Consider the following 72,089-nt stretch of genomic DNA (forward strand, 5'->3'; position numbering starts at 1 on the left):
GTCTGACCGTCAGTCTGTGGATGGAAAGCCGTACTAAAGTCCAACCTCGTGCCCATAGCAGTCTGCAAACCCTTCCAAAATTTGGAAGTGAAACGAGCATCTCTATCAGAAACAATCGACACTGGCACTCCGTGTAATCTCACTATCTCAGATATGTACAACTGTGCCCACTTACTAGCAGTATAGGTGGATTTACCCGGAACGAAGTGCGCTGATTTAGTAAGTCTGTCCACCACAACCCAAATCACTGTAAATCCCCTCAGAGTTCTCGGTAGCCCGGTAATGAAATCCATGGACACGTTCTCCCACTTCCATTCCGGTATGCTCAAGGGTTGTAATAAACCCGCTGGTTTCTGCCTTGGTGCCTTAACCTGCTGACACACCAAGCATTTACTAACAAATTCTGCTACTTCCCTCTTCATGTTACGCCACCAATAAACCCGCTTTAAGTCCTGATACATCTTCGTACTACCTGGGTGCATGGAAAATGGGGAACTGTGCGCCTCAGATAATAATTCAGTCTTAACCGCACTATCTGACGGAACACAGAGGCGTCTCTCAAACAACAGTCCACCATCAGAGGATAACGAGAACTCAGCCGTTTGCCCTGCCTCTGCTAGGCCACGTTTCTCAACCAGATAAGGATCATTACTCTGAGCATCAATGATCCTCTGCCTCAAGGTCGGCTGTACCGTCAACTGGGCTAACTGCATAGTAACTGCCCCCACTGACACTGCAATCCCAGCCCGCTCGAGATCCCGATGCAATGGGGCCTGCCGGGTAATAAGTGCTGCTGAATGGGACACCTTCCTACTAAGAGCATCAGCTACCACATTTGCCTTGCCCGGATGATACAGTATCTCACAATCGTAATCCTTCACTAACTCAAGCCACCTTCGCTGTCTCATATTCAATTCTTTCTGAGTAAAGAAGTATTTCAAGCTCTTATGATCTGTGAATATCTGTATCTTTTCACCATATAAATAATGCCTCCATATTTTCAAAGCAAAAACCATTGCTGCCAACTCTAGATCATGTGTAGGGTAGTTCTGCTCATGACTCTTCAACTGACGAGACGCATAAGCGACCACCTTACCCTGCTGCATCAAAACACAACCCAGACCCTTCTTGGAAGCATCACTATAAATCACGAAACTGCCAGAACCGTCAGGTACAGTAAGAACCGGCGCGGTAACTAGCTTCTGTTTAAGGGTCTGGAAACTGTCCTCACATGCCTTGCTCCAAACAAAAGGAGCTCCCTTTCTGGTCAACTGAGTAAGAGGAGTAGCTATACGGGAGAAGTTCTCCACAAACCGTCGATAATAGCCCGCTAAACCCAGAAAGCTACGAACCTCACTAACTGTGGAAGGTCGGGTCCAACCGGTGACTGCCTCTATCTTAGCTGGATCCACAGAGACTCCATCCTTAGAAACCACGTGGCCCAGAAAGGACACCTGCTTCAGCCAAAACTCGCATTTCGAGAACTTTGCATACAACTTATTATCCCGAAGTGTTTGCAAAACCATACGTAAATGCTCCTCGTGTTCGGCCTCCGTCTTGGAGTATATCAAGATATCGTCGATAAACACAATCACAAAAGTATCTAGGAACTCCCTAAACACTCTGTTCATCAAGTCCATAAACACTGCCGGAGCATTCGTCAAACCAAAAGACATCACAATAAACTCGTAGTGTCCATATCTGGAACGAAATGCTGTCTTCGGTACATCCTCATCCTTAATTCTCAGCTGATGGTATCCCGACCGAAGATCAATCTTAGAGAACACTGTGGCTCCCTGTAACTGGTCAAATAGATCGTCAATCCTGGGCAAGGGATATCTGTTCTTTACGGTTACTTTGTTCAACTCCCTATAGTCAATGCACAGACGCATCGATCCGTCCTTCTTCTTAACGAATAAGACTGGCGCACCCCAAGGCGACACGCTCGGTCGAATGAATCCCTTATCAATCAATTCCTGTAACTGTACCTTCAGTTCTTTCAGTTCTGCGGGGGCCATTCTGTAAGGGGCTCTGGATATAGGGACCGTGCCCGGCTCCAACTCTATGGCAAACTCAACCTCCCTGTGTGGAGGTAACCCTGGAAGTTCCTCAGGAAAAACGTCCGGATAGTCCCTCACCACCGGTTCTGACGACAGGGATACATCCGCCTCTCTAGTATCCACCACACTCGCTAAGATACCCCAAGTACCCTGACTGAGCAGTTTACTGGCCCTGATGGCTGAGATTACCTGAGGCAACGACTTTGACCCTCCTCCCTTAAATTTAAAACTGGCCATCGAGGGAGGGTTAAACGTTACCTCCTTACGTGAACAATCTATACTGGCGTGGTTAGCGGCCAACCAATCCATACCCAGGATTACATCAAAGTCCAGCATATCCAGAACTATCAGCGTTACCTCAATCACATGGCCTGCTATCTCAATCTGGCATGCTTTCACCTTTTCCTTCGACAACATACATTCCCCGGAAGGAGTAGATACTGACAGAATCTGGTGTAAGGGTTCTACCTCTAAGCGGGCATGCGACACAAATGCGGAAGAGATAAAAGAATGTGACGAACCCGAATCAAACAAGACTAAGGCGTAATGCCCCAACACTGGGAGCGTACCTGTCACTACTGTGCCTGCCTTCTCAGCCTCAGTCCTGTTGGTAGCAAAGACTCTACCCTGATGTGGAGCACCTGCTCCCTGATTCTGCGCGATCCCCGTGAGTCTCAACGGGCATCTATCAGCTGTATGACCCTCTTGCCTGCACTTAAAGCAGGTCCTGGTCCCGAATAAGCAACGGCCCAGATGGTGCTTCCCACAAGTGGTACACAACGGCTTTCCTCTGGCAGCCTCCCCTGCCTCAAAAGGTTTCTGCTGGAAGCTGCGAAACTCACCACCTGGTCTGAAATTCCGCTGTGGCACTGGAACAGGCTGCTGCTCAGCCTTCCTCTTCTGTCCCGACGTCGAACCTCTACCAGCGGTCTTAGACGAGTTAGCCCTCTCCTGTAAACTGAGATCCACTGCCAGGCGCAGTGCATCGGCATGAGTAGCGGGTCTGAAAGCTCGGACCAAACCCTGAATGTCCAGTCGGAGGCCTCTAACAAACTTATCAGCTCTGGCCGCCTCGGTCGCTATCATCTCGGGAGCGAAGCGGGATAACATGTCAAACTCCGCATCATACTGCTCCACTGTCATGTCACCCTGCTCTAAGTTCAGAAACTCCTGCCGCTTGGCATCTCTCAAACTGGCGGAGAAGAATTTCGCATAGAAACTCTCCTTGAACTGCTGCCACGTGATCTGACTCACATCACCACCTAGCATTCTCTCTGTAGTCTCCCACCATGCAGTACCTCTGTCAGTCAACATAAAAACAGCACACTGAACCTTCTGATCCTCAGGGCATTTCATGTAACGGAATATGGTTTCCAAGGACGATAACCACATCTGAGCCCTGGTGGGGTCCTCCAAAGACCCATCGAACGTCGTGGGATTATACTTCCTGAAATCCCTCAGATGTTTAGCCTCTGCCGACAACTGATCCGGCACAAACTGAGGCGCAACTGGTACCGGAGCCGGAGCTGGAGCAGGAACTGGTGCTGGAGCTGGCGCTGGAGCTGGCGCCGGAGTTGGCGAGGCAGGCTTCTGCTGCTCCCGCATCTGCATAATCATATCTCTAAACCTCTGCTCCATGGCAGCTAGGTCCGCATGAGTAACTGGCGCAGCCGGGTCAGGGGCTTGGGCTACAGGCTGCACCTTAGGCTGAACGCGTCCTGCTCCCCTTCCTCGGCCTCCTCGGCCACCCCTACGTGCACCTCTCCTTGGTGGCATTTTCCTAACAACCACCAAACGATTCCTTTAGTCATAAATGGTAATTGAATTTGCAGTTTAACTTAGGTAAGGTAATGCATGTAGAGTTATACATATACTTTCATGAGAGCGTACCTGACGAGCGGCAAGGATCGTTTCAGCCATAAGGACACAAAACACAGACTCACATTATAAGTCAGTCTACAGAACCTAAAACTTAGGCTCTGATACCAACTGTAACGACCCAACTTTTCCGGACTAAGCTGAGGTCACTACCAAATACCAAAACTCGACCATTCAACGTAAAATTTAAAACGGACCAGATACGATTCATTAAAACAGTATAAACCTTACAAAAGACAGTTTCGGGCCCTATTTTAAATAATTCAAAAAAATCACAAGATAAAATGTCAAGTCACCAGTCCAAAAATCACAATCAAAATATTCTGACAAAATACATAGCGGAAGCGAAAAGAAACCAGACACGTCCATATGGCCTTCACGCATCCTTCCTGCCTCTCGTCGGTCTGCCCCTCGCTGTACCCCTACCTGAAAAGTTAAAGAAGAGAAAGGGTGAGTATAAACATACCCAGTAAGGGACCCACTACTGGGCCCGTTAGGGGACAACAGTTAACTTCCTATTCGGGGGTACCCTACATATCAGTCTAGTGCTCCCGAAGGATGCACATATCAGTCTAGTGCTCCCGAAGGATGCACATATCAGTCTAGTGCTCCCGAAGGATGCACATATCAGTCTAGTGCCCCCGAAGGATGCACATATCAGTCTAGTGCTCCCGAAGGACGCACATATCAGTCTAGTGCTCCCGAAGGACGCACATATCAGTCTAGTGCTCCCGAAGGATGCACATATCAGTCTTGTGCTCCCGAAGGATGCACATATCAGTCTAGTGCTCCCGAAGGATGCACATATCCGTAAGGCACACTACCCCATAGATGAAGCTAACCGTTACCCCTCAGTCCAAACTAAACTGTCTACATCAATCACATCCCAACGGCATTCATATCACAGTCCCGCCATAGGCTTTATCAGTCAGATAGTATAAGTTTAAACATCTACACCCTCAGTTGCTATATGCATTACCGATTTGCACACCAATAGGAAAAACCCTAAGTCCAATCGACTAACCAACCAAAACCGGACTCACGGTCCATCCCCGTCCAAATTCCATGAACCACATCCAGACCAGTGTTTTACTACATACTGAACCGTAAGTTTAGGGTCCATCAACATAAATTCTCAATCCACAAATAGCGGTCACAGTATATTTTCATCAGACAAAATATAGTATCAGTACTTAACAGTCAACACGCATACAGATATTCAGTACAGTCACAAACGTGTAATCTCCTGTGGATTACTACGGTTTCAGCCTGGACTCGGGGTCCAGTAGTAGGAAAACCCTTACCTGAAACTCGGTTATGCCCCTCGATCGAAATCCACGCTCGACAGATCTACCTAACGAAACACGAAAGTTTTAGTTGATGACTTTAGTAGCAGTTGTTTTAAAAAGGTTATCCGTTGACTTACCCAAGGAAAGGAAGCTATCTCCAACCAGGTCTGCCGCGGAACCCGAGAACTTAAGCGTCAACTCTGTACTACCTTCAAGGGAGAAAAGTAGGGCCATATCTTAATCCAACATTCAAACTCGAATCGGACGAGGTAACATTAGGGAATTCATCAGAACAATCCTTACCGAAGACTCACCGTGACCCGGAGCGGAGGAAGGAAGGCTTAGGTGGCTTGGTGAAACAAGGAGCTCGGCTCGGCTTGAAGGCGCTCGGCTCGGCTCGGCTCGGCTCCACCTCGGCTCGGCTCGGCTTGGTCTCGGCTCGGCTCGGCTTGTGGCTCGGCTCGGCTTGGCCTCGGCTCGGCTCAACTCGGCTCGCGGCTCAGCTCACTCGGCTCGCGGCTCGGCTTACTCGGCTCGCGGCTCGGCTCGCGGCTCGGCTTACTCGGCTCGCGGCTCGGCTCGCGGCTCGGCTCGCGGCTCGCTCGGCTTAGGGCTCGGCTCGGACAAGGATGGCGGCTCGGGTACGGCTCGCGGCTCGGGTACGGCTCACTCTGCTCGGCTTACTCAACTCGGCTCACCCGGATTTGTGTGGCTTGGACTGGAAACGGGTTCGGGTCGGGTCAGCTTGGAACCGGGTCGGGTTGGGCGAAACGGGCAGCACGGTTCTGAGGCTTCTTTCTTCCGGCGAACGACGGCGGCGGCGATTTGCGGACGACACACGAGGGATGCGGGTGGCTGCTTCGTGGAGCGGCGACGAGCGGCGGCGGCGTTGGCTGGGATTCGACGGACGACGACGAAGAGACGGGTTACGGCTTGCGGATGGTGGCTGCGGCGAACGTCCGGCGAGGCTACGCACACTGACGGAGATGGAGATAGGGGCAGAGGACGGAGACGGAGAGGATGGTGATGGTGGCGGAGACAAGAAGAGAACGGTGAGGCGCGGCGTCGGGCGAGGAAGGGAGAGGAAGAAGAAGAAGGAGTTTCACACGGGGGGGGGGGGGGGGAAGCGGCGCGCGGGTTAGGGTATTCTTAAAAAAAATTTATTATATATATATATATAACTTTTAATAATAATAATAATAAATAAGATATTATTATTATATATATTTATACATATATTAATTTCTACTTATCAAAATAAATAATAATTAAAATATATAAAGTATTATTATATGCATATACATATTTCAACTTTAAAATAAAAATTTAATTAGTAATAATCGTACTAATAATAATAATAATAATAATAGAAAATATTGATATTAAATTATGTGTAAGGATAATAATAAATACCAATAGTAATAATAATATAATTACTTATTCTATTACTATTATAAAATTTACAATTATAAATTTAGAATTTCAGAAATTAATTCAAAATTTAACATTCCCGAGAATTTATATAAAATGATAGAAAAATAAATTTTACCTCGAAAGTTCGGGACGTTACATAATCTCTCCAGCATGTGCTTCATTTTCGACACCTTTAATGACTGCTTTCTAATTGCGTCATCCATTCTATAGACTATAAAACTTAATGTGGATAAATCCTTACGAACTTCGTTGATATCATTTTTTAGTTTTTTGTAGGATTTCAAATGACTTTGTTCTGGTTTATTATTAGATCTGGAACGTTTCTTATTGGTTATTGGATTCGTTTCAAGATGGTTATTTTGTCTTTCTTTTCTTCGTGGTGACGGTTTTACAGCAGAATTAAGCCCATCAACATTTTAATTGTACTGAAGCAGTAGAGATGAGGTTGATTGCAAGTTATTCAAGTTATTGTGATTTGATGATTGATTGTTCATAGTATCAGCAGGAGTATTGGTATCGCTGCTGTTAACATCAGCATGGATTCATCATCTTAATTTCCATGTTATCATCCCCTCGAATTCGACTCTCCATGAAAGCTTTCACTTGGGTTGATAGCTTCAGTTTAGGTTGAACAACAATCTGCAAATGTTATAATCAAAGAATTGTTAATACGTTGTATATCAAACTAAGCTAGTAAACGATCGTCTATAAAATGATATGATACTCGATATGGTATTCAATGTAAACGATATTACATTAAGCTAAACGATCATCTATAAAATGATACAAGATCGATTGCGTTTCAAATGTAAACGATTGTGCAATTTTTTTTAAACGATTGCTGACAACTTTTACTTACATTTTTGTTGTTGAATATGTTCTTTTGCAACATTTTGTATGATGGAGCTTGTGTAAAACTTCATCTTAATATTCTAGGGATTGATCTCTTACTGTTTTTTGTGGCCAGGTGCTCACTTGCAGTTGAGAGTGTTTCATAAGCCTACACCTAAAACAGTTAAAGAAATATGTTAATCTTTGATGTTTAGTCTGTATTTAACTAAATTATATAAACAAATAAAAATCACCTGAAAAGCAAGTACATAGCCTTTGATGTTGTAGTATGCCACTGCTTTCGAACTTCTTGCCTTCTTAAACTCGGATGCTTCTTTTTTTCCCTTATAGAATTGTTTTCAAGCTCTTGAGCAAACAAATGTAGAATAAAGTTGACCAATCAAAGTTCTTAAAAATTTCTTCATTATCTACTCTTCCCAAAACATCCATATCAAACTGCATTTTTGTATCCTTCCCAACCATCACAATTTCAATAAAAAGGGCTAAGGCAACCTTCACAACATCATCATCATTCGTAAAGTCAAAACTATTGAAAAGTTCCTCAACTTTCAAGCACGTTATTATCTTCTTGTTTTGTGATTCGAATAGTAGGCATTGTAGGCGCTTATTGTCATAATTTTTATCCAATGTTACATTGGTTGGGCATAAACCAGTTATGATGTTGAATTCATTTTGAGTGAAACAATTTTTTTTCCTAAAACAGAAAACAGATTCCATGTGTGTTGGCTTCTTCAGGTATCTGCCTCAACAAGAAATGATGGATCAACTAGCCGTTGAAGACCATGTTGACATTTAGTAATGGACAAAAAATTGTTTTATAGAACATTTGTAGTTGTTCCTTGGACAGTTTATCCTTAATAAGAGTGCCAATCTTGTGCATTTGGCATGAGATAGTGGCAGGAAAGTATTTGTTGCCAGGTACAACCATCCTAAAAATAATGATCATAATATATTTTCGTTATGTACACGATCGTTTATCAAACACTAAACTCTAAACCATAAAATTAATATGTAACCGCTATACATTGTTTTGTTTATATACTGCATCGTTTAGTTCAATATACACGATCCTCTAGTCTAGGTTAAAGTATCGCCTACTTGACGTAACATTCGTAATGCAATTAATTGGCAAGTGATGATAAATTGAAACGTTTAACAATCTCGAGAATAAAAGTTTAATCGAATCGCAAACGTTTGAGAGTAAGAATTTAACAACAGAATGATCGTGTTCAAGACAAAAGTAGAAACGTATGAAATATAAAGAAGATGAAACGTAACATTATAGTATGACAGTGATAACATAGCTCAGTAACAAAAATTTAGAGTTATACTGAAACATACCTTTTGACGTTGAAGAGAAAAATGGATGTTTGAGAGGAAATGAGTAAGAGAATAGGAAATCTTTCAGAAGAAAAGCTAAGTGATTAGTGCATTTGTATATTGTGAAGTGACAGAAAACGAAGAAGACAATACGCATATTGTTGGTTTTTACTAAAGGGGCAATATTGTAAATTCGCAATTTTTTTAAAATGTCGAATCACATTCCTTAACATGTAAGCTTGTATTTTTAAACGATATGTGTAAATGATCATTTACACTTACTCTTTAGTATATATATAAACAATCATGTAATTAAGTTAAATGATATTTTAAAAGATATAATTAATTACATGATAGGTGTAAACAATAGGTGTAAGATCATGCAATAATCTAGACGGCTCTGTAATCAAAACGACATCTGATTGAAATGGAAACGATTGTTTTGTTAAACATACACGATTGTGGTAGTTTATCTAAACCATCTGGTTATACGATTTACGTGATGGTAATATATGTTGTTATACATTTTACATATCAACGATGCTTCTATACAAGTTACGCGATCGTGAAGGATATTATTTAAACGACTTTGTAGTATGGTGTAGTTATACGTTTAAACGATAGTGTTGTTAAATCTAAATGATCGTGGAAATAAATGTAATTGACCTCGTTATATGTTTTATAGGATAGTTTAGGATATAAAGAGTGAAATGGAACACAAATTACTCGAGTATAAAATAAAGAAATTTTCAAAAGGTAAATTTAAAGATTTGAAGCTTTATAAACACTATAAATCATCTCTAAAATATTGAGAAACTTTTAGGTCAAAGGATGGAACGGAATCAATGTATTCTTGAGTTGATATTCTTCTTTCGTTTTTCTTGCTGTTTTCTTCTTGTGTTGAGATTGGTTGTTTAAATTTTTTTTTTTTGCTCACCACAATTATTTTCCTTTTTCTTTTCTTTAATTTTTCTTTTGTTTCCTTTTGTTTCTAGTTCTTGTGCTGCATGTTCTTCACTGCTTTCAGTGTCAATTTCTTCTTCAGTTTCTTTATTATTAACATCATCATCTTTAATCAACTTTTGTTTACCTTTTGCTGTATCTTTTTTATTTTCTTTCCCTTGTTTGTCATCACGTTTGTCATCTTGCTTTTCTAGTTTTTTTTTTCCTTCAACGACTACAATATTTTCCAATTGAATCTGACTTCATTTTTTTTGTCTTCCTGCCTCCTATTTTCAGCTTCTTCTTCTTTTTCTCTATCTTCAACTTCAATTTTGTGAATGTAAAAAGAGAATGTGTTGTTAAAATGACTGTGCAAGAAAGTGTAGACCACTGTGCAATATAAAGATCGTTTAAATATGTATACATGATTGTGTAAAATATATAAACGATTGTATAACATAAATACATTCCCATGAAACTAGTTGAATAGCAAAGAAATTAAAATGTGTGTAAACTTAACGAACAATTGTGTGAAATATATAAATGATCGTTTAACATAAATAAACGATCGTGAAACCAGTTGTATATTAAACAAATTTAAACCTATGTCAACACTTGTGTTTTTTGTGTTTCTAAATTTATGATTACGTTGTTCTCTTCTTTATGATTTTGTTGTTCTCTTCTTCCTCTTCGTCTATCTGCAAGTACATAAAGTAATAATGTTCAGAATGAAGGGATGAAAGCCTTTTACAGTAGAAGAATTAAAAGTGACCATAACTCAATTTAATTGGAACCTAAAAAATACCAATACATTGGCAAAACTAATTTCTATGGCTAAGCGTGCTTTCAAGAAAAATTACAGAGAAAAACAAAGAAAGGAAACTTACGATCGTTGACGTCTTTGTATCTACAAAACACGAATTTGGGGCACTACCACTTGAAAACCTTCCTATTTTCTGAATTGAGATGGTTTGTGGGAACCAAATTGGAAGAGGGAATTTTTTTCAGAGAGAAAAAAAATGTTTTAGAGAGTGCGATGTACGAACAAATTCACAGAACTCGCTTCTGTGTATCGTACCAGTAACTCCTTCTTCTTCAATCTGAAGAAGAGTGAAGTTGAGAGAAAAGTGAGAACGTGAGAAAATCACCCACGTTTCCTATTAATTTAATAAAAAAATATTAAATAAATATTAATATTAAAATAAATAATTAATTAAATCATATTTAAATGAATATCTCTCACATAACCTATAGTTTTAATTTAATTAATTTAATTAAATCAAATTTAATTAAAACAAAATAAATTAAACTATTAATTAATTCTCTAATTAATTAATTTCTAAATTAAATGTCTTATATTTAATTTAATCCAAATTTGAATCATATTCAAATATGAATTTCTCTCACAACCTATAGTTTTAATATGTATCATATACACATTAAATTTTAACCTATAGTTTTAGTATGAATCTAATTAACATTAAATTAATATTTGAACTTATTCAAATATTTTATTCTCTCATAAATTAATTTTGAATCATATCCAAAATTAAATTTATATATTAAAGTCTAATTAAAATATAAAATTTGTACTATAATGTATCACCATACATTATATTAATTTCCAAAGTAAATTTGAACATTTCAAATTACAACCAATATAAATAAATCTCATTATCCTTTATAAGCTAGGAAGGGAACCTAATGGACCTACAAATCAAAAGCTACAACAATATGAGACTAATTGGCTAAACTCATTAACCACATTAATCAATATTCGTTAATTGTGTGTACACTCCATTAAAGACTCAAAGCTGAACTCTTCTCACTGTAGATATATTTCTGTGTCCATGTATATAGACCAATTACCAGTAAGTTAGTCTTTCACAAGTGTTCGTAATACCAGCTGGGTGATTATCGTTTTACCACTAGGTTACTTCTAGTCCTTAAATACCAGTGCTCCTCCAATGAACAACCTGTTTATGGTCCAACCACTAAACAAAAACCCCTCTCGAGCCATAAAGAGGGTAGGGCCTTTTGTTCAAGTTCCGGAGACACCATTTAAGGGAACACTTATCTACTTACCTGAAAGTCGGAAAGGAGTGAATTCCATCTTGTGTGATTATGTTTCCAACTCCCTACTCGGTCTTGTCCTCAAAATGATAAGCATATTGAGTTGACAATCTGGCCACTCTCACCCGTACAAATCAAAGGACAATAACTTCACAAACAGGAGTTCATAATACACTCAAGATTAAGACTAAGTTACATAGGTCATCCTAATAAAATAGAAACTCAACTAGTTAACGGAGTTACATCTAGTGATTACTATTTCGTGGTCCGATCTTATACAAACTCATTGCATAGGATACTCTCACTCGCATGTCGCATACATGAACGCATTGGATCAATGTGTTTGTATCAAATACAAAGTGAGTCGTATCCATAGTGTTACTAGGATAAGGTTCCCAACCTTAACTCTATACTATAGACCCTTTAAGCTGATCTTGAACATTGATCCCCGTATGTCTCTACATACTATTCAAGACTCATCAAACAGCTTAGGTTGTTAGTTTATTGGATTCAGGTTATTAAGACAAAACTAATAATATAATCAATAACACTTATTGAAATTATAATAATAAAACATTTTATTAATAATGGTCAATGGATTATATTTACTATCTACGAGTTTTAGGACATAAAACCCAACAAACTCCCACTTGGACCAAAACTCTAGCCTCTATGGGATGTACAAAATAAATTAATCCTTAAACATTGGAAATGGTAAAAAGTACAAGTATATTACATAAAACGTATATATACAAATACAATAAACTAGGGCATCATCATACCCATTACATATCTCCCACTTGCCCTAGGTTACCTAATGTACATATCTCGTAGATCTAGACTTTCTAGATGACCCTCGAACACTTTAGCCGTGAGAGTCTTCGTAAAAGGATCAACAATGTTGTGCTCCGAAGCGATCTTGGTGACGATCACATCATCGTATCAGGTGATACTTCCTCTCTATATGTGTCCCTCGTTTGTGGCTGCGGGGTTCTTTAGAATTGGCTACTGCCTCACTGTTATCATAATATAGAGTGATGGGCAAGTTCATGTTTGGAACAACTTCCAAATCATGTAGGAACTTCCTAAGCCAAACTGCTTCTTTTGATGCTTCACAAGCAGCGACATATTCATCCTCCATAGTAGAGTCTACAATGCATCTTTGCTTGATGCTACGCCATACTACAGCTCCCCCATTCAGAGTGAACACTGATCCCGACGTGGATTTCCTAGAATCCTTATCGGGTTGGAAATTAGAGTCAGTGTATCCTGTAAGGATCAAATCCTTTGCTCCATAAACAAGCATGTAGTCTCTTGTTCTCTTAAGATACTTGAGAATAGTTTTAACAGCCATCCAGTGTCTAACTCTGTGTTGGACTGACACCTATTGACTATTCCCATTACGTAACAAATGTCTAGCCTAGTACAGAGCATAACATACCTTAAGCTGCCCACAGTTGAGGCATAGGGAATACGTCTCATATCCTCAACTTCTTGAGGTGTCTTAGGACACTGTTTCTTAGACAAGTGAACCCCATGCCTGAAAGGTAATAAACCTTTCTTAGAGTTCTGCATCAAATATCGAACCAACATTTTGTCAATATAGGTTGCTTGAGGAAGTGCTAGCACTTTATTCTTACGATCCCTTATGATTTGGATCCTAAGAACATATTGTGTCTCTCCCAAATATTTCATTTGAAATTGGGTTGCTAGCCAAGTTTTAATGTCAGTGAGGTATCCCACATCATTTCCAATGAGGAGGATATCATCCACAAAAGTACTAAGAAAGCCACTTTATCTTTGTTAATTTTCTTATATACACAAGGTTCATCAATGTTTTGGTCAAAATCGTAGGATTTGATCGCAGTATTAAACCTAATATTCTAAGATCTAGATGCTTGTTTCAACCCATAATGAATCGATTTAGCTTGCTAACTTTTTGCTCATGACCTTGAGTTATTAACCCCTCAGGTTGAGACATAAAGATACTCTCTTCAAGATTGACATTCAGAAAAGCAGTCATGACATCCATTTTCCATATTTCATAATCATAAAATGTGGCTATGAACAAGAGAATCCTTATAGACTTTAACATAGTAACAGGGGAAAAAGTTTCCTCATAGTCAACCCCTTCCCTTTCAGTATACCCTTTTGCTACAAGTCTAGCTTTGACGGTCTGTACCTTCCTAGTTGAATCTCTCTTTCTCTTATAGATCCATTTATACCCTATAGGTTCTTCAGGTAGATCTACAAGCTCCCACACTAAATTGAAGTACATAGATTCCATTTCAAGGTCCATGGCTTTAACTCGTTGGTCCTTGTCTACATAATTCATTACCTGTTTATAGAATAATGGATCCTCAACACCATCATCTGGTATGACAACCTGAGTTTCAATTAAATCCAAGTAATGGTTAGGTTGTGATACAACTTTTCCACAACGTCGAGGCATTCTCAACAATTGAGAAGGATGAGATTGACCTAATGTGATGGTTTCATCAACTATTGATGAAGGACCAACTTCATCAACGACCCTTGTTGATTCATTAGTAGCTTCATTTAATACTAATTTTCTTCGTGGTTTATGATTTCTCATATGGTCTTCTTTAAAGAAAGTAGCATTTGTTGATACAAACACTCTGTTTTCTTGTGGATCGAAGAATAGACCACCTCTCGTCTCTTTAGGGTAACCAAAAAATTGGCATAACCTTGAATGAGGTTCCAACTTCTTGGGATTTGTCATAACACGTGTGTTGGATCCCCCTAGATTCTGAAGTGACTTAAACTAGGTTTACGTCCTCTCCATAACTTGAAAGGTGTTTTAGAAACACTCTTCGAGGGAACATTGTTCAAGATATGAACTGCAATCTCTACTGCATACCCCCAAAATGAGCTAGACAATTGAGCATAACTCATCATTGAACGAACCATGTCTAACAAGGTTCTATTTCTCCTTTCTGATACACTATTTTGTTGAGGTGTACTAGGTGATGAGAGTTAGGACTGGATTCCATGTTCTATCATATAGTCCTGGAATCTCAAATCCATGTACTCTCCACCTCGATCAGATCGAAGTATTTTAATCTTTTTACTTAATAGATTTTCAACTTCTGCCATATACTCCTTGAACTTTTCAAGAGCTTCAGACTTATGCTCCATTAAGTATAAATAACCATACCTTGAATAATCATCTATAAAAGCGATGAAGTATTCAGAACCTCCTCTAGCTTTTACATTCAGCGGACCACAGAGGTCTGAATGTATAAGTTCTAAAAGCTCTTTTGCTCTATAACCTTTTTCTCCTTTCCTTCAAGACAAGATTCATATGGAGGTAATGAATCATCTTCTAACTCGTTTAAAAGTCCATTCTTTACCAATCTTTCGATTCGATCGAGATTTATGTGACCTAATCTTAAATGCCAAAGATAGGTATTGTTATTTAGAGAAATTCGTTGTACACCCTCTATGTTGAAGTTGACTATCATGTCGAGAACATGTTCTCTAACAGATTGGCCCTCTATCATACGTGCATTATAAATGTATTTAATAGCCTCTTGTTTGATCTGAATGGACGGTTGCTCAAACATCTCTCTAAGGGAGTCCATGATCTGACGTGCAGTAACCATGATCTCATGTTTCTTGCTCAATATGTCAGACATACTAGCCAAGATGTAGAGGCGTGCCTTGTCATTGGCCTTTGTCCAGTGGCCATATGCATCCCTAACACTTTGGGATGCATTTTGAGTGTGGAAAGGAGGACATTCCTCCATTAAGACGAAGCGTGGATCAGCGATAACTAGAATCATATTCAGTTTCGATTTTCACGTCGCATAATTTTCACCGGTTAATTGATCTTTTTTAAGCAATGCAATAATTGAGGAAGACATGCTAAAATAGCATACAATTGACCGTATTAGTTATCTTTGTCTTAACCAATTACACCAAATAATCCAATCAATTCAGCAAAAACAAACAATCAAAAAACCCTAATAAAATAAATGATTTAGTTTTTACAACGATACTTCAAAAGTTTAGAGCAACAGTCACCGAAGGGTAATCAACTACTCCTCTTCTGAATTGAGACAATCTCAGCTAATTACTAATACCAGAATAACTCTTATTTCAATAGTTCTTAGCTACTGTTGTTCGATCAAGAATACATTAACTAACTTAATTCATCCCGTAAGTGTGACTCTACCATTTTCAGATCCCAAAGGTACGCTTCAATAGGCTACTATTAGGAAAGACAACTGTTAAAGATTAACCTAAGAAATCCTATCCATTTCTGGAGTTTGCGATGTTTCGACTTAAATGATTAGGCCCTCCAAAGGGATGGTCACTCTAGGATGACACGCAGGGGATCATAGAAATCTCATGGTGCAACCTAATGAAGGAGACCGTAGGATACGTTTACATGCGTCCTTCTCCCACTTACTATAAACATTTCCCCTATTCACCTTGTTATTGACCCATACAAACACTTTCCGAAGGGAGGCCGCACCCAGGGCAACATGAAGTCGAGTATGGATCTCACGTGTGAACTCTTAGGGATGTGAGAGCTAAAAATTGATATATCATATATGCCATTTTTCTCCCACTAAAATGTTTTATTAATTTAGGGTTTGGTTGTACTTAGCTAAATTCCGGCTAAATGAATCTAACTAAGTCTATTCTTATTATAACACTTATAATAAAACTTTATTCTAAAGTTTCTAGGTTTATTAAACAATTTAATTTACCTAGTGACATCTTATGCTAATAGGAATAAGGTTAATTCAACGCCGATTTCGGATTAGTTCCCAAGTAGGAGATGTTCCATAAATCGTCAACTTAAGTACCCCCAGCCTTAGACAGAACTTTATCGGTGGAGTTCCCTTATAACCTTAAATCCTATTGGTCCTACTTAGTTTCATTAAACTAAAATAAGACTTAATTCTAATCCTATTAGAATTAATGAGATCTTAGGTCTATTTAATTTTAAACAACTTAAAGTTAAACCAAATTAATCCTAAGATCCTATGTTTGCATGCTCTCATTATTATAGGTTGACGGTTTCTAATTATCAAATTTTATAACTATTATAAAATTAGTTAATTAGCCCTATAATCATGCATACTATGGTTTAATTAATTAAAATCAAATTATAATTAAATAAAACCATATTACATGCATTCATAACACTTATATTAAAAAAAAATGAAAATCAATCAAGCATACACAAGACATTAATTTAAATATAAAAAATTATATTTAACTAAGTAATGTCATGCATCATGCTTACAATCATGCATTATAAACCATACATTATAACATTTATAATATATAAAAATGCATGAACATGCTTAACCTAAGGTGCGATTTATCTAAATGACATCCATAAAGCATTTAAATAAAATTTGAACCAATAAAATTGGCCCCTAAGATAAAATAAAGCAAAAATTACAATAATAAAGCCTTAAATTTATCCTAAAAGTGCTTCCAAAGCTCCAAAACTAGTCTCAAAACCTTTAAAAAGCTTCAAATCGGGCCCAAAAACCTTCAAAAACCGCTCTAAACCGGCCCAAAATTGCTTAAACTGGCTCAAAATAGGAAGAACCGACCTAAAAACAGCCTAAACCGACACCAGATGAAGAACCGAAGCTGACCAAAGCCGAGCCGAGCCAACTGGAGCTGAAACGAGTCAACCGACTGAACCATCACTAACTGGAGCCGTCGAGCCACACCTATTCATTGTTCTGCTGACATCATGCTGCTGCAATGCTGACGTCACGCTGACGTCAACCCTTCTTCAACCTCCAGATGCAAAAAAATTTTCTCTTCGGTTTCCGTACAAAATAAAAAAAACCCCCCATTGAAGGCCTTTCGATTGTCTATTTTGGGTGAATTTGGTGTTGAAAAACTCAGAAAATACCCCGAATCCAAAAATTGTACTCTAAATTACAGATTTACAACATAAAATGCCCAAAAAACACAGGTGCCTTTACATTTGATTAAAAAAAAAGCTGTAAATCTATGGCCAAATTACAGTAAACATTCAATTGCAAAATCCACATTCATGATGCAGAAATCCCACATAACCAATGCAAAATTTTAAAAAATCTCAATTAAAATTGAGATGGTTGTGATACCAATTGAAAGGATGAAAGCCCTTTACAGTAGAAGAATTAAAAGTGACCATAACTCAATTTAATTGGAACCTAAAAAATACCAATACATTGGCAACACTAATTTCTATGGCTAAGCGTGCTTTCAAGAAAAATTACAAAGAAGAACAAAGAAAAGAAACTTACGATCGTTGACGTCTCTGTATTTACAAAACACCAATTTGGGGCACCACCACTTGGAAATCTTTCTATTCTCTGGATTGAGATGGTTTGTGGGAACCAAATTGGAATAGGGAATTTTTTTCAGTGAGAAAAAAATGTTTTAGAGAGAATGCGATGTACAAACAAATTCATAGAACTCGCTTCTGTGTATCGTACCAGTAACTCGAAAGTTGAGAGAAAAGTAGGAATGTGAGAAAACCACCCACATTCTAGTTTGTTACCTTTATTTCTTTTTCTTTCTTAATTTTTCTTTTTCTATCTTTACTTTAGACTTTATTGATTTGTTACATGATTCTTATTGCTTCTTGCTCACCATCTATTTGTATAAAAAAATTAATATAAATTATTCAATGAAATATATACAATGAGTATAGAGTCAAACGTCTTTGTATGTGGGATGGATCGTGATAGATACATATAGATCAAATTGAATATAGATTCATACCTCTTGGTATGCGAGATAGATCGTAATATGTATATATATATATAGATGATGGAGATAGATTTAAATCTCTTTATATGCGAGATAGATCGTGATAGATTGAGACAGTACTGTTGAAGTAGTTACGAGGATATAAACAATTGACGAGGAAGATGATGGACGAAAAAGTAGTGAAGAAGATAAAAGGTTGTAAAGAAGATGAAAAGTCTGAGCAAGTTCCTTCACTTTTTTATAGCTCCTTGATTTTAATGGTATTTTTGTAATTATGAGTTATTGAAGCTAGTTTCTCTAAATGATCGTTTATACTTACATATAGAATCGTTGAAGCTACTCTACATGATCATCTATATCTAAACTTTTTCATCATCTTTTCCTTTTTATTACTTTATTGTTTATATATATGGTTATGTACAAGATCATGTATGATGATTGTTTTCGATCATTTATACTTTCATACTTGATCAGAAACACTTATGAGATAATTGTTAAAGATAATCTACATGATCGTTTATATCTAAAGTCTTTTGTTATTCTTTAGCATTTATTTTTTATCGTTTATATATTTGTTAATTTACAAGATCGTGTATCAATTATATATTATTCTACACGATAGCATCTAATAATCATTTGTTAACATTAATCGGACGTGCACAAAAGATTAATCGCGCGTTTATTATGGTATTTTTAGTATTTCGCATTATGGGCTTGTAGGTTTTTTCGGTTTCTGAAATTGTTCTATAGAGTGTAAATAATTTGCTGCTTTGTTACATTATTGAATAGACCCCTAAATATTTTCGTGTTTTATTATATTTATGAAAATTTAGATATATTATTTTGAATGTTTTTTCCTGTTATTATTAGATTTGTTTAGCATTGTATGTTATTAGATCTATTTAGGGTTTGTTTATGGAGTTTATCACTCTTTTTACGGGATTTCATGACTTGTATATATTGAGGGATGTTTTCTTTTCTAAAACGAGAAATACACATTATTTTTCCTCTTATGCGTGATATGGATATGGTACGAAAGCAGAAAAATTCTCTAATTCGAAAGCATAAAAATTCTCTAATTTTACTTCTTCACGGCTTCTGCTTCTTATAATTCTTCTTTCGTCATCAATGTGGAACAACAACTCTATAACTCAAGTTCATCCTTGATATGGATGCTCAATTGAGTCATTTTCTTTACTCATGTTCTTTTTCCTCTCATATGTGATACTAATCCATATTTTTTTGTTTGAATTTGATTTCTTATGCTATTTGATTTTCTTGAAATTATGAGGTGTCCAATGGTGCTAATTTTTTTCTCTTATTTTCTTTTAGTGGAATATCCTGAAAATTAATTTGATGAAGATAAGTAATGCTTCCTTCTTCTGGCCAATAATTTGATAATATAATGCATTTTCTTTGAGTAGTATGATCTGAAGGTATACAGAAGTAACTAAGACATTTCTTTTTCTTTTCGTGAAGTGGTCTGTATGAACTATTGAGTGGATTAATTATCTCGAATAATGAATCTGATAAATATAGGTAGGGAGGAAATTATTCCTCTTACAGAGCATTTTCCAAAAAAATAATATTTAATTGGACCAAAATAATTAATTGATCCATCGATCATAAAGAAAATAATTATTTCCATCATGATCCATGGACCAACCTTGCCCAAGCCCATAAAGGCTCTATAGAACTCTAAATAGAGGGACCAACCAAGCCAAAGCTTATAAAGCCTCTAAAGTCTCTAGAGAACTCTAAATAGAGAAGTTTACTTCATTTGTGGGGTTTACAAAATATTACTTCAGGGAGCTAACAACATGAGCTCAACTCAACTGGCAGCTATACCCTAAATAGAGAAGTTTCCTTCATTTGTGGGGTTTAGAAAATATTACTTCAGGAAGCCAACGACATGAGCTCAACTCAACTGGCAGTTATAGCCTCGAATGAAAGATTTTGAGTTCAAACCCCTACCCCTAGTTGTACTACAATACATTTCCAAAAAAAAAAAAAAGAGAGAGAATTCTTCGGATAACTAGAATACTCAATAGCTTCTAAAGACTGAATCACTCCTTAGCTCACGTTCTTTGGATATATCCTAAAGACTAAATCGAAGATATAAATACTAATTCCTCCAAGACTCCGACTTCAAGAACATCAAGTGCTCCGCTCCATACATCAAGCGTTCAACCAGGAGAGAATTAGAGAATCAAGTATTAGAGATCGAACCACATCGCATCAAATCAACTCAAACACAACATAAACACAAGTTCAACCTCACAAAACACGTTCCTCCAAAAACCTAGTGCCAATAAATTAGCACATTCGGTGGAACATGTCTACCTTTCATCTCTCTCTCATCATCCAAATCTACAAGCAAAGCAATGACACCAAATAGAGTTGCATCTAAATCTTTTGCTGCAAGCGATGCTTACACGAGATCTGTCTTCCACATTCGTTCAAAAGAGATCTAAGAACAAGAACAAGGTTTTGTCCCATAAAGAAAAATTGGGAACAACTGATGGAATCTCTTAAAGGCATAATCGTAATTAGAGAGAATCCTTTATTCGAAAGCTCTGTCTTGCTTCTTGGTAAAGGTAGGATCACACCTTGAAGTAGTGTCTACCATGATAGCAGATGTAACAGCTAGGGTAGTCATGGTAGAGATGGAGAGATATCTACTAATGAAAGCTGTCAAGGAGCGAATCATGAAACTGTTGCCTTGAGAGATCAAATGAAGGCTCGTGAAGCTGTTGATTCGAACTAAAGTCCCACTGTCAAAGCTAATGATAAAGGGAAAGTTATGTTGCATGAAAACCAGATGCAACAATGTATCTTTGTTGCCTCCCACCCTGTGAAACCCTAAAATTCTTAGATCTTTGGAACTTGTTAAGATTTGGCAAAGATAAGAGAAAATGTGAGCAAGGGAGGAAAAGTTTGAAAAATTAGCTAAGTGTCGAAAGGAAGAAGTTTTAGGTGTTTAGAGGTTAGATGGGCGGCCAAAATGACATTAAATAACCATTAAATGACACTCATGAGACGATAAAATATGGGTTGAAAACCTCTAAGCTAGGCATTTATAGCATGTGCTAGGCAACCAAAACCATGAAAAATAACGTCTAAGGAAAAGTCTAGGCGTTTTAGATGATTTGGAAACATTAGACTTGCTAGGCGAGAAGGATGATTTAAAGGTTAGCATAGGTGTTGACGACTAGGTGAAAAAGACTATGTGCTTGGTGAGATGACCTAAGAAGTTAACAAGCATAAGTTTGGCGGCCAAGGCTACACGAGGAAAGCTTGATTGTGAAAGGGCATGTGGCTATAGAGATTAGTAGGCAAGGTAATTGACAAGGTTAAGTATTTAAGAATAGCACGGGAGAAAGGCTATAGAGGTTAGTTGGGCATCTTGACAAGGCTAGGCGTTTTGAGCAAGCTACGTGGCAAACTAGTGGCAATCGGTTTAAATTTTATCCAGGTGTCTTAAGTAAATTCCATACATTTTGTTGCGAAAGTGGAGGTGGATAGATGCAGGAGGTGGAATAAGGAGATTAAGAGGTGATTTACCAAGCTGGAGCTGTCATTCCAAATTCATGCAAAGTTTTCCTATAAGTAGGGAACTTCAGACATAAGTTTCTCACAATTCATTTGTGCAAATTACTCCAAATCACTCTCAAAAGACTAGAATTTGTGTCTAGTTCATAGAACCAGGTTGTTGTAGAATTTGGAGGCGAGAAGATTGGCGTTTAAGATAAAAGAAGGTGAGAAGACTATTTTGCTATTTTTGGAAATTTTAAGGAAGGTTTTGGATATTTTCTTGACCAAAGGATTAATTAAAGAATGAATGTAATATTTTCAGGTCAAGGAGCCATAACTACAGTAAGTGACACATTGATTTAAAAGTTATTTATAAAGCATGATTTCCAAATTATTGTTTATACTACAAGGATCTAGGTTATTCTCGATGTCGTCGCATATCAGCACAAATAGGAAAGCACATTAGCCTAGGCTATGTCGACGTCTAAAACTTCGTTGGCCAGAACGTTGGAAATACTGCATCGAGAGAACTTTTTCTTACCTGTTAAGGGACAATGTCGAAATAAATGCATCCCCGACACAATTCATGCTGACGTATGATGCACATTGGCAATGAATTATACTTGACATGTTCTCTATGCATTGGGATTAAACTAATTCTGACACAACATCGGGAAAAGGATCCCCGACGTATTTTCCATAACATCGGGGAAAATCCCTACCTTGTCGTAGCGTATGCCTCAGGATTAATTTTTTTTTTGTTGTTGTTATTTTTATTTTATTATTATTTTTTATTATTTTTTATGTTATTCTTGAGCTATTGTTTTCGGTTCCGCTTTGAAAGGCAACAAATTAACAAAATTTATAACAAACTATTAAAATAAAAATTTGCAGTTCATAAATAAAAATACTTCATCTAAATGTCTAATAACAATTACAATTAATATTGTTCAGATTGTTCAAAAGGAATACATTAAAACAATAAAACTACATCAACCTCTCCTAAAACCTCGACCATGCAAAAAGAAAGGTTTCTAAGCCTACAAATAACATAAAAGTACAGTTAGATATATATCATACATGAGAAATTAATCGAATTAAAAGTTGAAAAATATGTACCCAAGCACCTTTATGGTCCTCTTTATGTCCAACTCATCTCCTCGATCATCTTCCTCATCTCCTTCATTTAATGAGTAGTCTCGATCATTTGTTAGTCATGCTCCTCTTCCCTTATTCGTTGTTCTTCAATTAGACAGTTAGCATTTTCAAGGCTAGCCTTTAGTTTGCTAATCTCTCTGGAGCGCATCTCATGATAAGAAGAGGAATAACTGGAAGTAGTACTCTTCCGAGACTTGGGCATAGGGCCCCAACCAAGACCTTTTAAGTAGCCCGATCGACTACCGAAGACGATCTCGCATATGTCATCTCCAAAGAGTGATTGCGAATCCTTTGGGTGGGCTAGGACTGAAGTTCAAATATTCAACTTTGCACCATACAAGTTGTAAGTTATGAAATGACAATTAAAAGTATAAAGTACAATTGAAAAGTTTAATTTTATAAACTTACATGGGCATCCACTGCCACCTGTGAAACGAACTCATCAGTCCTACTGGCGTGTATTTCTCTAAACAACTCAACACAGTCTACTAGACGACTGCGTTCTTCAACAAGATTGTGTTGTCATTTGAAGGAACGACTTACATTCGCTTTTGCGGTCGTAAGGCCGTTGCACTCTAGCAGTCTTGTTGATCCTCAATTGCTCCTACATTCAAAAAATCAAAATATTAATTAAGATATATAAATCACCTGGAATTGGGAGGTCATGTAATGATCGCAAAGGAAATGTCAATCTTCCACACGATTCACCAATCTCATTAGTGGGTTTGCAAGTACTTCTTCAGGGTCGTTGAACTGCTTGAAATATCAGTGGTTTTCTCCCCTAAATTCCTTCCACGTGCTGAGCGTTTGATGCTCAACAAAACGAGTAAGAGTTTGATCACCGAAATCAAGCTCGAACCAGTGTTATAAAAGAAAAATACATAAGGAATAGTTTTCTACATATATAAGGAGTTACGTACATGTTGAGTATTTTACTAACTTACCTACAGCCCGTCCTTGACGACCTCAATGTACTCTGGAGGTACATCGGCCTACTTGAGGACAGTGATCAGAAATGTGTTTCACATTAACACACCGATGGCTATGTTGAATCGAATGACATGTCGCATTAACACACAGGTTACCATATGCCAAGAATTCATTAACTATTCACAACAAGACTGCATATAACTGAAAGAACTGATCCGTAAGAGAATCATATGTACGCACACCAAAAGTCCATAACTCTTTCATTTCCTCAATCAATGGTATGGGATACACATCAATTTTCCTACTAAGAGATCTTGGACTGGGAATGAGCAATGACATGAAGAAGTTTGGCTCTTTTATGCATTTTCAAGGTGACAAATTGTAGGAATTAACATTATAGGCCATATACTATACAAGGTACACATATGATTGAACAAATTATGTCCATCTAAGACTACAAATGGATTAAGTTCATCTAAAGCTAACCCCAAACGAACATTCCGTGAATCTAAAGCAAAATTGGGAAATTTAGAATCAAAATATTTTCGTCCTTCTGCATCAACTGGATGTCTCAACACATCCTCTCTTTCTACTCATTTATCCTTATATCATATTGTGTCAAATGAGTTTTCTTGCGATACAAACACATGTTGTAATCTTGGTACCAACGAAAAATGGCGTAATACCTTCTGCAATTTTTTTTCCTTTGTTATGACTAACCTTGTACCGAGATTCATCACAAGTTGGACAATGTTGTAAATCTCCAAACTCCTTATAATACAATACACAATCGTACTTACAAGCATGAATAGTCTCGTATCCTAGGCCCAAGTCATGCAATTTTCATTTGGCTTCGTATAACGAACTAGGGATATTGGCACTACACATTGGAAAAGCTGCTTTTAATATCTCCAACAACATGTCGAAGGACTTGTCACTCCAACCATTGAAAACCTTTACATGCATGATCTTAACCAAAAAATTTAGGGAGGAAATTTCAGAACATCCGAGGTATAACTCACTACATGCTTCATTTAATAAGTCTTGAAATATGTTTGTCGTCTCTTGTTCTACATCTACCCCACTATTCAACAACATGTCATTCTCCAAACCTTCCTTCATTTCTTCTACGTGTTCATTGGAGCTTGCAGATTATGAAGCATACCCAACATTTCATTTTCTTTAAAAAAGATGTTATTACTAGTTCCTTCATCAAAAGGGTTACTACTGCTAGCTCCTTCATCAAATCTTTGTATACCACTATGCAAATTCACGGGCTCTCCATAATACACCTATTCTATATAGAAGGGTGATATTCCAATTGTTAATAGATATCACTGCACATCCTCTAATGAGTCCCAATTTGAGTTCATAAATCTCTTGCATAGACACCTTGTTTATTAATAATTATCCGCGTGATACTTTGCAAGGTCTAAAAATTGGGACACTCCCTCTCTATACTCAACTGAGAACTTATTCTTAAGTTTCATCCAACCTTTGTCCATCGTGAAAAGTTCTAAAACATAAATAGGTTTTTTATTAGTCATATATTCCTCCTCTCAAATGCTCTAACTACCTTAAACTTACTCCATGAATACGCTGCCCAATCTCCCAACTTTACCAAAGTTAAGTTTAAAACTACGTCACACTTGCAATACCTAACACTTCCAATATACTTCATTAAAGCTACCTAGCTAAGAACCCCCAAAAGTACTAACAAATTAAAAACTAATTTTGAAAGGAAAAGGCTACCATAACTATAGGATAGCCATAAACACAATATCAAATTCAATATCAAATTCAAATTCATATTCTAAAATTCAAATTAAACACAATATCAAATTCAAATTAAATCACAATCTCAAATTCAATTTCAAATTTAATTTCAAATTCAATAAACAACTTCTCAATTCAATATAATCCCCCTCAAATTCGATATGACCTGCAAATCTCAACACATGCAAGTTATTTATAAATATCAAATTCAACATCAATGTCAATCTTAAATCCTAAAAATAATTCAAATATAATACTAAAATCTAAAACTAATTCAATACTAAAACCTGAAACTAATTCAATACTAAAACATAAAATTAATTCAAATCTAAATTCTAAAACTATCTCAAAATCTAAATTGTATAACAAATCCTAAAACTAATTAACTAAACTAAATCAATAAAGAACATGCAATACATGCATTTTTTTAATTTTAAAAAAAAACTTAGAAAATAAAACTTGATTGAGAGTGGTGATAGACAATTAGGTGACGAGGGAGGACGGCCGGTGGAGGAGACATCCGGTGGCTATGACGACGGACGACTGGTGGTGAACGCGGACGAATCTCCCTCTCTCTCTCTCTCGACAATCTCTCTTCTTCTTTTTCCTTTCGTTGCGTTCTGTGTTCTGTGAACATAGAACAAAAAACTTATAGGACTTTTCCCAAAGCACCTCAAAACGTCGAAAAACCCAACTTTCCCTAACGCCATAAAGTGGAATGTCGAGGTTAGTGCCAACCAATACCAACATTTTACCAATGGCATCAGTATTGGTTTAAACTACTCCGACGCCATGCATAGACGTCGGAGAATATTAACTATTTAAACTATTATTTTAATTTTCCACAATGCCATAAAGTGGAATGTCGAGGTTAATTAGTGTGAACGAATACCAACATTTCACTATTGATGTCAGTATTAGTTAGAACTATTCCTGATGTCATGCAGGGACGTTAAGGAATATTAAGCAATCTCGACGTTTACCTAATGGCGTCGGAAAGAGTTGAACAATTGAATTATCATTTAATTTTCCCCAACGCCTTCGACGTAGACGTTGGGGATGGTCGCAACCATACCTGACGTTCCTGCATAAATGTTGGGAAAAGTTCACAATATATTTTTAAAAAATCAATTTGGTGGAGCAATCTCGATAACTTTATTATGATGTCAGAATTGCTCGACTATACCGACGCCCCTTCGTATGCATCGGGAATGGTAGGACATTTTCGACGTACTCATTCCCAACATGGTTTGCAACGTCGGGAATCTTTCGATTTCTTGTAGTGTCAAAGACACGTTTTATGATAAATGATTGTTGGACTGATTTCTCAAACTATGCTATGTTTGAATGATTTATTGATCAACTATGAAAGCAAAAGAAATGTTTCAAGATTTTCAATATGTTTATCCTAGCCTGAATATTCCATGAGACCTATTGTATACATGTGGTTAACTCCATACTAATGGTAGAGTTGACGGATCTATAGTTTATGGGCCATCAGGAAAGGTATATTTTTATGCCTTAAAGGAGGAGGCTTACATTGAAAGTTGTTTCCTAATGACTATTCTGTCTCAGAACAAAGAGGTTTAATACTGCCTGTAGCTATGGATTATGTCTTCTAAAAGTTATGAAAATGTTAATTGTTTCAAGTATCATGTTATGAAATAAATGTTTATTCATAAATGTTATTTAAGCTTAAGTTTTATGACAAACTATTTACGAAAACTTGTTTTATGAAACTGTTGCTCGCTAAGTCTTTTAATTTACTCTTTCAAAATGTTTCCCCTCTTTCCAAGTACAGATTGTGAATCTCTGTGTGCTGAACTTACTACTGTCAGACCAATCAAGTTTTCAGTCATAAAAGGAAATGATTAATTAAAAATATCATCTTGTTTTATAAAAGTTTGTACTCCCATGTCTTATAAGTTTACATAGTATTTATAAAAGTTATTTAAAATGGGCTACATTCCAATTTTATAAGGAGAAGACTTCCGCTTGCAACTGTTTATGTTTTCGTGTTAAGGGTTAGTTGAAGTTGTTTTAGAGGAGAATGATTTCAGTTGACGTTACGCCACTTTTTGAGTCTAAGTAGGTGATCTGGGAGGGGGTGTGACAAGTGGTATCAGAGCAAAAGTTATTTCCTAAATCCTAGGGAACAGAAAAGTAAAGTTTAAATTGAATTTAAAATAAAATTTGATTGTAGACAAAGTATGTAAACAGCAATTGGAACACAATCTCGCCGAAAGCTATGTAAGTAAAAAATTTCATTTACTATTAAATGTTGAGCACGAACAAAAGAAAAATGTTTATCACTCACTTCTATGGAAAACCAAAACCAAAACACTAGAGGAAGATTAGAACTTATGGAGTAGACATGTTTAGGGGATCTATTTATCCCATAGAAGCCGAAGAATGGATGCATCGGGCGAGGGAATATTTCGAAATAATTGATTGTGAGGAAGACATAAAAGTTAAGTTAGTTGACACTATGTTTGTGGATGAAGCAAGGGAGTGGTGGTTTACGTCGAAAAAAGACTTAACTAAAGAAGGGGGACAGGACTGAGAGTTATTTCTAAATATGTTCAAAAGAGAATTTTGCTTTAAACACTGTAGGAAGATGAGATTGAAAGAAATGGAAGAAGGTAAACAAGAATTTGTAGGATCACACTCTTTGAGAGAGGTCAAATCAAAATTAGAAAGGAAAAGACAATGCTACAAGTGCAAAAAATTTCATTGGGGGAGATGTTCGTAGACGAGGTAGTATGTTTTTACTGTCATCAGAGAGGACACTTCAGGAATAATTGTTTGCCTTTCAAGTAAGATCAACAGATGGAAATAGGGATAGGGTCTGTAGCTCAGTCGGTTGGTCAAGAGGTAACAACAGAGATAAAAGGAAAAAAATAAACTTAGGTAGTTTGTCGAAAGAGGAGAATATGATATAAAAAATGTATGTTTGTTGTTTTTTTTTTTTTTTTCCTTTCTTAATCTTGTAAAATTTTTGTAAGATAATATGTAATACATACATAAAGGCTTGTGTATATAAATAAAAGGTGTGTTTGTAAAATAGGTGCTTCTTTGGTTAATAAAGTAAGATAGTTGTGCTAAGATTGGAAGTAAAGAATGATATGCATAAGCCATAAGTACATATAAACGTTTAAAGATGTCAATAATCACAGAAGATAAGAATGCCCCACCACTCAAAAAGAGGAAAGCCACATATGCCTACAACACCCATGGAAGAGGACCATACTTTAGGAACTGGAATCAAGTACGAGGCAACAACATCTAAGAATGATGAACAAAGTTATCAAGAAATGTTCCAAAATTTTATGGAATCTATGGAAACAATCCAAATCAAGTCTGATAAAAAGTATAGCATTGAAAGATTAAAAACTTTAGGTGCTACGGTATTTGAAGGATCTCTAGATCCAGCTGATGCAAAAGCATGCTTGATTTAATAAAAAAAACTAAAAGTTGAAGAAGTTACGTGGCTTAATACATGTCATATGTTTGATACATTTGATGTACTATAAATACACTTAGTATTCTTCACTGATACACTTGATACACTTGAAATCCAACTAACACTATTGATATACACTTGTATACTTGATTGATGTACTTGATAATGGTTAACTTTACTGTCATGCTAATATACTTTTCTGATATATTGTTGATGTATTTGATAATGATACACTGATTTATATCATTCATATATTTCACTAGTTTATACAATTGATACACTTGATAAAAAAGTTTATTATATATTTAACCATAACTACAATAAACTACAAAATTTTTAAAAGATGAAGATCAAATAGTAAGTATATCAATCAATTAATACATATAACATAAGTACATCAAAACCCAGTAAAACCAAAATAAAACTAATGTAAAAAAATAAAACAAAATCATTTGAAATCATATTCAACTCCAAAATTCACATAGATAAAAAAAACAAAGAACAATCACAAATGAAGTTAAATTCCTCGTATCAACAACCATTATATATCAAATTGCAATTAATGTACGATTAATATCCTAATACCATTGATATCTTAAAATCAAGATTAATACAATAGAAAAAAGAAGAATTCATGGACGTGCAATGACGGCAGGAAAAGGAAAAAAAAGAAGAAAACCTATAAATAAAACTTAAAAGTCGCTCAAATGTTGAAAAATACTAAGAAGAAAGAAATCAAATTCCTAAAAAAACCGCAGGAGGAAATCAGAATCAATAATGGACAAAATCAAAATTAAAAATCCATCTTCATATGAAATTTGAACGACTTGATAAATTATTTACAAATGAAGACGTCTTTGCTGATTTTAGAAACCAATTAAAATACCAATGAGGAAGAACAAGGGAAAACGAATTGCAGAAAACGTAAGAGAAAGGATGACTAGGGTTTAAAAAAAGTGGAAAAAAAATTACATTATTGAAGAGTAGTTTTGGAGATGATAACAATTTTAAGATGGAAAATACTTTATAAAGTGAGAATTTTACCATATTTGCATTATTTTAAAACCATATACCATATTTGTCATATACTACTCTAAAAAAGCTACCCACTGCAATTTCCCTTTTAATTTTCCATGAATTATTCTATCACTAATCAATAATTTGAAAAAAGAGATTGAAGCAAAACAAAAATACACTCGTTTTAGAGTGTGGAGAGTTGACAAAAATTGGTACATGAAGAGAAAAATCCGTGTATGACAGCCAAAAAATACTTGCAGCAAAACATACTTAAATTTTAGTGAAAGCTTGGCCTTGCATTGCAAAACTCATCAACGTAGTCACCTCTTTCAATCACAGCTGCAGCGCCCATCCCTGTGCCTGCATACATACACCACGGATTGTAATTCAAAGACGATTGACTCGACTCAACCCGACTGAATTGCTGAGGTCAACCTAAGGCTAAAGTCTAAATTCTCACTCCATTAGAACTAAAATGGCAGATCTCAGAGAGGTACATACCTATGCACATGGAGATCACCCCAAATCGGCTGTCCCTTCCTCGACGCTTCATTTCACTCAAGAGTGTTGCCACACATCGAGCACCTAGCACCAAACAAAGGAGAAAAAGACATTTATCATCACCATACTTATGGCGTGATTCTATTTTCCTGGTACTAATTAGAGCATAGCTTAGTAAATAAAATACCAAATACCTTAGAACCTTGTCATCATCAATGTAAATGTTCGGGTCAGGTGGGTTAACTCCAAATATGTTGAAATTTTATGGGTTAAGTTGGTTTACAAAATTTAATAACGGTGGTTCAGGTGAAAAAAGTTTAAAATGGAAACAATTGGGGGGTCTAAAAGATAGCTCATTCCAACCCCACTCAGCCCACAAACACTTTAGTCCTTATTTCAACAGCACTCAGTGAACGAACTTCAGTTTGGTAATAAACAGAGACAGAGATGGAGATGGAGATGGAGATGGAGATGGAGATTTAGATAGAGTACGAAAGAATACCAGTTGCGCCCAAAGGATGGCCCAGAGCAATTGCACCGCCATTAACATTCACCTTTTCAGTATCAAGCTTTAGTTTCTTACAGCAATACACATACTGAGATGCAAATGCCTGCAAACCCAAAAAATTGTGTGCATATTAAAATAAAACAAATAATAATAATAAACCACTTTTTTATAGATAATAAAATTTAATATACAATTTTGACAATGTTTCTAAAGGAGAATTAAGAAATGGGAAGGTTGTCCAACACATTCATTTCTAAAAACATATGTTATTTATCAAAGAAGACGTAAAAATGTTTGATTCTTATTTTCATTTTCTTAATCATTGAAAAACAATGAAAAGTAAAATTACCTCATTAATTTCAAAAAGGTCAATATCTTGGAGAGTAAGACCAGCAGATTTAACTGCCGCCGGAATTGCAACAGCTGGTCCAATTCCCATTACTGCCGGATCCACACCAACTACTGAAAAACTCCTGCACACACACATATTTTAAAATGTAGATCGAAGATATGGTAAAAAATAAATCTCATCCTTGGATTTCAATCATACTTATTTCCATTTGAAGATAGATATTCTCCACACTTTATACTTTTTCAATTGAAAAAGAAATGATAAAAGAGGTGGAACATACAAATGTTTCTTCGGGATTCAATCATTTTGAATGAACTTGCTTATAGTCCTTTTTTTCTTTTTTGTTTTTTTCTTCTCATGAAATCAAAAATTAAGCAATACAAAGAACGTATAAATATCAACATGGAGATATACGTAGTTCTAACAGTGTGTTAGCTATATTTATGGGGCAAAGGGAGAAAATTTTGATTAGAGAGAATTTTTCAGAATACAATACGGCCGAACTAGGTTAGAGAGTTTATATATTGCACTTCGCTAAACGGTCAGTGAGACCACTATACTAGGTTGTTCGTAGCACCACATACTGAATTCAAGGCATTCTATCATCTTTTTTCAGAAACAGTTCTCCCTAACACAAATTTAGGAACGCATAACAAACTCGCTTGTAGGTTTGTAGGTTTAATTGTAAGAGAATGGATGTACCTGAAGACACCAAGAATAGGAAGTCCCTTCTGAATAGCTAAGCTTCTTTTCATGAGAAGGACTGCAGCAGCTCCGTCACTAACTTGACTAGAGTTCCCTATAGAGAAAGCATTGATTTAAGCCATAATCCTACTGTCAACAAACATAATACCAATCCTAATTGTATGAAAGTAAAAACCTGCTGTTGTGCAGCCATTTTTCTTGAAAGCTGGCTTCAGCTTTGCCAAAATTTCCATGTTTGTGCTTGGCCGTATGCCATCATCGACAGATACAATCACGGGCTTCACAACACCAGATTTTGGGTCGATGATCTTTGGAGTATGGTGAAAAGTTTGTAAGTGACAAAGAAAACAAAATGAACACACAATATCTCATTATTAGAGAAGTCATTCTGCAATTACCTTCGTGTAAACAGGGATGATCTCATCTTTGAATTTGCCAGAGGCACTTGCTGCAGCAGCACGCCGATGCGATTCAACCTGTTGAAATCACTCCTATGTCAAATTATCACTAATGTTTAAGTTTAAAATGGTCATGTTAATGAACATGTCCCTTCCCTAAGCATTATGGTTGCAAGCAAGCCTTTGTGCTGTTAAGTGGGGGAACATCGTATTATTGCTAATCCAAGATGAAAGCACTGTCTAAGAAATGAACAAAAATTATTAAGAAATACTGTCAAGGATTTCATAACAAGTTCTTATTGCTTATAAAAACGGTATTACATGCATAAGCATTATTAAATTTGAAATGGTGAGTTACTGTTAGTGTTTATAGTATATAAGTTTAAAATCAACATTTATAGAATGATGTTTAAGGAGCTAAGTCGACCCAATTATATCAATAGACCCGAGTTAAGTGTTAAGTGCAGTGAACTTACAGCAGCTTGATCTTGCTCTTCCCTAGTCACACCGTATTGTTGGGCAACATTTTCAGAAGTGATGCCCATAGGAAGCATACAATCTCGAGCTTGTTGAATGCCATTTACCTGCCAACCACTTCAAGCAGTTAATACTTCAGGTAAATCAGATCAATCAAATTCATTGAAGGTTTTAAAAGTAAGTATACGTTGGGACTGTCGCTAACAGCAAATTCAATGTCATTAATACTCATGCACTCCAACCCAGCTCCAATACCTACAGTGAAAGACAGATCTTGTTAAGGTAAAGAACTCAACAATGTAATAACTTAACTCTGTTTTATTTTCCAATTTGGGTTCTTGAATTCAACTATCCTCACCAATATCATAGTAACCAACTTTGATGGCTGCAGCTACATCAGCAACTGCTTGAAGTCCCGACGAGCACTGTCGGTTGACAGTTCTTATGCTTACCGTATCTGATGCATCAAAAAAAGAAACATCCAAGTCGTAAGCCAAATGGTTGTGGAGGATGTGAATTGGGACTCACAAATCCCATAGAGATAAAGGGATCCCTCTATTCATGGTTCACTTTTAAGTTTTATAACATAACTCTCGTGATTTTAAACATTGGTCAAATGGAAAACACTCCAAGTTTGGGCCAAAAGTTATGAGAGAAATTGAAACTGTTTCTGTGGGATACAAAGGCAGAGAAAAGTGAAATATTATATATTATACCAGGGAAGCCAGCACAGAAAGCTGCCATCCTGCACTCAGAGGCTCTTATAGAGCCAGGAGCCAAAACTGTACCAACTACTATATCACCAACTTCAATCGGATTCAACTTTGTTTTCTCAATCACAGCCTGCATCAACAATCAATATTGTTTAGAGAATCTTGATTTTTTTTTTCAAGAGAGTTCTATGAACATAATCAAAAGAAACAAAGTTTGAAGTAGTTGGCAGAATATTGAATTGAAATCACAAAACATCGGCTATTGCTATTATTACAATAATCAAGCCCAATTTTGTCATGAAACGTCAATATTGATTAAGGAAATGATGGTGTAACGTCATAATACATTTTGTAACTAAAGTGGAAATACCTAAAAGTTGTAATTCATCAAAACACACATGCCCATCCACAAATTAAATTACTTTAGGAGTTCAGAGTTGAATAAATTTATGTGGCCACCTCAAATGGTGGCAACAAAGAACACCCACAGCCAAAGTGAGAGCTTAGTTTCTGTAAGTTGCAGGCATTTCCTCATATAAGGTCAGCAGTTCAATCTCCATCCAAAAATTATTATTTTAAAAAACTAAATAAGGAAAGAAATGGTGCGTTCTCAAAATTCACACATTGAAAAAAGTTCTTTTTCTTCAATTTCTTAATTAGAAAAAACCGCAAACATAAAAAGAAAAGGGATAATGATTGCTCATGAGTGTGAGTACAAATCTTCCTACGGACCACCATTCAAAAGTTTCTAGCTTCATAAAGATCTTGATGGTGGCTAGTAGGAGATTTCCAAGTAACTAATGGGAATGAGTTTAAGGGGTAAATAACACATATATGTGAAACTAAACAAGCCAATACAAAATTTAATACTTGAGAAGAATATAAAAAACATCAATGGATGAATTAATCATACCTTTAAAACAGATGCAAGAAGATCCTCCGCAGGAGTATCCTTGAAACCCCCTTTCTTTGCTCTGCATATTGCTGTACGATTTGCTCTGTTTTCAATTTATTTTAGTTTTTTCAGCAAAAGAATATCAGAATCAACAAAGAGCTAACAAAGAAACAATAAAAAACTTACGCTACAATGACAATATCATCCCCAAAAGCAGCAGTTCTATGGTAAGAATTTGAAGCACTTTCTCCAGCAGCACATACTGAAGTCTATCAGCACCGAAGTAAAAACAAGTTCATTCAGACACAAATTGAAAACTCAATAGGAAAGATAAAGAAACCCCAGTTCAAAAACGAAACAAAACCCTAAAATAGATATCTGGGAATCATAAATAGAAGAAGTACAAAATGGGTATTGAAACATACAGAAAGTGAAGCAGATCCAGAAGAAGAGCTGGGTTGCAAATGTTGAAGAAGAACCTTCTGTCTGTTGAGTGCCTTCTCCATTTTTCTTTCTATTTCGCTCTACAATGAAAGTTAATGGGTTAGATTCAAAATTCTTGAAGTTTGAATGAAGAGGAATATGGTAAATAAATAGAAGGAGAAGAAAATGAATGGAAGTTCAGCTTCACTTTACACATAGTTTCCCTGAGAAGACGCCAAAGTTTCGATGAAAAAGCCGCGAAATTAAGCTTTTGATTTCATCAGGATGATCACAGCCATTAAAGTGGGTAGTTACAAGATTCCTTTTTTTTTTGGTTTGTCTTCATTTCATTTTATTATTTTAATTTTTAAAGGCACGGGGTTGTTAGATTAGAACAGAAAGACGGAGGTTGGTAGAACGAAATAACATGAAAATTAGAAATGTTTTTTTAGTGCGATACAAGGTGGTGATTTTGAACGTCACTGACATACTTAAAGGGCCTTTGGGAGAAAGATTCGGTTATGAAAAATTAATATTATGATAAAATTAGTGTTACGATAAACCTAGTTTTATTCTAACATGTGTTTGGAGAAATGGTTTAAAAATATAGTTTTATGATAAGGTGTGTTTGAGGAAAAGAGTTATGTAGATAGAGTTATAATAGTGTTATGATAAAATATGTTTGGAAGAAGGTTACCAAGATAGTGTTATGAAATTTATTTTTTTATATATTTTTTTAAAAAATTGTATTTTATATAAAAATTTTGTATTTTAAATCAAATATACAAGTTTCGTATATTTAATTTACCAAATTGTTTTATTTCCGTAAAACAATTTTTAGTAATTTATTTAAATGTGACGTCCATTTTCAACCTTTTTAAACGAGATTGTTGTGTTCGAATAAATTATTAACTTTTTAAAAAATTTGTATTCTAAATCCAATACACAAATTTTGTATATCTAATCTACGAAATCGTCATTGTTTTCATAAAACAATTTGTCAAACATTTTTTAAGTAATTGTTATGTGAGAATAATATTTTAAAAAAATCATATTCTAAATTTAGTACACGAATTTCGTATATTTAATTTAACAAATTTGTCCTAGTTTTTGTAAAATTTTCAACTTTTTTGAAGTAATCAGATGAATAAATTACTGTTTTTTCTTTTAAAATAAAAATTATAATGAATTAATGAAGATATAAAAATAAGGAAGAAAAAAGACTACATTTCGAAAAAGTATGAGCATAATTTGGTAAAAAATTTTAGATTCAAAATTTAAATGAAATAAATCTTAAACCAAATCTCGCCATTAAATTGAATTTTTATAAAGAAGAGCCTTATACATTTAAAGTTTAAATAATTTTTAAAATATTTGTGATACATTTTTTAGGTTATTTAAGGATTAAAAAGTTATTTAATTTAATATTAAATCGTCTAATTTGATTTTGTTTTAATTTTTTATAAATTTAATAAAATTCATTTTATTAGAAATTCATTTAACTTAAATTTAGATAGTTTAGATATAAATAGATTAGTTTTAAAAGAAAATGTTTGAAAATGTGAAAAACAAATAAAATATATGAAATAATAAAATAAAATAAAAAAGTTAAATATGAACACTAATCGTGTAAACTAATCACAATTAATATTTAATTAAAGGGAAATTTTACTAAATATAACAAACTATTGAAATATTTACCACCTATGTAACAAAATCCATAAATTTAACCATTTTTTAAATATTCCAGATTTGCCCTTCCATCTTTTTCTCCTCTGTGATTTTCTTATCGTCCTCTGTACTCTTCATGCTATTTCTTTCATCTTTCTTTTTCATTTTGTTTTTAGATTTGGGTAATTAAATCTATTTCTTTCTATCGTCTTTCTTGTTTTTCTCTATTTTTTTAGGTACGTGCATGTCTTTCTTCCTATTTCTTTTTTTTTTCATTCACGGCATGCATCGTATCGTCTTTCTTCTTTTCTTTTTTACATTAGGTAACCAAATCTAAAGGATGATGTATAAAGAATCTTTAAAAAATTGCTTAGACATTTAAATTAGAGTAACCAAAACTAAAAGATTGTGTATAATTTGAAAAAAAATCCTTTATACCAAATTTTGAAAAAAAAAATTGTTTAGATTTGGGGTAGTCAAATTGATCGTGTAGCCAAATCTAAACGATACCAAATTTTGGAAAAAAATCGTTAATCTAAACAATCGTATAGCCAAATCTAAACGATCATATATCAAATTTTTGAAAAAAAATGGTTTAGATTTGGGGTAGCCAAATCTAAACGATCGTGTAACCCAATTAATTAAATGTAACCAAATTAAACAATAGAATTGAAAAAACAAATTTAAACGATCGTGTACCAAATCGCATTACCAAATATATTACACACATCGTTGACGGGACGTTTTTGTATTTTACACGGTGGACCTATGGACTTTTTCCATTTTTGGAATTGTTCTATACAGTGTAAATACTTTGCCGCTTTTTTATATTTTTTAAAAGATCCCTTAATTAAAATTAATTTTGTAAATAAAATAAATTAAAAAATAATATTTTTTTAAGATCATTAAATTAAATAAAAATAAATGACATTTGATAAACAAAAGAGTAAAATTTAAAAAATAAATGAAATAGTAAAACTATGGGGGAATTGAAAAGGTAGGGTTGTGGTAAGTTGAAGAGGTAGGATTATGGGGAGTTAAAGAGAATTATGGTAACCCAACCCAATAATGAGAACCCTTGGGTCAAACGACCTCTAAAGTTCTTTTTTGTTTCCTTCACCAAAGTTATATTTGTTTTGACCGAATGGAAAGAATTCAATATAATTAGATAAATAAATGTAGAGATACTGTCACGATAGTAGAAAGAAAAAGTTCAACACCTTTTTATTAGTGTTTTTTAAATACCAAGTAAAATTTAAAGACTAAAAAATAGATTTTTTTCCATTCTTATTTTTTAAAGGTTAATTTTCACAAAAGTAACAAAATACCAAAATATTTACGACATGATAACAAAATCCAAAAATCAATGATATTTTCATAAAATCCAGGTTTTCTCTTGAATAATTTGGATTTCTTTTTCTTCTTCTTCTTTGCGATTTATTCATCTTCTCTTCGTATTACTAATTTCTTCATTATTATTATATTCTTATTCATTTCCCACTTGTTCTTGTTCATGATTTCTTCATTTCCTCTTCTAGAATTCCTTCTTCGTCGTCTTTTTTTTCTTTCTTTTTTCACTTTTTCAAATTCACTTGGTAATGATCTTCTTCATCTCTCATATGCTTCCTCTTCCACATCTAAGCGATCGTGTACCAAATAGTTTTTTCACTTCTTCAAATTCAATTGATAATTCGTTATCTCTCATATGCTTCCTCTTTCAGATCTACGCGATCGTGTACCAAATAGTTTTTTCACTTCTTCAAATTCACTTGGTAAATGATTTTAGTCATCTCTCATATGCTTCCCCTTCCAAATCAATGATCTTCGTCATCTCCTATATGTTTCCTCTTCCAGATCTAAGCGATCGTGTACCAAATAGTTTTTCACTTCTTCAAATTCACTTGGTAAATGATCTTCGTCATCTCTCATATACTTCCTCTTCCAGATCTAAGCGATCATGTACCAAATATGATCGTATACCAAATCGTGTACCAAATATAAATGATCTTAGAACCAAAGATTACATAATCGCAATATTTAAATGATCTTGGTTCACGATCGTTTAGAAGAAGAATTGGCTGGTGTTGATACTACCTACACAATCATAAATTCCTAAGCAATGGTGGATCCATAAATTTTAAACAGTGGGGGCACTATAACATAAACACAGTTAAATAATTCAAATTTTAGGATTTGAACCCACAACTTATTAGTTGTAAGAGTGGGAGCATAACCACTATACTTTGGAGCATAACCGTTGGTCCCTTAATAAATCTGCCCCTGCCTATACGATCGTGTATCATGATCGTTTAGAATAAGAATTACACGCATGAGTGTGATCGATTAATCGCATGTTGACATGACCATTTTTGGTATTTCTCATTCTGGACTTGTGAGCTTTTTTCGTTTTCAAAATTGTTTTATACATTGTAAATATTTTGCCGATTTGCTATACTTTTAAAAAAACCCCTCTTGAAAGTTGGTTAAGACTTCAAAATCTTTAATTGGAAAAATGAAAGTATGATAAAGATGTTCTACGAAAACCAGTAAAAGTTTCATAAATACAAACAAAAAATTTAAGGTTTTATTATGTAATTATTATTATTATTGTAGCTTTTCGTATGGTTAATTTTCATAAATATAACAAACTGACAAAATATTTACGGTCCGTGTAACAAAATCAAAAAGCCCATGAAGTTGGTCATTTTTTTAAAATATTTCAAGTTTGCCCTTCATTTTCACCGTCTTTCTTCTCTTCCTCTTCTATAATTTCTTTTTTTCCTTTCCATCATCTTTCTTCTTTTCACACCCCCTCTCAGACCATCTCTGAACCTAGAAGAAGATGTGAAGATATCAAGCATCAACCCATGGCAACACTCAACAATTGAAACATAGCATAACAACTTAAACTAATATTTAACAAAATAGCAGGGAACAACATTCAACATCAGAGTACTACTGCAATCCTACAACAAAGTTCTATCTCAAGTAAGCTGGTATATATACACACATAAACAAGATCACATAATCCTTAAATAGATAGCACATTCAACCACCTCACTTTCAAAACCATACAAGTTACAACAACTTAAAGAGGTTAGCTATTTACAACAATGCTAAAGTCCTAATTTTTTATGTACACCCGAGTCACACAAGCTATGTATTTGGAACAGCTCAGCCACGTGAAAAGAAAGAGAACAATGAAAAAAAGTGAGCTAATAAGCCTAGTGAGTAACAATTTTCGAAAACAACTTCGAAAATCCATCCCAAGTTCATGGTCAAACCGAGGTATATAACTTTTAATAATTGCATAAAAAAGAATCCTATAAGCATGTTATCGAACCCAATGGTAATCGTGCAAACTATTATAAGAAAAATGATACACATTTTCTCATAAAACATCTCGTAATCTGGTTGAGATAAAGTTTCTCATATCCTCAACCCATGACAAGACAGAGTTTCTCATGTCCTTGCCATTGACGAGACAAAGTTTCTCATGCACTCATCACAACAGCTGCTAATATCACTGAGGGTCTCTACTAGTAGAGGGTACTCAATAGGGTACTAGTATAGCTTCTAAGACACTAGTTTATCTCAATAGGGTTCAAGAACATTAGATAAACTCTTTAGAAATATGCTTTGCAAACATTTCATAAACATAAAGGGGTAAAGGAATAAGGAGAGGAGGATTATGAGAAAGAAATAATTATTTATAATCTTTGTTTGGGGGAAAGATTAAGTAAGAAATTATGAAGGATTATTTATAATCCTTGTTTGGGAGAAGGATTATATAGGAAAGATTATAACCAATTTTTTTTCATTAGTTTTGTTTTTTCGTAAATGAATATATTTTTTTAATTTTCGTTTTTAGTTGTACAAATGAAATTTATGTTTGTTCATCATGCCACGTGTAATTTTTGTTATGAAATGTGTAATTGTCAGGGTAATGCACATGCAATTACCATATTTAGCTAACAACATCATTTTGAAACGTATATTGATATGCATTAGGCGACATTTCCATAAAATAATTATTTATGCACCATGCAATAACGGTAAAAAATAGTGAATTAAATCCCTAATGTCAATTAGAATAAAGAAAACGGGAAAGGCAATAAGTTTAAATCCATGGTTCCGAAAAAAATAAAACACCATAAACGTCCCGCGCGGGAAACATATCAGCATAGTCAGGGGTCACCGCAGAGGAGGACCCTACAATAAGGGGCCTTCATCGGATCGAACATCTTGATGAAGCTTCTCATGAGCGACACCTTCTCTATCACTATCATGGCGTACTTACTCCTCTCCGCCATAGTAAGACTCGGGATGGACTCCATAAGCTCAATCACCTATGTTGCCATTGCATCCTCTCGGGTGATAGGTCTCTCAGACCATTCTGTAATGGTCCTCAACTAATCAGTCGCAGCGTCCATACAATCGCAAATCAAGTCGTACGTCTCGAACTACTACGTGTAGCGCTTTCTTTTCTGACTGCTAAAGCCCGACCTACCATCGCTAGACCGACCAGATTGACCGTCCATCATGTCCTCAAGCAAGATCTTCATCATTAGGCTGTACATAGCAAGGAACTCTGTGTCCATGCCATCCTCTCCAGGGAGATTATCGTCATGGTTCGTGTAACGACCCAACTTTTCGAACTAAGCTAAGGTCACTACTGTACTAAGACTCGACCACAAAACACAAAAACTCATAAAGGACCGGTTACGATTCATTAAAAACGTTAGAAATATTACAAAAGTAGTTTCGGGCCCTATTTTAAATCACAGTCACGAGAGTTTCAAATACAATACTCAAGTCATCAAACTCAAAATCACAAAACCAAATATTCTAACAAAATACATCAGCGGAAGCATAAAGAAAACAAGACGCGTCCATATGGCCTTCACACATCCTTCTTGCCCCTCGTCGGTCTGCCCCTCGTTGTACCCTTACCTGAAAAGTTAAAGAAGAGAAAGGGTGAGTATAAAATATACCCAGTAAGGGACCCACTACTAGGCCCGTTAGGGAACAACAGTTAACTTCCTATTCAGGGGTACCCTTCGTAAACAGTCTAGTGGTTTAACGCACACATCAGTCCCGTGATCCCGAAGGATGCACGTATCAGTCTAGTGATCTCGAAGGATACACATATCAGTCTAGTGATCCCGAGGGATGCACATATCAGTCTAGTGATCCCAAAGGATGCACGTATCAGTCTAGTGATCCCGAAGGATGCACGTATCAGTCTAGTGATCCCGAAGGATACAACTATCCGTAAGGTACACTACCCCATAGATGAAGCTAACCGTTACCCCTCAGTCCATACTAAACTGTCTACAACAGTCATCCTCCGACAACAGTCATATTACAAATTTGCCATAGGCTTCTCCAATCAGATGGTATAGATCTAAACAACTACATCCTCAGTTGCTATAAGCGTTTCTAATTCACACACCATGGGGATATTCCTTAGATCCAGTCAACTAGTCAAAGCAGAACCGGACTCACAATCCTTCCACGGCAAAACTCCATGATCAATATCCAGACAATAGACTATCACATACCTAACCTTAAGACTTTAAAGTCCATCGACATACAAATTCAGTCCACAACGTAGCCCATTAACATAACTACAATATACAGAACATCCGGGCATCGGTGTCTATCTGTAAACAACTCCTTACACCCGATGGCACACAAGCTACAACTAGCGGTCACGTTACCTTTACATCAGACAAGAGCATAACAACGACACTTAAAAGTCAAACATACATCCAATTATTCAGTACAGTTACTAACGTGTAATCCCCTGTGGATTACTACGTTTCCAGCCTCGAGCCAAGGTCCAGTAGTAGGAAAACCCTTACCTGATACTTGGTTATACCCCTCGATCGAGTCCTGCTCAACAGATCCACCTAAACGAAATCACAAGGGTTTAAACGATGACACTAGTAAAAGTCACCTTTTTAAATCATTCGAAACAACAAACGTCGGCTTACCCGAGTAAAGGGAGCTATTCCCAAATGAACTTGTTGTGGGACCCAAGAACTTGAGCGTCAAATCCCTACTACCTTCAAGGAACGAAAGATAGAACCCAGTCTTACTCTAATATTCAAACTCGAAACAGTTATAGCAACATTGGGTAAATTACCAAAATGATCTTTACCGAAGACTCACCGTGACCCGAAGTGGAGGGAGAAAAAATATGGCTTAGGTGGCTCGGCTCGGCTTGGCTCACCCTCGGCTCAGCTCGGCTCACCCTCGGCTCGACTCGGCTCACCCTCGACTCGTGGCTTGTGGCTTACGGCTCAACTCGGCTTGACTCGGCTCGTGGCTCGGCTCGCGGCTTGGCTCGGTCTTCGGCTTGACTCGGCTCGTGGCTCGGCTCGCGGCTCGGCTCGGTCTTCAGCTTGACTCGGCTCATGGCTCGGCTCGTGGCTCGACTCAGTCTTCGGCTCAACTCAGATTTGCAGCTTGAATTGCGGGTCGGACTGGAAGCGGGTCTCGGGTCGGGTCAGCTTGAAATCGGGGCAACCACGAGCGACGGTCTTCGGCGTTCGACGACGAGAACGCTTCGCGGCTTGGAGAGTTCGACGACCGGCTCCGCTTCAACGCGGTGGAGAGCGACTGGGCGTCGGCAGACACGGTGGGATGAAGGACGCACGGCGGCGTCCGGGTGCATGAGATCGAGAGGGAGTTTGGAAATGGATGGGCCGCGGAGGACGAAAGCTGGAGTGGTGAGATTGCCGACAACGGAGACGGAAACGGTACAACCACAGAGAGAGGGAGACGGAGAGAATGGATGGCGACCGAAGGGTGCGGAAGAGAGAAGGCTGGGGGACGGCAGCGGCGGCCTCGCGTGTGGAAGACGTTGAAGAAGAAGAAATGGAATGGGGCGCGCTTTAGGGTTGTTTTAAAAAAAATATATTATATATATATATATTTATATATTAAATAATAATGTTATTAAATTATAATAATAATAATAATATGATGTAATAATAATATTAATGTTAAATTATAATAATTATAATAAATAATAATAATAATAATAATAACAAATAATAATAACATTAATATTAAATAATAATAATAATATTAATGTTAAATTATAATAATTATAATAAATAGTAATAATAATAATATAATTAATATTATATTATTATATATTAATTTACAAAATATTAATTTAAAGAAATTCATATCCCTAAATCTCTTTTTCTACCCTCTTCGAAGGAAACTGAGAACTTACTCCAAAATTTTAAATTTCCGAAAAATTTACACAAAACGATAAAAGTTTACCTCAAAAATTCGGGGCGTTACATTCTTCCCTCCTTAGGGAACTTTCGTCCTCGAAAGTTTTATTCCTCGAACAGTTCGGGATAACGGGACCTCATGTCATCTTCTCGCTCCCATGTAGCCTCTTCCAGCCGGTGATTCTGCCATAAGACTTTAACCAAAGGAATTTCTCTATTCCTCAACATTTTCACCTCTCTAGCCAGCACCTCAACGGGTTGTTCAATATAGCTCAAGTTTTCATCAATCTCTAGTGGCTCGTAATCCACTACATGGGATGGATCTGACACGTACTTCCTCAACATAGAAAAATGGAACACATCATGAACTGTCGAGAGTGATGGTGGCAACGCCAAGCGATAAGCTACAGGGCCAATCCGCTCCAGAATCTCAAACGGCCCAACAAAACGAGGACTCAGTTTTCCTCTCCTTTCAAAACGTAAGACACCTTTCATAGGTGCTACCTTCAAGAACACCTTGTCCCCCACATCAAACTCAAGATCCCTCCGTCTCACATCCGCATAACTCTTCTGCCTACTATGTGCGGTAAGCATACGTGATCTAATTTTCTGTATCGCTTCGTTAGTAGACTGAACTAACTCAGGACCCATCAATCTCTGCTCACCCACCTCACCCCAGCAAACAGGGGAGCTACAACATTTGCCGTACAAGGCCTCAAATGGTGCCATGCCAATAGTAGCCTGAAAACTGTTATTATAAGCAAATTCCATCAAATGCAAGTGGGAGTCCCAGCTACCTAGAAATTCCAATGCACACGCTCGCAACATATCTTCTAAAACTTGGTTCAGACGCTCAGTCTGACCGTCAGTCTGTGGATGAAAAGCTGTAATAAAGTCTAACCTCGTGCCCATCGCAGTCTGCAAACCCTTCCAGAATTTGAAAGTGAAACGGGCATCTCTATCAGAAACAATCGACACTGGCACTCCATGTAATCTCACTATCTCAGACATGTACAACTGTGCCCACTTACTAGCGGTATAGGTGGATTTACCCTGGACGAAGTGCACTGATTTGGTAAGTCTGTCCACCACAACCCAAATCACTGTAAAACCCCTCAGAGTTCTTGGCAGTCCTGTAATGAAATCCATGGACACATTTTCCCACTTCCATTCCGGTATGCTCAAGGGTTGTAATAAACCTGCTGGTTTCTGCCTTGGTGCCTTAACTTGCTGACACACCAAGCATTTACTAAAAAATTCTGCTACCTCCCTCTTCATGTTACGCCACCAATAAACCCGCTTCAGGTCCTGATACATCTTCGTACTACCTGGGTGCATGGAAAATGGGGAACTGTGAGCCTCAGATAATAATTCTGTTTTAACCACACTATCTGATGGCACACAGAGGTGCCTCTCAAACAAAAGTCCACCATCAGAGGATATGGAGAACTCAACCGCTTGCCCTGCCTCTGCTAGGCCACGCTTCTCAATCAAATAAGGATCGTTACTCTGAGCATCAATGATCCTTTGCCTCAAAGTCGGCTGTACCGTCAATTGGGCTAACTGCATAGTGACTGCCCTCACTGACACTGCAATCTCAGCCCGCTCAAGATCTCGATGCAATGGGGCCTGTCGGGTAATAAGTGCTGCTGAATGTGATACCTTTCTACTAAGAGCATCAGCTACCACATTTGCCTTGCATGGATGATACAGTATCTCACAGTCGTAATCCTTCACTAACTCAAGCCATCTTCGTTGTCTCATATTCAATTCCTTCTGAGTAAAGAAGTATTTCAAGCTCTTATGATCCGTGAAGATCTATATCTTTTCACCATACAAGTAATGCCTCCATATTTTCAATGCAAAAACCACTGCTGCCAACTCTAAATCGTGTGTAGGGTAATTCTGCTCATGACTCTTCAACTGACGCGAAGCATAAGCTACTACCTTACCTTGCTACATCAATACACAACCCAAACCTTTTTTGGAAGCATCACTATAAATCACAAAACTGCCTGAACCATCAGGTAAAGTAAGAACCGATGCGGTAACTAGCTTCTGTTTAAGGTTCTGGAAACTGTCCTCACATGCCTTGCTCCAAACAAAAGGAGCTCCCTTCCTGGTCAACTGAGTAAGAGGAGTAGTTATACGAGAAAAGTTCTCCACAAACCTTCGATAATAACCTGCTAAACCCAGAAAGCTACGAACCTCACTGACTGTGGAAGGTCGGGTCCAACTGGTGACTGCCTCTATCTTAGCTGGATCTACAGAAACTCCAGCCTTAGAAACCACATGGCCTAGAAAGGACACCTGCTTCAGCCAAAACTCGCATTTCGAGAACTTTGCATACAACTTATTATCCCAAAGTGTTTGCAAAACCATACGTAAATGCTCCTCATGCTCGGCCTCCGTCTTGGAGTATATGAAGATATCATCAATAAACACGATCACAAAAGTATCTAGGAACTCCCTAAACACTCTATTCATCAAGTCCATAAACACTGCCGGAGCATTAGTCAAACCAAAAGACATCACAATGAACTCATAGTGTCCGTATCTGGAACGAAATGCTGTCTTCGGTACATCACCATCCTTAATCCTCAACTGATGATATCCCGACTGAAGATCAATCTTAGAGAACACTGTAGCTCCTTGTAACTGGTCAAACAGATCGTCGATCCTGGGCAAGGGATATCTGTTCTTAACGGTTACCTTATTCAACTCCCTGTAGTCAATGCATAGACGCATCGATCCATCCTTCTTCTTAACAAATAAAACTGGCGCACCCCAAGGTGACACGCTCGGTCGAATGAATCCCTTATCAAGCAATTCTTGTAACTGCACTTTCAGTTCTTTCAGCTCTTCGGGGGCCATTCTATATGGGGCTCTGGATATAGGAACCGTGCCCGACTCCAACTCTATGGCAAACTCAACCTCTTTGTGAGGAGGTAACCCTGGAAGTTCTTCAGGAAAAACATCCGGATAGTCCCTCACCAATGGTTCTGATGACAGGGATACATCGACCTCTTTAGTATCCACCATGCTCGCTAAGATACCTCAAGTACCCTGACTGAGCAGTTTACTGGCCCTGATGGCTAAGATTACCTGAGGCAATGACCTTGACCCTTCTCCCTTAAATTTAAAACTTGCCATAGATGGAGGGTTAAACGCTACCTCCTTACGGGAACAATCTATGCTGGCATGGTTAGCGGCCAACCAATCCATACCCAGAATTACATCAAAGTCGAGCATGTCCAGGACCAACAGCGTTACTTCAATCACATGACTTGCTATCTCAATCTGGCATGCTTTCACCTTCTCTTTCGACAACATACACTCCCCAGAAGGAGTAGATACTGATAAAACATGGTGTAGGGGCTCTACTTCTAAGCGGGCATGCAACACAAATGCAGAAGAGATAAAAGAATGTGACGAACCCGAATCAAACAAAACTAAGGCGTAATGCCCCAATACTGGAAGCGTATCTGTCACCACCGTGCCTGCCCTCTCAGCCTCAGTCTTGTTGGTAGCAAAGACTTTACCTTGATGTGGAGCACTTGCTCCCTGATTCTGCGCATTCCCCGTAAGTCTCATCGGGCATCTGTCAGCTGTATGCCCCTCTTGCCTACACTTAAAGCAAGTCTTTGTCCCAAATAAACAACGGCCCAGATGGTGCTTCCCACAAGTGGTACACAACGGCTTCCCCCTGGCAGCTTCCCCTGCCTCAAAAGGTTTCTGCTGGAAGCGGCGAAACTCACCACCTGGTCTGAAGTTCCGCTGTGGCACTGGATTAGGCTGCTGCTCAGCCTTCCTTTTCTGTCCCGAGGTCGAACCTCTACCTGCGACCTTAGACGAGTTAGCCCTCTCCTGTAAACTGAGATCCACTGCCAGGCGCAGTGCATCGGCATGAGTGGCGGGTTGGAAAGCTCGAACCAAACCCTGGATGTCCAGTATGAGTTCTCTAACAAACTTATCAGCTCTGGCCGCCTCAGTCGCTATCATTTCGGGAGTGAAGCGGGATAACATGTCAAACTCCGCATCATATTGCTCCACTGTCATGTCACCCTGCTCTAAGTTCAGGAACTCCTGCTGCTTGGCATCTCTCAAACTGGCAGAGAAGAATTTCGCATAGAAACTCTCCTTGAACTGTTGCCACGTAATCTGACCCACATCACCCCCTAGCATTCTCTCTGTAGTCTCCCACCATGCAGTACCTTTGTCTATCAACATGAAAACAGCACACTAAACTTTCTGATCCTCAGGGTACTTCATGTACCGGAATATGGTCTCCAAGGACGATAACCACAGCTTAGCCCTGGTGGGGTCCTCCAAAGACCCATCGAATGTCGTGGGATTATACTTCCTGAAATCCCTCAGGTGCTTGGCCTCTGCCGACTACTAATCCGGCACAACCTAAGGCACAACTGGAACTGGAGCCGGAGCTGAAGCTGGCGCTGGAGCTGGCGCTAGAGCTGGCGGGGCAGGCTGCTGCTGCTCCCGCATCTACATAATCAAATCCCTGAACCTCTGCTCCATGGCAGCTAGGTCCGTATGAGTAACTGGTGCAGCCGGGTCAGTGGCTTGGGCTACAGGCTACACCTCAGGTTGAACACGTCCTGCTCCCCTTCCTCGGCCTCATCGGCCACCCCTACGTGCACCTCTCCTTGGCGGAATTTCCCTAACAACCACCAATGATCCCTTTAGTCATATGTGATAATTAACTTCGCAGTTTAACTTAGGTAAGGCAATGCATATAGAGTTATACATATAATTTCATGAGAGCGTACCTGACGAGTGGCAAGGATCGTTTTAGCCATAAGGACACAAAAACACAGACTCACATCATAAGTCAGTCTACAGAACCTAAAACTTAGGCTCTGATACCAACTGTAACGACCCAACTTTTCGGACTAAGCTGAGGCCATTATTGTACTAAGACTCGACCACAAAACACAAAAACTCATAAAGGACCGGTTACGATTCATTAAAAACGTTAGAAATATTACAAAAGTAATTTCGGGCCCTATTTTAAATCACAGTCACGAGAGTTTCAAATACAATACTCAAGTCATTAAACTCAAAATCACAAAACCAAATATTCTAACAAAATACATCAGCGGAAGCATAAAGAAAACAAGACGCGTCCATATGGCCTTCACGCATCCTTCTTGCCCCTCGTCGGTCTGCCCCTCGTTGTACCCTTACCTGAAAAGTTAAAGAAGAGAAAGGGTGAGTATAAAATATACCCAGTAAGGGACCCACTACTAGGCCCGTTAGGGAACAACAGTTAACTTCCTATTCAGGGGTACCCTACGTAAACAGTCTAGTGGTTCCGTAGAATGCACACATTAGTCCCGTGATCCCGAAGGATGCACATATCAGTCTAGTGATCCCGAAGGATACACATATCAGTCTAGTGATCCCGAGGGATACACATATCAGTCTAGTGATCCCAAAGGATGCACGTATCAGTCTAGTGATCCCGAAGGATGCACGTATCAGTCTAGTGATCCCGAAGGATACAACTATCCATAAGGTACACTACCCCATAGATGAAGCTAACCGTTACCCCTCAGTCCATACTAAACTGTCTACAACAGTCATCCTCCGACAACAGTCATATTACAAATTTGCCATAGGCTTCTCCAATCAGATGGTATAGATCTAAACAACTACATCCTCAGTTGCTATAAGCGTTTCTAATTCACACACCATGGTGATATTCCTTAGATCCAGTCAACTAGTCAAAGCAGAACCGGACTCACAATCCTTCCACGACAAAACTCCATGATCAATATCCAGACAATAGACTATCACATACCTAACCTTAAGACTTTAAAGTTCATCGAGATACAAATTCAGTCCACAACGTAGCCCATTAACATAACTACAATATACAGAACATCTGGGCATCGGTGTCTATCTGTAAACAACTCCTTACACCCGATGGCACACAAGCTACAACTAGCGGTCACGTTACCTTTACATCAGACAAGAGCATAACAGCGACACTTAAAAGTCAAACATACATCCAATTATTCAGTACAGTTACTAACGTGTAATCCCCTGTGGATTACTACGTTTCCAGCCTCGATCCAAGGTCCAGTAGTAGGAAAACCCTTACCTGATACTTGGTTATGCCCCTCGATCGAGTCCTACTCAACAGATCCACCTAAACGAAATCACAAGGGTTTAAACGATGACACTAGTAAAAGTCCCCTTTTTAAATCATTCGAAACAACAAACGTCGGCTTACCCGAGTAAAGGGAGCTATTCCCAAATGAACTTGCCGTGGGACCCAAGAACTTGAGCGTCAAATCCCTACTACCTTCAAGGAACGAAAGATAGAACCCAGTCTTACTCTAATATTCAAACTCGAAAAAGTTATAGCAACATTGGGTAAATTACCAAAATGATCTTTACCGAAGACTCACCGTGACCCGAAGTGGAGGGAGAAAAAATATGGCTTAGGTGGCTCGGCTCGGCTTGGATCACCCTCGACTCGGCTCGGCTCGGCTCACCCTCGACTCGCGGCTTGCGGCTAATGGCTCAACTCGGCTTGACTCAGCTCGCGGCTCGGCTCGTGGCTTGACTCGGCTCTCGGCTCGGCTCGGTCTTCGGCTTGACTCGGCTCGTGGCTCGGCTCAGTCTTCGGCTCGACTCGGCTCGCGGCTCGATTCAGTCTTCGGCTCAACTCGGATTTGCAGCTTAAATCACGGGTCCGACTGGAAGCGGGTCTCGGGTCGGGTCAGCTTGAAACCGGGGCAACCACGAGCGACGGTCTTCGGCGTTCGACGACGGGAATGCTTCGCGGCTTGGAGGAGTCCGACGACCGGCTCCGCTTCAACGCGGCCGAGAGCGTATGGGCGTCGGCGGACATGGTGGGACGAAGGACGCACGGCGGCGTCCGGGTGCGTGAGACCGAGAGGGAGTTCGGAAATGGATGGGCCGCGGTGGACGAAAGCTGGAGTGGTGAGATTGCCGACGACGGAGACGGAAACGGTACCACCATAGAGAGAGGGAGACGGAGAGAAGGGATGGCGACCGGCGGGTGTAGAAGAGAGAAGGCTGGGGGACGGCGGCGGCAGCCTCGCGTGTGGAAGACGTTGAAGAAGAAGAAATGGAATGGGGGGGGGGCGCGCTTTAGGGTTGTTTTAAAAAAAAATATTATTATTATATATATATATATATTTATATATTAAATAATAATGTTATTAAATTATAATAATAATAATAATAATAATAATAATATGATGTAATAATAATATTAATGATAAATTATAATAATTATAATAAATAATAATGATAATAATAACAAATAATAATAACATTAATATTAAATAATAATAATAATATTAATGTTAAATTATAATAATTATAATAAATAGTAATAATAATAATATAATTAATATTATATTATTATATATTAATTTACAAAATATTAATTTAAAGAAATTCATATCCCTAAATCTCTTTTTCTACCCTCTTCGAAGGAAACTGAGAACTTACTCCAAAATTTTAAATTTCCGAAAAATTTACACAAAACGATAAAAGTTTACCTCGAAAATTCGGGGCGTTACAGTTCGACATGTTCGATGCGATGTCTGTAAACATCTCCGTACGGCCTCCTGTTAAGCAAAATGGTCCCACATGATTATTTCTTTTATTAAACTGGTTAAAATTCTCTCCTTAAAAATAGAGTTCGATTGTTCTTAAAAAGTGGACTCAAGTTGTTAAGATTATTTGCTAATATATATTAGTTAACTTCCTGAGGAAGTTAAAAACAGTGTAGGGATTCATCAAGTATATATAACGAAGTTTAGTAGCTTCTCGTGTGGCTTATGAAAAATATAAAATGAATAAATCTGGATAGATGTGTTTGACCAGTCGATGTTGAAAGTACACTCAACTAGTGCCACCATTGAGGGGGAGTTCTATCCCATCCACTATATAGTTGTAATCATTATGTTAGTTCATAATTAAGTTCTGTTTTACACAGTTCTAGAACAGTACAGTAACAAAAGACCAATGTGCTGCTCCCTCAGTCATAACTATGTATTCAACTCTCATTGCATTTGTGATTAATACAATCTTTTATCCTGGGCTAATTGCCCCCCAGATGTAGATGCACATTCATCGAACAGGGTTAACAAACTTTGTTGTGTTGTGTATTTTGCCTACTTCTATTGCTCTCTACCCTTCACATAACTAAAGTTACTTCTGTTGCATATCTCTAAAATCGTTCATATTTCAATTGGTATCAGAGCCAGGTTCAGTATTTGATCATCGATGGATGGTATCGGTGAAGGAAACTCAACTAGCAGACCTTCCCTTTTGGACGGAGGAAACTATGGCTACTGGAAGTCACGAATGGAGGCCTTTCTGATGTCACTAGACATGAGGACTTGGGGAGCTATTATATCTGGATGGGAGTACCCTACTGAAAAGGACGAAGCAGGTCAAACTGTACGAAAATCTGAGTTGAAGTGGAGAAAAGATGAAGATGATGCTGCTGTAGGCAACTTTCGCGCATTGAATGCATTGTTCAATGCTGTTGATCAAAACATATTCAAATTAATTAACACATGCAAATCAGCCAAGGCTGCTTGGGACATCTTGGAAGTAGCCTTTGAAGGAACATCCAAAGTGAAAATCTCATGGTTGCAGATCCTGACATCTCGATTCGAAGCTCTTCAAATGGCTGAAGATGAAACGAAACTATTGCTGAGTTCAATGTTCGTGTACTTGACATTGCCAACGAATCAGATGCACTCGGAGAAAAGATATCTGACTCTAAACTCGTTCGAAAGGTTCTTAGATCCTTGCCCTCTAAGTTCAACATGAAAGTCACAACGATTGAGAAAGCTAATGATCTATCTAAAATGAAACTGGATAAATTATTTGGGTCACTGCGAACTTTAAAAATTCACCTGGGACACACTGTAAGCAGAAGGAAACCTGGGTTGGCACTAATCTCACCAAAAGAAAAGCCCACAGAAGAACACAAAGTGACCCAAAATAACGATGCTCTTGCCGAATATGTTGTTATGCTGACAAAGCAGGTTGCAAAACTTAAGAACCAGTTTCACAAACATATGGGAAGCCAATGTAACAATCGAGAAGGCCAGACAATAAGACAGCCCAAAATATCATACGTTTCTTCTTCTGGGCTCTACCGAAAGAAGGATCATGATCGAGAAAAGGGAATTGGCATCTCAAGACCTGAGGAATATGACAAAGGAATCAGGTGTCATGAATGTGAAGGATTTGGTCATATTCAATCTGAGTGTGCAACCTATCTTAAATGTAAGAAAAAAGGTCTGGTAGCCACCTTCTCTAATGAAGAAGACTATTCCAAAAGTGATGATGAAGAAGTTGGAATGACCCTGATTAGTATCTACACCATGAATGACGAAGAAGCTGCAAAAGTAAACACCCAAACATCTGACCTGCTGGAACCAACGATAAATAAGTGCTTAACTGATGGTTTAGTGGAAAGAAAGAAGATGGAAGATCAAGAAATTATCTTACAACGACAAGAACGAATTCAAGGTTTATTAGAAGAAAATCAAAGTTTTCTATCATCTATAGTGACTCTAAAAGAAGAATTAACGAAAATCAAACATCAATTTGAAGAACTTCTCAAATTTGTAAAGATGTTGACATACGGGACCTTGAAACTAGATGACATACTTGGCCAAGGAAGGAGGGTTGATGACAAAAAAGGCCTCATTTTTGTAGAAAGGGGCGTACCTGTTAGAACAACGGTTTTTATCCGAGAAGGTATCACTCAGAACAATTCTACATATAATTAACAGGTGAGAGTTACTGAAGATACTAACTTACCTGTGAAATCCTCAAACAGGTGAACACGTAGAATTTGCTACTTTTGTGGATTGGTTGGACACATTCGATCGTACTGTTCGAAATATCAACTACTGATGCGCTGGCGATAAGACACTCGACAAAACAAATACCTAAGGAGACCTAGAACTGAATGTCGCCCAAAAATCAATTCAGAAAACTGTAAGGTGGCCCTGACTTCTGTCAAATGCCCCAACTCTGCTGACTGGTACTTTGACAGTGATTGTTCCAGGCATATGACAGGTAATGCAAATTTCCTTTCAGAACTCAGTGAATGCAAAGTTGGATCAGTAGTGTTTGGAGATGGAGGGAAAGGTAAAATCATTGGAAAAGGAACGATTAATCGTCCCGTCCTACCCTTTCTACTTGATGTTCGACTAGTACAGGGGCTGTTCGTAAATCTAATCAGCATCAGTCAATTGTGTGATCAAGGATATCAAGTCAGTTTCAGTAAGGATAGATGTAATGTGATGGATAGTCAAAACAAAGCATTTCTCAGTGGAACAAGGTTGTCGGACAACTGTTATCATTGGGATGCGGAGGTTAATCTATGCAATCTATCAAAAGTGGAAGAAGCTGGTCTATGGCACAAACGACTGGGACATATTAGTGGAACTACTATTTCCAAAGTCACCAAAGCTGACGCCATTATCGGTCTTCCCTCTCTCACATTCTCCTCACTGGAAAGCTTTTCGGAGTGCCCTGTTGGTAAGCAAGTCAAGTCGACGCATAAGTCTATAAGCCTCTCCTTGACATCTTACACTCTGGAACTTCTTCATATAGACCTTATAGGGCCCATGCAAACATAAAGTTTGGGAGGAAGAAGGTATGCATTAGTGTGCGTAGACGACTTTTCCCGCTTTACCTGGGTAAAATTTATTCTTAATAAATCTGAAACCTTTAAGGCATGTTCACTCAACTCCAAAGAGAGAAAAATAATGGTATTGGCCGTATACGAACTGATCATGGTCGTGAATTTAAAAATAAGTACTTTACTGAGTTCTGCGAGAATGAAGGTATCTTTTATGAGTTTTCTGCTCCATTGACACCACAGCAAAATGGAGTTGTGTAGAGAAGGAACCGAAGCTTATAGGAAATGGCCCGAGTAATGATCCATGCAAAGCAACTACCTATTCAATTCTGGGCTAAAGCTCTAAACACTGCTTGTCATATACACAACAGGGTTATCCTTCGTCCAGGGATCACTACTACCTCTTATGAACTCTGGAAAGGAAGAAAACCTAATGTGAAGTACTTTCACATTTTTAGCAGTACATGCTTTATTTTGAGTGATAAGGATGTCGCAGAAAGTAGGACTCAAAGTCAGATGGTGGAATATTCCTTGGATACTTTACTAACAGTCGAGCCTACAGGGTCTACAACCAGCGTACAAAAATAGTTATGGAATCCGTTAATGTCATCATTGATGATCTTGGAAAGGCACCTAACAGAATTCTTTATGAAGAAGATGAGGTTTTTTGGGATTCCCTTTCTCAGAAAACTGCAGATGCAGAGTCAGAACCGATGTCCCTCACTGGAGAAACAACTTACTCACCCTCTCATCCCAACACAAACAGAATTGATATGTCGTCAGCTTCAACATCAGTTAACCATTCTGAAACATGAAAGGTGAAGCAATAGCATCTGCAAGTCAGCACACTCCAAAGCGGACTGCTAATTCAACTGATTCACCAAAGCAGAAACTTATGCCACCTACGCATAGCCAAAAATCACCCCTCTAGCTTCATTATCGGAGATGTTCACAATGGAATCATAACTCGAAAGAAGGAGAAGAGAGATTATGCTAAAATGGTTGCCAATGCATGCTACACAACTACCTTGGAGCCCACCACTGTCACAGTAGCGCTTATAGATGAACATTGGATTTTGGCTATGCAGGAAGAACTATTACAGTTTGAAAGAAATCAAGTATGAGATCTGGTGCCAAAGCCACCTCATGCTAACATAATTGGTACCAAATGGATCTTCTAGAACAAAATAGATGAACAAGGAAGAGTTATTCGTAATAAAGCTAGATTGGTTGCTCAATGGTATTCTCAAATAGAAGGTTTAGCTTTTGGAGAGACTTATGCCCCGGTAGCCAGGTTAGAAGCAATCTGACTACTGTTGAGTTATGCGTGTTTCCGGAGGTTCAAACTGTTTCAAATGGATGTGAAGAGTGCTTTTCTAAATGGGTACTTATCTGAAGAAGTATATGTGGCCCAGCCAAAAGGGTTTATTGATCTGGTGCATCATGATCATGTGTACAAGCTTCGAAAGACGCTCTATGGACTCAAACAAGCTCCTAGAGCATGGTATGAGAGACTCTTCACATATCTGTTACAACAAGGATATCGAAGGGGTAGCGCGGATCAAACAATGTTTATGTATCGTCAAGGTACTGAACTTCTGATTGTACAAATCTATGTTGACGACATTATATTCAGAGGCACGTCCTCAGCCTATGTTGAACAGTTTGTTGATCAGATGAAGGGAGAATTCAGAATGAGCATGATTGGGGAACTATCCTTCTTCCTGGGTTTTCAAATTAAGCAAGAAAAAACAGGGATCTTCTTCTCTCAAGAAAAATAGGCAAAAAACCTCATATCCAAGTTTGGAATGGATAAGGCCAAACCTAAAAGAACACCCGCTGCTACACATCTGAAAATGACCAAGGACTTAACTAGAGAAAAAGTTGATACAAATCTGTACCGAAGTATAATTGGGAGTTTGCTCTACCTCACAGCCAGCAGACTGGATATAGCTTTCGGAGTAAGAGTATGTGTTCGGTATTAGGCTGACCCTCAAACGTCACATTTTCATAGTGCTAAACGCATACTGAAATATGTATCATGTACATTTAATTATGGTCTTTGGTATACTTATGATACAACTGCTACTCTTATTGGCTACTGTGATGCAGCCTGGGTTGGTGTTCGGATGATCGAAAGAGCACATCTGGAGGGTGTTTCTTCTTAGGGAATAATATAGCAGCCTGGTTTAGCAAGAAAGAAAACAATGTTTCACTCTCAACGGCTGAAGCTGAATATATTGTTGTAGGGAGTAGCTGTTCCCAACTCTTATGGATGAAACAAATGCTTGATGAGTATGGGATAACCCAATCATCCATGATTCTCTACTGTGATAATCTAAGTGCAATAAGCATCTCCAAAAATCCAGTTCAACATAGTCGAACAAAGCACATAGATGTCCGACATCATTTTATTCGGGAGTTAGTCGAAGCCAATATTATCAGTTTAGAACATGTTAAAAGTGCATTTCAGCTACCTGATATATTCACTAAGCCCCTGGATGTGGCAACATTTGAAGGTTTAAGGGCTAGTGTTGGATTCTGTCAACGACCCGTATGATAATTAGCGGGACAGGGGCCTTCATACTTTCACAGAAGTATATTTTGGACCTCGTATAGTATATTAAGCCCATTTAGGTTACCTGCCCCTCAAGCTTCGAATTTAAATTGCATGGGGTTCGTGCAGTCAGCTATATATCTCTTAATATTCCTGGATTTTCTCTGGTCAGTTGGGATTCGTCTCTGCAGATTTTCCGTCGGTCTGCCTATATTAATGCCTGTTTACTCATCATGGTTGCCACTCGATTCAAGAACTATCCATATGGTATTTCCTCTTCCAATAACTCTTCGGCTCCCTGTGTTTCAGAATCCATGGATCCCTTTCCTCCAAAGTTGGCAACTTCCTCGAAGGGCAAACGGTACAGAGGAATTCTGACTAAGCATCCATATAAGAAAGTTCGCAAGTCAATTTTTTCTGGTGACAACAGTACGGTTCCCAGTCTTGAGCACAACTCCCATGCAGAGCGATCGGTGAATCCTCCGTCTCGAGTTACGGTTAAGAAAGAAGTCCCCGAGTTTTCATCGCCCTAGAGTGTTCGCTCATCTGTATCTTCGTCTGTGCCAAAGTCGTCCTCAAGGCCTGAACCTAGGGTTTCCATGGAAACTGTGGTATTAGACTCTGACTCATCAGATAGTGAGGACAATATGATCTTATCTACTCTTCTTCATTAAACGAGAAACGTTCGTATCAATCAAACCTTTTCTCCTGCAAAACCACAGTCAAGTGGAGGTTTGTCTCCTAAGGAGGCTCTGCCCTAAACTAGTGACGATGGTAAGTACTTCGCGCTCCGTCATTCTAGGCCTTTCCCCAAACTGCTCTTCCCTCTGTTGCGGAAGATGATGATGACTCTGATGATGAAGATTATGTTCCTGGAACGGAAGAAAAGACAGAGCCTGAAGTCACGTCGACATCTACTGAAGACCATAGTGTATCTCATGCAAAGGACCCATCTGATCACAAATCAACTGAAGAGTCGGGTGATTTGTTGATTCTTAGGTCAACTGAAGGACCGGGTGATTTTCGATTCTTGTGTCTCGACAAGGGCATGTGGCATCCTTCTCTGGCCCTCGATGCCCCCTACTAAAAGACAACAAGTTGTCTCCACCAAGGCTGGACGACGGAAGGTACCTCCTAATGTGCTATCCGTACCAATTGATGGTGTATCTTTTCACTCTGAGGAAGGGGCACATAAATGGAATTATGTGGTAAAGCGACGAACTACAGACGAAGCTAATATTGCTGATTAGTACAACTCTTATCCTGCCATTCTCGATTTGATACGCAATGCGGGGCTTATTCGTACTGTCTCTAAGGTTGGCCCTTTTTATCTGTGACTCATGCGATAGCTGATTGTGAATTTACCTTCGAACTTCAATGATCTAAGTGCTGACGAGTATCAAAAGGTACATATTCGTGATATCTGATTCAACGTGTCTCTTGAATTACTAAATACCTATCTGGGTCTCTCTCTACCTGCTGACTATGCGGTTTCGTACCCTACTCCTGAACGTCTGGCTGAATAACTTACCGGTGGAATAGTCCCTGTGTGGCTAGTTGATGGACAGTTACCAGTTGCTTCCTTGACAGTTAAATATTCAATTCTTCATCAAATCGAGATTTCAAACTGGATTCCTTCTACGCATGCCTCTACAATTTCGACTTCCTTGGGTCACTTTGTCTACCTTGTGGGCACTGGAGTAAAGGTGAATGTTGGAGAATTCATCTTCAACCATCTTCTACGTCACATTGATACTTTTACCATTCATATTCCAATTTGCTTCCCACGAATTCTAAGTGGATTCCTTTTGGCTCAACAGTCCACTATTTTGACTCCTCTGAATATTGTTGGTACAGCGCCTTGGGTTATACAGCTCAGTATGCGCCTTTTTCAAGGGTCTCACATTCCTGATGTTGCTACTGAGTTTGACAATGCACCAGGCGACTACTGCTGCTCCATAATCTTTTGTTGGCCATCCTCTGACTACCTCTCTATGTCACTTGCCAATCGTCTGTTGCAAGCTTTGATTGTCGAATATCGCTCTCTGACCCGTTAAATAAGTGAGCTAACTGATCGACGTACTGTATTGGATGTTGTCATTCGTGATCTCAGGCGTGCAGCCTCCAGGTCTACCCCTCCTCCGTCGGATTAAGTGGTGCTGGCTTCAATTTTGCATTCAAGCAAAGGGAGTTAGTTTAGAGATTGGTTTAGAGTTGTAGAACTCAACTTTTGATCAGCAGTTTCTTTTATTCTATTAGAAGGACCAGTAGGTTACTGTTTCAGAAAGAAGTTTTTGAATTCTGTTTGTTCAGCGGTTTCAGTTTGTTTCAGTTGTTTTAGGTCAGGATGTTTCAGCTCAACTTGATAGATGATTTTATACTTGTTTTCTGTTATTATCTCCATTGCGATTAGTGAAATATTTTTTCTATTACATCTGGGTTCTCTGTCTTCTGATTGCTAAACTCTGGAAGAGACTGGGTGCTTGACTGCAGAAATAAAAGTCAGTGGTACCAAGGGGGAGTTTGTTAAGCAAAATGGTCCCACATGATTATTTCTTTTAACAAACTGGTTAAGATTCTCTCCTTAAAATAGGGTTCGGTTGTGCTTAAAAAGTGGACTTAAGTTGTTAAGATCATTTGCTAATATATATTAGTTAACTTCTTGAGGAAGTTAAAAACAGTGCGGGGATTGATCAAGTATATATAACGAAGTTTGGTAAGCTTCTCGTGTGGCTTATGAAAAATATAAAATGAAGAAATCTGGATAGATGTGTTTGATGAGTCGACGATGAAAGCACACTCAAGTAGTGCCACCATTGAGGGGGAGTTCTATCCCATCCACTATATAGTTGTGATCATTATGTTAGTTCATGATTAAGTTCTGTTTTACACAGTCCTAGAATAGTACAGTGACAAAAGACCAACTGTCATTGGATTTGTGATTAATACAATCTTCTATCCTGGGCTAACTGCCCCCCAGATGTAGATGCACATTCATCGAACTGGGTTAACAAACTTTCTTGTGTTGTGTTGTGTATTTTGTCTACTTCTATTGCTCTCTACCCTTCACATAACTGAAGTTACTTCTGTTGCATATCTCTAAAGCCGTTCATATTTCACCCCCGTTGCTCAATCTTTCCCGAACACGTATGACAACTCGTCATAATGCAGGAATGGCTTGTTGAAGAGTCCTTTCGTTACAGGGTGTGTCTAAGAAATTTACACAAAAACAAAAAAGCAATTAGTATTCCAGAAAAACCCGTTAATCATATAGTTAAGTTCATACTCTTACCTAAACCCAATGGTCAAACGCGTCCCTCTCGGCGATGACACACTTAACCTCATCGTTCCAACCGAAGCCACTGCCTACTAGGCTCTTCATCTCGACAATGGCCTGAAACGTCTTCTTCAACAATTTTATTCAGCTTTCGATAATGGTTGTCGTCAGACTACATCTGGACATTCTTTCCTCTAACATCCTAACCAGCTGTGCTAAATAACTAGGGCAGAAGGTCCCGTTGTTCGACCTCCACCCCCTGCGTTAACCAAGTCCCTGAGGTAGTCTACTAGGCACACCTCCTCTGCTTGTCCATAAATGTTTTGGGTTCCTCGAAGAACTTTCCATTATGATAAAACAAATGAATCATTACATGTATTGTATGAAACATTAAATGAGTAAATATATATGAACAACATAAGACAACAAACATGTGATCCAATGAAACAATAAGCTAAATAAACATATACACATACATCTTTGTAAACCAAGTGTGAATAAATAAAATATAAGGACGACAAATAAAAACATGGAAAGTTGCATAATACAAAATGGTATAAGAACGGGTCAATAACACAAATCACCCGGTACTACTCGTTACACAACTGTCATTCGTTGAACATTGACAAAGCAAGCACATCATGCCATTGAGTCCATTCGTTTGAGGCCTCAATGTCCGTGATGCTGTCCCCACTAGTAGTTAAGTGTGTTGAATCACTATCGTCTTCGTTATCCAATTCCTTGTCGTAAGTCATCTCTCGATTTATTAAATTATGAAGAAGACACGAAGCCATGATAGTCCAACATTGGACATGAATCAGGTAGTAGGACTTTCCAAATAGTATTGTCCAACGTCCCTTCAACAAACTGAAGACTCTTTCAATCACATTCTGTGTGCCATAATGTTTCATGTTGAAGAACTCTTTCGGTGTCTTAGGAGCGTTCCCGACACCACACCACTCTTGTAGATGATAACGTTGGCCCTTGTACGGCGCTAGAAAACCCTCTGTATTTGGGTAACACGCGTCGCACAGGTAGAGTAATACCCTGCGAGTATGAGGTTCAATTTTGTTAGGGCGGTAAATGAATACATAATAAACATATGACATACTATTTTACTGAGTCACAGTGGGAAAATATATCTCATCTTTCAGAACCTTAAGACCGTTAGGTCGAGAAAGTGCATCTCTTAGAATACGCGAGTCAGTAGTCGATCCTTTCCAGCCAGCTAAAATGAAAACGAAGTCCCTCTTTGTATCGCATACGCTGAGGACATTGGTTGCCACTTCGCCCTTTCGTGTGTAATATCTTGGACTATCAGCTGCTGACATGTTCACTTTGATGTACGTGTCGTTAAGTGCCTCAAGGCAATTCTGCAGCTAATATGGAAAGCATTTTGTTATTTTACACAACTTTAAAATCGAAAAGTTATGCAATGAAACTGTAAATTCTTTAGCCCTAACCTTGAAAGACCGCCACCTCATGTCAGTGCATGTATTCGTTATAGGCTTGGTATGGCCAATAAGTTATCATGCAGCCGAACAATGGTCATCGACATCATGTTGAAATACCAAAAAACTGTTTCGCCTGACCTAACTAACTCCCTTTGGACCTATTGGTTCTTTACATTATGCGTCAGCACATAAAGGAAGAGGGTAACCATCTCCTCAATGTCCACGTGCTTAGTCGATTCTAATCTGACCCTGGTTCGTAGTAGATGGCATATAATTGCGAAGCAGCATCTGTCCGTCCGCGTACTTTCCCGACACACTAAGTCAGACGCGTGTATCATGCGGAAGTATGTTAGGTGCCTAATCTAATGTCTTGTATCGGTCGAGATGTGAGTTATGTGCTTATTGTCATTCAACAGTGCCTCTAATATTAGGAGCATCTGTCGTTGGGTTATTGTGAATGCAGATACAACAGCGACGATTTCTTGTGGGTCCATTTTTGACGTAAGTAAGAGGGGAAATCTACTAAGGGTGGAGGAAATTGTTAGAAACCGTAAAGGAAAAGGAGATGTGTTTGTTTGTTCCACCTAGTAGAGTTGACCTTTTCATAAATTGAAAATCATCTTATGTATTTCATTCCTAAGCTTAGTGTATGCTTTTTGCCTTTAATGGTTTCTTTTCATACGTGGGAAAAAACTATCACTTAAAATGCATTTGTTGTTTTTTTTAATTCTATACTAATTTTCATAGTCGTACGTGGAAGTGCGATGAAGTAAACTACCTTCTTTGTAAATAAGTTTTCATTCTTATGAATTCACCAAGTACCTAGTTTGTCTTTTTTTTTTTTTTGGAGAACTTGCTTCATCTACATTAATTTATTTACAAGAACAATTGAAAACTATAATTTTAAGCTCGTTGTCATGTATTCATTTGAAAAATAAGATGAAACATATGTAAATCGGGTTTGTTTTTTATTTTTTTTGTGTTGTCTCATAATTTCAAATACAATTGCTATGTTACAATTTGTTTGTTTTTTTGTTGTGACTAAAAATTGTTTTTTTTTTTACTTTGTTTTATGTTGAAAGATTACAGAAGTTGGAAATTATGTATTTTGTGAACATTTCTTATCCTCGTGCTTTGTGTTATGAAGTGGCAATTTAAGTATAGTATTTTACTATTGTTTTCTAAGGTTCGTTGCTGTAAATAACACAACGTGTCGTGGAAGGTGAACGAAAATCGTGCAACATGCATTAACGAAAGCACATGCTTAAAACATCAAGGAAAAGCATAGTGTAAATAAAAAAAGGTTTACTGTCAAAGTCTCTTGTACAAGAGTGACAACATGACGATATATTTATAATTACATATGTACTTAAACTTAGCAAATAAAACAAACAAATGACATAAATGCATGTTAAGGACCTTTTTTTTATGGGAGATGATGTAGGGACTGTAGAAAGTGAATTTATGTCTCGGTATGTGCACGCACTGCAATGAGAAAAACAAACATTTGTTAGAAAATGTTAATGCAGTTTCTGTGTATGTGTGAGAATGTTAAAAAATGAAAGGGACATCGTGGCATGCCTTTTCCAATGGACCTATCGTCATGTAACCATGACAAATAGGAAATTGTTATAACGTATATGCGTGAAAAACTTATAAACCAAAAATCGAAGAGAAACAGTGAAAAAATAATTTCTTTTTTGCTTTAGAGGAAAGAAGTTCGTTCACTATTAGGAAATTGAACTTCATACGAAATGTCATCAAATGCAGTGACATGAAAGGCATGACACGCACAGAAACGAGTAACTCATTCCATAAGAAAAAATATCACACATATGCAACATATGGAAAATCAAACTTTATAAAATGTCTTAAACCAAAACGGCGATGCAACATACAATTGACACAACAACAAGGTGATGCCTAAACAGATCCAATGACATAAAAAGATAGGCCCTAAATACAAACACCTGAACAACAACAAAAAAGAAAAGCATACAATGAACATCATAAGCAAAACATATTGAACGACATAAAAAATCAGTAAACCGAGACACCAAAACAGCATAATAAAGAAAGAAAAAGAATAAACATCTATCACAAAACCGTAAACCCGCGGACATATAGGAAAATAAAAAACATACCATAAAATTGAGAAATGTAAAACAAAACATAGAACTCATAAAATTGCATAAAATCGAACAACTATGCACACTATAATAAAAACCCATCAAAATGGACTACAGAATCAGATCCAAGGATAGAAAAAACCCAAATTAAATTCTGTACTCTAGTGGCATATGAAAACTGAACACAGAAATGCATGGTTATTCACATAGGAAATAATTTTTTATACCATATTATAATAAAAATAAAATCAATTTGAACACCAACATGTAAGCAAAACAGAAAAGTAATAACAAGATAGAAATATGATCGAGAGCGTTCCTCATCATTAGCATGTAGAAAAAGGGTCGGAATGTATACCTCTACCCTACCATTCTCGGATCAACTAAGTTGACGACCATGTCGCATCTAAAACACATAGAACGACCGAAATCGAAGCTGCAATGCCTAATCCGAGTGGCAAGGCGTTCAAATCCGAGTGATAAATCGAAGAGAAAAGCCATGCTCGAATCGATTGAGTGAAGCAAATGGGATAAAGTAGAAAAAAAAACATGTGCATTGAAAACCCATTTCAGATCTCGACCAAACACAGTGGAGGTAATGAAAATGGGTGATATGAGTGTCGATCAACTCCAAAACAAGTGGTGAATAAGTAGATTGGAACCTTACCAGTCCAAGTATGTAGAAGAATGAGGAAAAGGAATAAAGTTAACACCGACAAGGATGAATCGATTGAGAGGAGGAGAGAAGAAGAAGATAGATCGGTTCAAGGGAAAGAGAAGGAAAAATGGGGGAAAGAGAAGGAATAAATGGGGGAAAAGGAAGAGAGAGAAGGAAAATGGGAGGAAATTGGGGGAAATTAGGGGGAACAAATTTAACCCATCCCCCCTTCCCCCCCTTTTTCTTTCACCTAATGGTTTTTCTCCTTTCCTCTATAAATCTTTCCATGCCCCAAACAGGGCCAAAGTTTGAAAGCTAACAATCATTTATCAAGACAACACAAAACATAATCTTTCACTAAGCCACAGTTAATACTATAAAGCCAACATTTATAGCAATTCATTTTATCATTCACAGATCACGACTTAGCTCCTCATGGTTTGTAGACTTAACATATTTCCTCTTGGTTTGTTAAATAACAAAACTAAGCATTAGAACCTTGAATAGTCTTGTATTATAAACCAACTCAAAATGATGCTCAAAAGACAACATTTATCGATCCAAAACTTAGATACAAAAGAACATTTCATATTATTTTTCAGAATTTCCCAAATTCAACAACCTAACTTCAAACAATCATAACTTCCTCAATATTTGACCAAAATTAATGTACTATATACCCATCTCTTTATTTTGAAACCCTTTATAACTTATTGGAAGGAATAAAAACAAGGTTCCCCATGGATTAACACACAAAATGCCCAAAACAAAGGTAAAGAAAATTCGCATCTTCTGCTTACTTCCAATTTGATCATTAAATTAAACCTACTTTCAATCAGTTTTAGTATACGATTTTTTCATAAAAGCTATAGGAAATTTAATAAGCTTTCCAACAATACCACATAGATCTCCTAACTCAAAGAGTACAATCCAGAATACGCAAAAAACCAGAGACTTCATGAATTTGTTTTAAAAATCTATGACCCAAGTAAAGACAAACGTGGAATATTTTAAAAAAATGACCAGCTTCATGGGTTTTTTGATTTTGTTACACGGGTTGTAAATATTTTGTCTGTTTGTTATATTTATGAAATTAACCAAATGAAAAGCTACAATAATAATAAGAATTAAAATATAAAACCTTAAATTTTTTGTTTTTATTTATGAAACTTTGATTGGTTTTTCTAGAACATCTTTATCCTGTTTTCATTTTTCCAATTAAAGATTTCAAAGTCTTACCCAACTTTCAAAAAGATGTTTTTTTAAAATATACCAAATTGGTAAAATATTTACACTGTATAAAACAATTTCGAAAAAGAAAAAATCCCACAGGCCCACAATGAGATATGCAAAAAATGTCCATGTCAACAGGCGATTAATCGGTCACACTCACTCGTGTAATTTTTGTTCTAAACGATCATGATACGCGATCGTGTAGTATATGAATTGAAATACGATTGTATAGGTAGTATTAACACCAGCCTCATGTATGCGTGTAATTCTTCTACTAAACGATCGTGAACCAAGATCATTTAGATATTGATAAATGATCACGTCAAACGAACTAAAGGACCATGTATAAAATGTAAATAATCTTGGTTCACGATCGTGTACCAAGATCATTTATATTTGGTACACGATCTTGAACCAAGATCGTTTAGATTAGGTATACGATCATGTACCAAAAGCTAAATGATCGTGTACCAAGGTCTAAACGATTTTTGTTCAAGATCGTATACCAAGATCTTTTATATTTGGTACATGATCTGGAACTTTAATCGTTTAAATTTGGTACATGATCATGCACCAAGAGCTAAACAATCGTGTAGCTACACGATTGTGTACCAAGGTCTAAACGTTTTTTGTTCACCATCATATACCAAGATGTTTTATATTTGTTACACGATCTTAAACTTTGATCGTTTAGATTTGATACACAATCATGTACCAAGAGCTAAACAATCATGTAGCTACATGATTGTATACCAAGATAATCTAAACGATTTTCGTTCAAGATCGTGTATCAAGATATTTTATATTTGGTACACGAACTTGAACTTTGATTATTTAGATTTAATACACAATCACGTACCAAGAGCTAAACAATCATGTAGCTACACGATTGTATACCAAGATAATCTAAATGATTTTCGTTCAAGATCGTGTACCAAGATCTTTTATATTTGGTATATGGATCTGGAACGAAAATTATTTAAATCTTAGTACACGATTGCTTAGATCTGGAAGAGGAAGTATATGAGAGATGACGAAGATCATTTACCAAGTGGAAATTTGAAACGCGCACACACCAAGCCTTTTACATCCTAATGCTTGGGCCATGTTCAAGCCTGACCAAAATTTATGATTTTCGAGAAAATTGCTTCCAACTTCCAATGCTCATAATTTTTAATCTAGCCATCAAAATAAAAATGTTTTTGCTTCAAACTTGCTTAGAAATGTCTTAGCTATCCTACCTTAAAATTTCAACTTCAAATGCAAATGGATGCAATCTGTAGCCTCGACTCCACACTTCTCAGATTCATCCAAATTTTGACCTTCTCTTCTTCCTTGAGCTTAAACACCACCTTCCTCATTCCACCTTCATCTAGTAACCTCACCCTAACAACTAGATTTGTTTAGGATGCTTTCATAATTGGTTTGAGCGAAAATGCACAAGTAAATTACAGGCTCTCTTCAAATGAAATGACCTTAATTAAAATACTGCACTCAGCATGGAAGCTTTGCTACCTCCTACTTGCCGCAAAACCTAACCTTGAATGTTGTGCGCACCTTTCCTCCCCTCAACCGACTTTCCATGAACACCTAAGAGTCTTCGTAAAACGTTTAGTATCAAAATTCTCACCCAAAGCCTTTCAACTTAGCCTCTTTGCTAACCTCGTAAGTTTGTCCACAAGATCCTTCCTCGTGTGCACTTGGATACATGCATAGCTCACTACTCAAGTTTGCCCTCAATGCCTAAGTGTGTTTGGCTACCTTTGTCATACCCTTAGACGTTGTCATACGAAATAAACATAACTCCCTGCCTTGGCACCTAGACTTGACCTTGAAGGTTTTCAACACCATTTAGCCCCCTAGCATGCCAAAAATGCCTACTCCATACACAACAAAAAACCTTCAACATAATTACCTAATGAACAAGAATAACAAACAATACTAAACCTTGGATTTCTTAAACACTTAGGAATTCTCAAGAACCATAAGATTTAGGTTTTACAGTCAAAATGTTAATTTTTTACTTGAAAAAGTAAAAGTTTGACCTTGACTATAATTGGTCAAATGACTATTTTGCGTTTTGACTAAGTTAATGGAAAAATTCAACATTTCGTTTGATAATCCTACTAACTCTTAGTGGGATAAGTGGCTACAGAGGATGTAAACACCTAGCTCACTAAATTTCACTGATGGTTAGTGGAATGTGAGGTATTGGACTTAGGTGAATTTATGCATGCACTAGTTGAATGTCTTTTGCTTATTTAAATTATAGTTTTTCAAATTTCAAAACCTTTTAGCAATTTTTAATTACTTGACTTTAAAATTAAAAGTGGAAAAATCACCTAAATTCTCCTAACCCTAATCCAAATTGCATTTCTCTCTCAAATCTTTTATTCATCGGGTCCCACAACTCGAATCTAAGTCTGGAGAATAGTGGGTCAACATTACTGGTGGTTCATGAGATCGAGTGGAGATTTCAAATGAACGAGAGCTTCAAAGGTTAGTTTCAGTAACCATAATTTAATTTTAATTACGATAGTAATGCATGTTAATTTCTAATAGGATTAGATGCAATTAGGGTTTAATTGATCTTATTTTTTGTTACATGTGTCTCGTTTTCCAACACATATAGACTAGAATAATAAAAAAAATATAAGAACTCATTCTTCGCTCCAAACGTCCCTAGTTTGCATTTAAAAGTAGGTATAAACATGTGTCGTCCCTCCTTTCCACATCCATCTCATGCTTGCAAAATTTGGTAGTTTTTGTTAAAAGAGGCATACCTCGATGAAACTTCCTAAGAAATTGGAGTTAGTGAAGAATTTTAAAGAATTATTTATCTTTTTCTTGATTTTATTATTTATATATTATATATGAATTATTTTAATATTATATTTTGTTGATTTCCGTATTTTGGTTGTGCCTCATTTTCACAATAGTTCAAGTTAGATTCATTTATTTTTTAGATTTCGGCATCATTGTTTATAAATTCATACTTTGCATTTTAAAGCCTCCATAGGCCCCTAATTTTAGTAATCGATAAGTTCAACTCTTGAATAAAATAGAAAATAAATTTGATGCAAGTTAGATGATAACTAAAGGTTTTATCAAATTTAGTTGTGGACTATAGGGATTTAACTAACACAAATTGAAAATTAAAAAAAAAACGGAAAAAAAAAACTAAATGACAAGGGGTATATGTGAATTGACTTAAAACTGTTTTTAAAAGTTATTATAAGTAATTGTCAAATATTTTAATATTTTTTTAAAATGACTTATTTTCAAAACTAAACACACCTTATGTATATTGAATATGAAGATTTTCAATATAAGGAGCTTGAACATATACATTATAGGAAAACTAATCATAAATTATAAACATCATGAATTAAAATAGTATATCACAATAATAGAAAACAACATTTTTACATTAAAAATGTAACACATAATTATTATATAAGAAGATTAAAAAGCAAAATAGAAATGACTAACAAAAGTTTGATAAGCATGATAGAAATAACTAACAGAAGTTTTGATCATACCTCTATAAATGGGATGTGATCTAGAATGATTATACTAGCTACAAACACTCATGCTCCATAGATATCTTCCCATAAAATTAACTGTAAAACTAACTAATACTAAAAATAGAAACAAAATTAAGTATAAAAAGAGGCATTTGTTAATGAAGAAAGGCAGAGGCAAGGATCAGCCAACAAACAAAAAGTGATCAAATTTTCAAAGAGAGAGTAGTTGTGTCTGTGCAAATAGACATAGAGGAAAAGTTCAACAATTAAAAAAAAAAAAAAAGGAAAGCAGCTTCCACATTTTTAAAACTTTTCTTCTGTGTTTACTTGCACAGACACAAAGGGTAACAATGGCTCTATTGAAACTATCAATCATGTTATGTACGATGTTATTTAGTCTTTCCCTTTCAGGGGCTGCTTCTCCCAAAAACATATTTATTCTCGCTGGCCAGAGCAACATGGCTGGTCGAGGTGGGGTTGAGAAAGATCAATCAGGAAACCTCGTGTGGGATAGGTTAGTCCCACCAGAATGTGAACCTCAACCATCAATCCTACGATTGAACCCTGAGCGCGAATGGGAGACAGCACGTGAGCCTCTGCATGTGGGGATTGACATTAATAGGACAGCTGGGATTGGTCCAGGTATGCCATTTGCTCACCACCTACTGGCCAAAGCTGGACCAAATGCTGGCGTTGTGGGTTTAGTCCCTTGTGCTAGAGGTGGCACTTTAATTGAGCAATGGATTAAAAATCCTAGCAATCCTAATGCAACATTTTATAAAAATTTTATTGAAAGAATCAAAGCATCAGATAAAGATGGTGGGGTTGTGCGTGCTCTTTTTTGGTTTCAAGGAGAAAGTGATGCAGCCATGAGTGACACTGCTCATAGATACAAGGACAACCTAAAACAATTCTTCACTGACATTCGTAATGACATAAAGCCTAGATTTTTGCCCATCATTTTAGCTAAAATAGCCGTCTATGATCCTTTTATGAAGCATGATACTCATGATTTGGCAGCAGTAAGGGCAGCACAAGAAGAAGTTAGCAAGGAACTACCAGATATTTTGACCATTGATGCTTTGCAATTACCTATAAACTTCACAACAAATGCAGGCTTTAACCTAGATCATGCACACTTTAATACCAACACTGAGATTGTTGTGGGTAAATGGTTTGCTGATACCTACCTCTCGCACTATGGTCATTTACTTTAATCCTATATTATTTTCTAGTCTCTATCTACATTTTTATTATATCTTAATAAAATCATCCATCCACTTCTTTATTCAAGTCTGGTCTAACTTGACTCTGAACATAATCAATAGCTTAAAATAATACCTACTCCAAAACTCTAACATGATCTATAATACCTACCTCTCCCAACTTGGGTCATTTTAGAAAAACTAAATTTTAATGTTTCTCTATTTAGATAAAGTAGTTAAATGCAGGTGGTTAAAAATCTCTAAAATATCCATTTTTATGGTAGATTTCAAATTTGATCAAACTAGTAAAAAAGAGAAATAATGATTTGATCATCATATAAATCTTGTTTTAGTTAATAATCGAATTCATATTAAAACTATAGGTTAAAATTAATGTGTATTCAGTAGATGTTAATAAGATAATACAATTGAATATGATTCAAGCGTAGGATAAATTAAATATAAGATGTTTAGTTTGATAATTAATTAAGTGGAGAATTAATTTATGGTTTAATTTAATATAATATAGCATAATTAAATTTTATTTAATTAAAATTAGTTGAATTAAAGCTATACATTTAAATATAATTTAAATAAAAAATATTAATTAAATTAAATTAAAGTAAGGGTTTTTTTTTCAAAAATATAACAAACCAACAACATATTTACACTGTATAAAACAATTTTGAAAATGGTAGAAGCCTACGAATCCATAATGGGAAATACAAAAACTGCTTTAGTCAAAACGTGATTAATGATGACACTCAAAAGTGTAATTCTTCTTCAAAATGATCATATGATATGCAATCATGTAAGAAATGATACACAATCGTGTAGTTCTCTTTAATGAAGTGAAAAATGCTTTGTGTAATTCTTCTTTTGAAAGATTATGATACACGATCGTGTAGGAAATGATACACTATCGTGTAGGAAAAGATACACGATTCTGTAGTTCGTTTTGATGATGGAAAAAATGCTTCATTTAATTCT

General features: G+C 37.1%; 2 protein-coding genes across 12 annotated transcripts; one reads left to right on the top strand and one right to left on the bottom strand.

Annotated features, from left to right (window-relative positions):
• Positions 1–23,016: 23,016 nt before the first annotated feature.
• Positions 23,017–35,794, bottom strand: LOC103494904 (3-ketoacyl CoA thiolase 1, peroxisomal-like). 11 transcript variants are annotated; one of them, XR_007819877.1, is made up of 18 exons: positions 35,460–35,558; positions 35,221–35,303; positions 35,053–35,137; positions 34,143–34,269; positions 33,785–33,883; positions 33,614–33,681; positions 33,426–33,533; positions 32,950–33,027; positions 32,727–32,859; positions 32,549–32,645; positions 31,844–31,967; positions 31,489–31,597; positions 30,987–31,070; positions 30,756–30,845; positions 29,200–29,290; positions 23,843–23,903; positions 23,708–23,725; positions 23,017–23,624 (listed from the first exon to the last, which is right to left on the bottom strand). XR_007819877.1 is itself a non-coding variant. In XM_051083097.1 (15 exons), exons 1-14 carry the CDS (start codon positions 35,538–35,540, stop codon positions 30,763–30,765), a joined length of 1,359 nt encoding a protein of 452 aa, XP_050939054.1. In that variant the 5' UTR covers positions 35,541–35,558; the 3' UTR covers positions 28,958–29,227; positions 30,756–30,762. The 11 variants fall into 11 exon arrangements, 5 of the variants coding, with proteins under 5 accessions (XP_050939054.1, XP_050939055.1, XP_050939053.1 ...); XR_007819876.1 differs by having other exon boundaries at positions 23,017–23,181; positions 23,269–23,624; positions 23,708–23,903; XR_007819878.1 differs by having other exon boundaries at positions 23,708–23,903; positions 29,200–29,227.
• A 34,450-nt stretch (positions 35,795–70,244) lies between these two features.
• Positions 70,245–71,111, top strand: LOC103504372 (probable carbohydrate esterase At4g34215). The gene has a single exon (XM_008468753.3). It carries the CDS (start codon positions 70,245–70,247, stop codon positions 71,109–71,111), a length of 867 nt encoding a protein of 288 aa, XP_008466975.2.
• The last annotated feature ends 978 nt before the right edge of the window (positions 71,112–72,089 follow it).

Source organism: Cucumis melo, chromosome 4, assembly GCF_025177605.1.
Source record: "Cucumis melo cultivar AY chromosome 4, USDA_Cmelo_AY_1.0, whole genome shotgun sequence".
NCBI lineage: Eukaryota > Viridiplantae > Streptophyta > Magnoliopsida > Cucurbitales > Cucurbitaceae > Cucumis > Cucumis melo.

What these genes read in the sequence shown, in the direction of transcription:
- LOC103504372 (XM_008468753.3), top strand. Translation starts at nt 70,245, where the DNA reads ATGGCTCTATTGAAACTATCAATCATGTTATGTACGATGTTATTTAGT.
- LOC103494904 (XM_051083095.1), bottom strand. An exon ending in TTCTTGCATCTGTTTTAAAG is followed by an intron (nt 34,270 to 35,052) that starts GTATGATTAATT and finishes TTGTTGATGCAG; the next exon opens with GCTGTGATTGAGAAAACAAA. An exon ending in AGTTGGTTACTATGATATTG is followed by an intron (nt 33,682 to 33,784) that starts GTGAGGATAGTT and finishes CTTTCACTGTAG; the next exon opens with GTATTGGAGCTGGGTTGGAG.